The 60,948-nt window shown below is 50.0% G+C and overlaps 2 protein-coding genes across 2 annotated transcripts; one reads left to right on the top strand and one right to left on the bottom strand.

Moving 5' to 3' along the window:
* Positions 1–30,436: 30,436 nt before the first annotated feature.
* On the top strand, positions 30,437–47,520 carry SH3BP4 (SH3 domain binding protein 4; the record flags this gene model as incomplete). The annotated part of the gene is made up of 4 exons (XM_079539446.1): positions 30,437–30,554; positions 37,036–39,398; positions 46,864–47,052; positions 47,296–47,520. 4 exons carry the CDS (start codon positions 30,437–30,439, stop codon positions 47,518–47,520), a joined length of 2,895 nt encoding a protein of 964 aa, XP_079395572.1.
* A 7,005-nt stretch (positions 47,521–54,525) lies between these two features.
* LOC306949280 (UDP-glucuronosyltransferase 1A1-like) lies at positions 54,526–60,429 on the bottom strand (the record flags this gene model as incomplete). Its single annotated transcript, XM_079539134.1, has 5 exons — positions 54,526–54,823; positions 55,696–55,915; positions 56,988–57,075; positions 57,326–57,457; positions 59,569–60,429. The coding sequence occupies 5 exons, from the start codon at positions 60,427–60,429 to the stop codon at positions 54,526–54,528; spliced, it is 1,599 nt and encodes a 532-aa protein (XP_079395260.1).
* Positions 60,430–60,948: the final 519 nt, after the last annotated feature.

The raw sequence follows: 60,948 nt of genomic DNA on the forward strand, positions 1-60,948 counted from the left end.
AAGGATGACTGCAGATTTGCCAGCAGATCAAATCGCTGCTGAGTATTCAAAGTGGTGGCAAGTGAGGCTCCTCAGGCCACACAACCAATGTGGTGAGTGAAAACACACAGCCCTTACAGAGGAGTGCTTTGGGTAAAAATCTGTGGAGTTTAATGCACTCAGATTGGTAAATGAGATAACAGATTTGATCAACAGCCAGTAGTTTTATGGGTAGTGGATAGTGACGTGAGCACTGATGTCAGATTAGTTCAGAACTCCATGAAGCATGCCACTAATCAGCAGAGGTGATTGAATCTATGCTTTAAAATATGTAATTCCCCCCAGATGACCTTAAGTTGCTGCTCGGCAATGGCTGGTGCAGCAGATGCTATAGCAGGAGGGAGGCTGCTTATTGCTAAGGGGACGTTTTGAGTTTGACAGCTCTGGCAGCTGTCTCTTGAGACCATTCTACAAAACCTTGGGATTAATGAAAATGCTGCTCAAACAGGGGTGTAAAATAGAGAGCTAAATTGTGTTTTTTTGGTGGTTTTTTTTTTTGTTTTTTTTTTTGTTTTTTTTTTTTTTTTTTTTTTTAGAGCTGAGCAAAGGCAAATGGTTTGAAAGCCATCAGTCCATACCTGATAAGGTGACCTGTAGGCACCTCATGACATTTGCCAGGTCTTGAAGGGAACATCCCATTCCTTCCTGTCCATGGAGGGTCATAGCTCCTTTCCGGAGCTGGGCAAGTTCACCAGCAGATCTGGTCTAGATCTGTGGTCCAACCTGTCCCAGAGCTGTTGGACTTGCTGTCTGAGGTCCAATTTATACAAATATATATAACATTTATATAACCAATAACTATTTATATGTGTTTTAATGAGCATATTCAGAAAGCCCACGAGCCTTTACTAATTACAAAATGGTTCAGGTCTAAGCCTCCCCTGACCATTAGCCATTTTCTTGTTCTGGATTTAAAGTAGGTCAGACTTGACTTTTCAAGCAGTCTAAAACAAATAAATAGCATAATAGTGAAACAAATCATGCCACTGATCTGTATGCAAACTGGCGAGCCTCAGGCGTTACAAATGATTTACTAGAAATTTCAATGAAGTCTGCATGGATGAATTATGGATGGCAAAAACTGGGAATGCAATTTAGCCTTGAAAAGGAGAAAAAGAATAGAGTGTAACAGTTTTCCTACCATATTTATTCTTTTCAGAAGTTTGATGACATTGGGACATAACTCCTGATATACTTCTAAAGTGGTGTTTTTCTTCCAAAATAAGATTGCACTGTAGAAACACTTGTGATAACCTATTTTCATCACAGCTGCCACAACAGCCACGTCAGCTTTTTCAACAGCACAGTGCAAAGTTAAGCACCTCAGGTGGGAGATATAGGCACTGTGGACACGGGCTTTTCACATCACTGCTTCAGTCCTACCTAACCTTTTTCACATCCTGCTATGCCCAAAAAGGACCATCTGCCTCTGTTCAGTCAGCAGAGCCATCTGCAGAGAAACCAAATGTTTTAGTGCACATTTTTAATTCCTTTAAGTACCTCCTGCTGAATAATGAATGCATCTTGCAGGCACGGCACCTCTTTTCCTGCTCAGCTGTGGCTTTTGTGAGGCATGAAGACGGGGCCATCAAGCCAAAGCAAGCATTTGGGCATGTAGAATCACAGAATTATAAAATGCTTTGGGTTGGAAGGCACCTTAAAGCCCATCCAAGTCCCAACCTCTGTCATGTATAGGGTTGCCCCCACCAGCTCAGGTTGCAGAGGGCCCCATCCAGCCTTGCTCTGAGCACCTCCAGGGATGGGGCTCTACAGCTCTGGGCAGCAGTGCCAGCTACCACCTGTGCCACACCTGGTTTGCCAGGGATGACAACTGGTGATCGATCTCGCTGTCCTTACCCTCTTTTTACCATGTTTTCTACTCTTGTCCTTCAGAGGAGGGATGATGAGAGTGCAGCATGGCACAGCCAAGATGCCCATGGGTATGAAACCACTGCAGCCAGCATGGTTTTCTGCCCAGACCTCCCATCTCCATTACAGCGATGGGGTACTGTGCTGTGGGGCAGTCGGGCTCTTCCTTACTGCTGCCACTCTGTGCCTCCCCCAACTCCCTTCTCCAACCACTGCAATGCTGCCTTCACTGCCCAAGAGTAAGGCACAGCCCTGTGTGTTAAGAGCTATGATCAAAGCTGTTCAGTGCTCTGTGCTTTCCTGTTTGTCCCAGCAAGAGAGCTGCTCTGACCAGATAGGAATGGGGAACGTGCTCTCGGGGAGGTGAGAGCCCTTTGAACTGAGGACTGCGTGGCATAAAAAGAGCATCGTTGTTTCTGCAGCCCTCCCTCCTCCAAACCCAGGAAGAAATGACTCTGACAAAGTTATTGCTGCTGGTTGCACAGAAGCATTTGGAGCATGGCTGCCTTTTGCTTATGGTTTTTCAGGCTGTGTTTCTGTGCCATTTGAAGCCATGGAGGAGGGACAGTGGCCCCACACAGCCCCATGTGCTTACAGCCAGCCTGTCTGTCCTTCTGTTCCCTGCATTACTCTCTGGGCTCCTGAGGGTGCCGTGGACAAAAGCACCCCTTTCTGCTGAGAACAGTTCTGCATCCAAGTTATTCTGCTTCCAGGCTTTTCATTACTGATTTGTATTTGGCCAGCCAGCACCAAATCCAGCCCCGCAGCGTCTCTGCTGACCCCGGGGGTGAGTTTGTCTCGAGATGTTTCTATCACAAAGCCATCAAAACCAATTTCCTCCGATCTGACTGACTTGAAATCCCAGTGGAGGCAATTCATCTACTGCTGGATGTGTGATATTACAGCAAATAAACATCAGAGACAGGAATGCCTTGCTGGAGATGAGAAATCTGGTCCTGTGATGAGAGGTTATGAACCTTTCTTATCTTATCTGTTGAGTTGTGTAATGAGAAACCTGGCACAGCAGCAGCAGCTCATGCTGAGCAGCCTGTTCCCAAGGCTCTTGGACAGCACGGGGACGTCCAGTGGGCAGCAGCTGGGATGGGGACATTGGCCCCATGCAGGTGAGGCCACTTGGTGCGGCATGATGGGACTCATGTCTTCCAGGATCAAAGCTGTGTCACCAGGGCTGGCTGCTGGTACCACATTGCATGCCCTCTGCCTTGTTCCCTTCATCTCAGAGTCATAGATTCATAAAGGTTGGAAAAAACCTCTCAGATTCCCAAGTCTAACCCCAACCCACCCCACCATGCCCACATCCCTCAGTGCCACATCCCCACAGTTATGGAACACCTCCAGGGATGGTGACCCCAGCACTCCTTGCTAGCTGTGCCACTGCAGCACTGCTCTTCTGGAGAAGAAATTGTTCCTAATATCCAACCTGAAATCTTCTGCTCATACTCTCCTTAACTTGTCAGAGCACCGTGGCCCCTCTGAGGTGCCCACGACCAGCACACAGGGTATGGAGCTCATTTCCACTCCATAAGGGACCCCAGACAACAAGGACATAAGTGGTTCTATGATTGTCTTCTACCTCTTCTTTCTGCCGAGGGTAGCTGCTGCTCTGCTATGTGTCTGCTGAGAAGGCTAACCCATGCAGGCGAACTGATTTGCTAAGAATAAAAAGAAAACTGGTGGCAGAAGCAGGATGGGCCCAGGTCCCCTGGCACTGCACCGCTTTGCTGGCAGCTGTATGTACAGCAGCAAGGAGGAAATGTGGGGGCTTAAGTGATTTAACTTCAGGAGCAGAGCAGCAAAGTGAAATCCACTTATACAGACTAATTGATAGCGAATGATTCCGTAATTAGAAATTAAGACCTGTCCCCTAACTTAAGAGGAGGAACAGGACCAACCAATGAGCTGAGGGCTATATTTGTGACTGTGGGTTTTCCTTCGGAGATGCTCTCGTCCATTAACTTTTCATGACATAAATTTGTTTGCCTTAATATATCCAGTTAGAAGCATTTTCAGATGCATTATTTAAGGCCTGAAAATAAATACTGGATGCTCAGGCTGTGCTTTGTGAAAGCTCAGCGCGCCTTGCCTTCTCACTCAATTATTGATTGTGTTTTCCACTGCATTTGAGACGCTCTGGCGTGCACAGGGGAACATCCTGCCTTGTTTACTTGCTCATTCTATCTCTCAAAGTCTCAAAAAACTCATTCAGCGATGGATTTGGGGCTTTTATCCCCACTCTGTATTTCACTCGTGTCACAGGAGAGAATTTATTTCTGATGCTGCGGCCCCATCGGCGAGCTGCCAGCCTCAGGAATTTCTCACCACAGGTACTGATTGGGCAACAGAATGAGATCCACTTGATATTAGGAAGGGAGATGCCAGGGATGATGCATTTCCACCGCCGGTGGCAAAGGTGAGCATTGCACTCTTGCTGGCTGGATGAGCACGGGAAAAGTGCCTCCAGTCCTGCAGCATCCGAGGTTGACTACAAGGCCAGACAGATGCTTTTCTCACATTAGGGACTTTTGTGTCTCTCTCTGTGTGGGCTTTCTGATGTTTAATAAGGCATGAGCTTCTCTTGCATTTTTTTTTTCCGTACTGAGGCGTTTGTGGGATCTGTCTTCTCAAGACAGATGTCATTTGATATAAATTGTTGCCAGGATAGACTTATCCTTGGAATTGCCACACTTGTGTTGGATTTGATTGGCATTAGCCTGGAGGCTCCTCAGGGAGGACAGCAGCCTGCCAGCCAGCTTGGTCCTCACCTTCTGTAGGAACCAGGCTGTGGGATTATAGGAATATTGAAAGGTTGTGGAGGTTGAATAGAGGCAAGCTGTGAAAGCCAAGTCAGTGAGATTTGTGGAGGGAAATGCATTTGCACAAACATCCCACCTGGAAAGCTGCAAACAGGTTGGCAGGTGTATATGGGGAATGTGGTCCCTGGGCTACCAGGCTCCTGGCTCCTGGGAGATGCCAGTGCCTAAGAAGTGCTCGCCCTCAGCTGCTGTCAGGAGGTCTGCCTCAAATTTGCTGCTTGGCTGTCTTGCTTTGCAGCTGAGGCTCGACACAAATGGCACGGCTATGGGAAAGGGTTCTGCTCTCCATGAAATGCCTCTTCCCATCAAAAGCTGCTTTGAAAGATGCTTTTTGATTAATGGGATGCTGCAGCATCACTTGAGACAGGTCTGAGTAAAGGGATGAGCGTTGTCAGAGGCAAAAATAATGCAGAACCTGTTTCATTTGTGTGGCACCAGGGAATTTCACATCCCAGCTCCTTCCAGCGTGGCAAATTGGTGCCACAGAGCTGGAAAATGCAGTGGGCTTGCAGCCCTAATTAATACTGCAAACAATCTAGGAACAAGACGCCATCAGACAGGCTCCAGATAAGTCCTTAACCTGGCCTCCAGCACATTTGCAAAACCCTGGGCTAAAGCCAGTGGGAAATTCACCGCTGACTTCAAACGGAGCAGCATTGCACCCAAAGGCCTCCTCCTCCAGCCTGCTGCTCCTGTGCCATGCCAGGAGGGCACACAGGGAATGCAGGAAGGGTCCTGCCATAGGGGGAACCACACGCTGTCTTCAGGATACTCTTTGGGATGCAACCTGCACGTCCCATCTGCTTCATAGCTGTCTGCTTTTGTAACCCCCAGGATCAACCCGGGATGCCTGAGACCCTGGCACTGCTTCGCCTTAGGAAAGAAGTGCAAATTGTGGACTCATAAAACAGGGAAGAAAGAAAAATGTAAACCTGAGTGCTTCCTGTTCTCTTTTTCATGCTTACAAGAAAGCAATTCAGGCTTGGCGCTCGCATTTATTAAACAAAAAATTCTTGTGACTTCATTTCTTTCCAGAGCAGTCAACCAAACTGCTTGATATGCCGTGACCTTGAAACATAATGAAGCATTGAAAAGCAAATCCGGTGGTACAGAAAGGAAGTGTGTTTTACCATGCAAGAGGAGGTACTGAGGTCCAAGTGAGAAACAACTGAGCAGTTATCTCTGATGGCTTAAATCTCATCCAGGCAGGGCTTGCACAAGACAAGCTTTGTTAGAAGTGCTGTACGCTGGGCAAAGTGTGGAGAGCTCTGCCGAGGAGCACCTGGCATTTGGTGTGCATCTGACATTTAGCATCGTTTTGCAATGGTCTAATTCATCATGTTACCCTTTGCTCTTGTTAGTGTGTGATAACCCCAAGGACATGGCCCTGCCTGGTGGCAGTGACCAGTGCCAAGCACCATCTGACCTGGCTACCACTGCAGTGTCCTTGGGGTATGGGAACAGAGGATGTCCTGCACAGGCAAGAGAGGTTTGCATGTGTTTGCACCTCCCAGGGGAGGGACCATGCATCCCTGCCTTGGAGATGGTAGGAGAAAACATCTTTTAATGGATTTGCATTAATTGCTAATTAACTGTTAACTACAGCACAGAGTATCTGTGCAGCTCTTACATCCAGGAGATGCTATACAACGCAAAATCAGATCTCCAGCGTCTCCTATTGGGTAAGCAGCCATGTACCCTGAAATACGGTCAAGATGGCAAATTGTGTTGCTGTGCTAGATGTACAAGATGGGGACAGTGCAACACAGCTGTGGTAAAATGATTGTGAAGGTTTTGGCTTGAGACAAAGTGCTAACTGTCGTGGGCTGGATGCTGCCTGATAGAGAGGACCCAGGGCTGCAGGTAGGAACAGGAAGGTGAGAAGCTGGGGGATGCCTCAGGGATGTGCAGCTTTAGCACCCAGCGTTAGCTTTGGGAAGAGAATGCAGCCATAAATCATCCTCACGTGTCCCTGACAGCTGCTGTGACACTGCTAAGTGGGCAGGTGCTTGGACAGGCCTTGCTCTTGTTACCTTGTGATTTATGGGCCTGATCTCTCCTGAATTTCTATGCTAGTTCCTCACTCCTGTTTGCAAGCACATTTGAAGGCCTGGGACTGCCATTTCTCCTGTATCTCTTGACACCTAAGCCCTCTGATAGGCAGATAGCAGGGAGCCAAAGGGGTTCACAGTTTTATCCTCTGCTTTTATCCAGCACAAGGAGACTTGCACCTGGTTTCCCTGGGATGGATTTGCAGAAAATGACGTTTCCTTCAGGTTTGTATCAGGTGCCTTCATTCCTTGAGTTCAAATCTGAATTCTTATAGGAGAGACAGGTGAACACAACAGCCAGCCTTCAGGCCAGAGCTTATCCAGAGGCAGCTGGGGCTCACGGGGCTGGAAAGGATGACATGAGCCGTAGAAGCTAGCTGGCTGTCACACTGCTTGCACTGAGGTGGAAATGACTGTGGGCAGGAGATCTGGCAGATCATCACATTTATTGGTGCTGATGATGGGAAACAGCTGTTCCTAGCACAAGTCGGTGCAATCACCGTTTCAATTAACCATATTGATTAATACAGCAGCTCAGCAAACATCCTAGATGAGGCTGCCTGCCACCGAAGATGTGAAATTACTGTGCACCACTCTGGTTCAATGAGGCTGAAACAGGCACCTGCTTTATCGTGCTATTACGTGAGAGGTGGAAAAGGTGTAGCAGGAATTGCAAACCAGTAGATGACAACGTGTTGCTCCCCAAGTCTCTGACCCAGAGAAGATGCGATGCTCTTTAGATGTACAGGGGGAATTAGGTAGAAAGGAGAAAGGCTGGCTTTGAGCCTCCAAGGGACACAGAAGGGCATCCTGAAGTCCCGCTTAGCTGTAAAGCAGGGATCCCCCATTAGCTGGACACTTCTTCCCTAAAGATGATAAAGCAGACGCACCTCGGTGGTTAGCTGTAGATAGAGCTGTCACTGAACCCTGGCTTTTTTTGCAGCTTCCGTCATTCTGTTGCCAGGAGAATATCCATCACGAACAAAAACTCTTTTGTTTTGTGCAGTTGGACTCAGGGAGGAGGAGAAAGTCTGCATGGGAAACCGCGGCATTAACTTGGGGGTTGCCACCTTGCCATTGGGTTTGGCCTTACCAATGGGTTTGGCCAGTTGGGTCTGGGGCAATGAACAGGAATGACAAGGGATTGCCTGGCTCAGAGTGGAAGGATGAGGAAATCTGACAAGGAAAAGCATGCTGCTTGCTGGAAATGGGTGATTAACACCAAAGGGTTTGCACAGCAGAGGTTGGGGAGCGCCTGCGGCACAAAGCTGGGCCTCCCTTATCTCCCACCTCTTTGCTTTCTGTTGTTCATTCATCCCAGCAGCCAAAGGATTTAAAGGCACACGGGAAGCCCTGTCATTTGCTTTGCATGCTTCCTCACACAGCTTAAAAAAATAAGCTCTGTTGTTTGTAGGAAGCGATCACTACCTGGTTGGGTGTTCACCTTCACTCTACAAACACGAGCCAAGCACTGGGAAGGGGAGCAGGAAGCCAGAAAAATGCATGCCTACGAGCCCCCCATGCTTCCCTCCCAGATTTACTAAGACAGGAGCACACGTTGGTGGGTAATTGTTTTTGAAATGAGATCAAGCCTGCAGGAAAGTCATACATACAAAATAAATCTCATCTGAATCATTCATTGAGTTTGTACCAGGTGTAAATCAGGTGTAAACCCCTGACTGAACAGCATTCGGACCCCTGTAAGCACATGCTGTGTTGGGGATTTCTGAAGCTCACCTCACTCCCTTCACCAAAAGTCAGGAAGCCCTGCTCACCTGGCAGCTAGCAACAGCCTGTCTCCCATGGCCATAGGAGAAGATCCATTTTGCTACAGCACAACCCAAGAAGGACATCTGAATCTGCCAGCTGCCAAGGCTTCCTACTGCTTACCTACGCCATCACTCATCAGTGTGTCTTTAATTTGCAGCAAGGGAGTGATTGGCCTGGAAGAGCCCACCCCAGGGAAGCTGCTGGACTTGCAGCACTAGCAGAGCACTATAAGGCATAGCTTGGAAGCAAAGCACTCCCTTGCACAGCTCCAGAAAGCAATCGATAGCATTGCACAGGCAGTGTGGTTTGCTGGACAACTATCAACATTCACAAATAATGGAAAACACGCTCTCTCCAACACGCTCCAATGAAGAGCAACAGAATGCTGCAGATGGGGTGGTAGCAGGAGCCAGGATTGCATGGTGAGCTTGGAGCTTGAATTGGTGAGTGCTCAGCATGCCCTCCCCTCTGCAAGGTATTGGTGGCACTGGGGCAGCAAGCCACTGCTTCCCTCCAGGAGCTTCCTTCTGCCAGGGATTTCCAGCCCAGCTTCTGCTGGCACTGAGGGGTTCAGCCCCTATCTGCAATTTCAAAGGCAGCAATTGAGCAAAGGTGAGCCCTTCTCTTCCCAAAAGAGGCAGATGTGCTCTCGTATCTGAGTCATGGGGGTGCCATCCTGGATCAGCTCTTCTGTGCACTGCTTAGCCAAAATAAATGAGACAACGTCCCAGTTTGCCAGGTTTTGTGTATGTGCTTGAGGAGGAAAAACGTGGGCAAATGGACAGAGAAAGTCTTATCTGAACTTTAAGCATGGAATTCCTCCTAGATTATCTCCAGCCCAATATAAAAGCCTGAGCTCATTAGGGCATCCTGTTCGGGTCTAATTGCTCATCACTGCCGCTCCCTGATGGAGGAAGTGTGAGTGGCACATTTCTAAAGGTGCTCCACCACCAGGCAGGGAGCTCCAGTGTGCCAAGGCTGGACCCCAGCTGGATGAATGCCCAGGCTGGATGGGGCATTGGGCAATCTGATCTAGTGGATGGCAACCCTGCCCAAGGCAGGGTTTGGAACCGGCAGGGCTTTAAGGTCCCTTCCAACCCAATCCATTCTGTGATTCTGTGATTCTGTGGTTCCACAAGTCCATGGTTCTATGATTCTATGCTTGGGGATACAGTGTTGGTAGATGAGAGAAGAGCAACTGATGGCATCTACCTGGACTCATACAAAGCTTTCCACACTGTTCCACACAACATCCTTGTCTCTAAATTGGAGAGATCTGGATTTGGTGGATGGACCACTTGGTGGATAAAGAATTGGCTGCATGGTTGCACTCAGAGGGTTGCAGTCAACAGCTTGGTGTCCAGGTAGACACCAGTGATAAATGGTGCTTCTCAGGTTTTGGTATTTGGACAGGCTTGAGGAGTGAGCCCATGTGGAGAAAAGCTGGAGGGAACTCTTTGCCAGGGGGTGTAGGAGTAGAACAAGGGGTGATGGTTTTAAACTATAAGAGCGTGGGTTTAGAGCAAACATAAGGCTCAGCTGGACTTTCTCCACCGGCAGTGTGTCCAATGTGCATCCTCAGAGAGGGGATGGGCAGCATCTAATCTGCATGAATCGCCCATTTTCATGTAAGCAGACAGTTCCAAGTGTGTTGAAGACTGACACTTTGCTGCCTGGAGATGTGAGTTTACCACAGAAAGATCACGGGGCTGCTGAATGATGCACGTCCACCTCCCCCATTCCAGAATCCAGCTCTTCTGAATGAGCACTTTTGCTCCCAGAGGCATCTTTTATCTCTGGCCTGAGATGATCCAGAGGTCCTCACAGCCACTTCTCAGGGTTCACAAATAATTCAGCTATTCAGGAAATCACTTAAATGAATGCAAGTGAATGGAGGGCTTGGAAGGGACACAGAATGGGTAAATTCAGGCTTTTGGGGACTGAAGAGGACAGTGTGATCTACCCCTGACACAGACTGACTTGCTTAAGAAGCGGCTGAAAAGCAGGGTGATAAATGGTGTGAAACACAGCAACTGTGAGACCCTGCAGGTGCTCGCTGAAAGGTTCCCACCAGCAAGAGAGATCAAACTGCCCTGCTGCAACCAGAGAACCGGGCTGTCCAGCTCTGGGGAGCTGTGCATTGATAAACCCCAGCCTCTCAAAGCCAGGCAAGAGAAATGAGCTCCTGAGGTCACTTTGAAGTGGTTTTGCAGCTCGCTGGGTTCACTGCCGAAACGCGTCCTGGAAGCGCGAAGTGCAGGAGGAGCCAAGTCCAGGAAGAGGAAATTTACTCATTGCAACAAGCAGGGCCCTGGTCCTGCCCAAGGAATAAAACAAGGGTGAGCAGAAGGAGGGCCTCACACCCTGCTCTGACCTCCTCTGCTCCAAGGCTTTGCTCTCCCTGCTTCTGCAGTGTTTCAACCAAGCTGCCCATGGTGGTTTCAGCAGCCACCACTGCTTTGCTGCAAATTGCATCTGTCCCCACACTGCATCCATCCCACACTGCATCCACCCAACACTGCATCCACCCCAACAGCATGCTGCAACCTTCCCAAACCCATTGCTTTTCCCTCCCAACACCACCGTTCCCCAGCACAGCCCCCTCTGTAGCCAGACAAGGCCCAGTGTTGGCAGTGCTGGCAGTGAGCACTCGGTTAGCCCGCCCTGTTCAGGCTTTGGCTCCCTGCCTCGAGGCTGGAGCCATGTCAGCTCGGAATCCTGAGCTGTACTTAACTCCAGAAAGCCTCAGTGGAAATGCTCCATTAAGGAGAGAAAAAAAGCAGGCGGTGACACAACTTGTTGCTTTATTAAAAATGAAGGTTGGGTTTTCCTCCTATCCTTGGCCTGGTGCAGAAATCCAGACTGCAGCACTGTGACTCCAGGTGCAGTGCCACCCTCCTCCTTTGAATCCTTGTATTCAATCCCCTGGGTCTCACCCCACTGGATGAGGGCTCAGTCAAAAAGTCCTTGCACGCATGCTTGCTTTGCACGAGGACTGCCCCTTGCACAAGAGGTCCCCTCACCTTCTATGCATGCCCACTTTGCATGAGGACTGCATCATGCAGGTGCCCTACCCCTTGCACAAGGAGCTCCCATACCTCCAGTGCACACCAGTTTGCACAAGGTCCTCCCTAGCACAAGGGCTTCCCACAACCCATTTGCACACCTGTTTTGCAAGTGGTGTGGCATTGCACAAGGATGACTCCTTGCACAAAGGATTCTCACAACCCATTTGCACACCCATTTTGCACGAAGAGCACTCCCTGCATGAGGACTTCTTGCACTAGGGGTTCCCACATTGGCACACCCATTTTGCACCACGACCACCCATTGCACGAGAGGTGCCCACAACCCATTTTGTTCAGTGAGCACCCCTTGCACAAGGACTGCCCCTTACATTCGTGGATTCCACAACACATTTGCACACTCATTTCACATGAGGAATGCCCTTTGCATGAGGGGTTCGCACTACCCACTTGCACACTCATTTTGCACCATGAGCACCCTTGCATGAGAGCTGCCCCTTACACGAGGGCTCCCCAGAACCCATTTGCACACCTGTTTTTGCACGATGAGCACCCCTTACACGAGGACTTCCCACAGCCCATTTGCACACTCACTTTGCACCATGAACACCCTTGCACGAGGGCTGCCCCTTGCACGAGGGGTTCCCACAACACACCTGCACACCCGTTTTACACGAGAACTGCCTCTTGCACGAGGGTCTCCAGCACCTCCGCGCCACCATCGCGCACCAAGGATCCCACAGCACACACTCATCGTACAAACCCCCCCAACCCCCCCCTTCTCCGGGCCCCGCTCCTGCAGCCCCTCCCCCTGACGTCAGGGCTGCGCGGGGCGGGCGGTGAGCGCTGTCCGGTGCCGGGCGGGGAAACGCGAACCGAGAGCGGCGGTGGCGACGGTGGAGGTTCGGTTCCTCCGCCCGCAGGTGAGCGCCGTGCGGAGAGAGGCTCCGCGGGTCCGGAGTTTGTGGGTGAGCGGCCCCTCCGTGGGTCCGGTGCGCGGAGTGGCGTGTGAGTGTGCGCGTTGTGTACGCGGGTGTGCTTGTGCTGTGTGTGTGTAAATGCACGTGAGATGCGTCTATCCGGCGTGCACGGGTGCAGGGTGCGGGTGTGCGCAGCTCGGAGTGCGGGTCCCGTGCAGATCTGTGCTGGAGAAAGTTTTGCTCCCGCTCGGTGCCTTGGGCGATGGCCACCTGAGCGCTGCTTCCCCCTCCTGCAATCCCACTGCTTTGCTGCTCTCCGGATTCGTTCCTGCAGCGCTGGGAGCTCTGCGGGTGCCACCTTGAGAGGTGGCTTTGCTGGTGCCGTGTGTGGGATTGTAGTAATAGCCGAGGCCCTGTGCGGGCTGGTGGCTTCATTCAGAGAGCTGTAGAATATCCCGAGTTGGAAAGGACGTCTTGCAGAGATGCAAGGACCGCCCTGCTGCTCACTGCCACGCTGTGAGGTTTCTTCAACTGTGAACTGCAGCTCTGTGGCCATGAGTTGTGCTTGAAGTTTCTGTGGCCACGAGCACGTTCCAGCAGCCCCTTTCCTTCCAGCACACAGATTTGGCCTTCTGACCACGATCCAGCAGTGTGCCCAGGTGCCCAAGAAGGGCAGTGCCATCCCGGCACTAGTGCAGCCAGCGGGAGGTGACCTCCCCTCGTACACAGCTGTGGGGAGTGCTGTGCTCAGTGTTGAGCCCCTCGCTGCAAGAAGGACGCTGAGACCTGGAGTGTGTCCAGAGAAAGGCAACAAAGCTGTGATGGTCTGCAGCACGGGTCTGATGGGGAGCGGCTGAGGGAACTGGGGTTGTTCAGTGTGGAGGAGAGGAGGCTCAGGGGAGACCTCATCGCTCTGCAACTGCCTGCAAAGAGGTTGTGGTGAGGTGGGCTCGGCCTCTTCTGCTGGATAACAGCAATAGGACGAGAAGTAATGGCCTGAAGTTGCACCAGGGGAGGTTCAGGTTGGATGTTAGGAGCAATTCTCAGAAAAAGTGGTCAGGCACTGGCACAGCTCCCAGGGAGGTGGGAGCGTCACCGTCCCTGGAGGTGTTCACGAGATGCGTACGTGTGGCTCTGAGGGATGTGGGCAGTGGGCATGGTGGGGTGGGTTGGGGTTGGGCTGAGTGCCCTTTTCCAACTGGACTGGTTGTGTGATCTGTACCCGCGGTGAAAGGGAAGTGAAGGAGCACTGCTCTCTCCTCTGTCCTCTTCCCCCTGTTTGCGTATGTGCTTCAGGGTTGCCTCTTGGCTCCGTCTGGCACAGGGCTCGCTGGTGTTGGGAGGTTTTTGTTTTGGGTGTGTGGATCGGCAAACTGTTGGTGAGTGCACTGCTGATAGAAGGTGAACTGGGAGCCCCAGGGCTCAGTGTTCCTGTGCTGTGCTGCCAGAACGGTGCAGCAGCTCCACCTGCCCCGTGGGGGTGATGCTTTGCATCCTTCAGCAGAAAGCACCATGCAGGGTGTGCTTGCTGCTGCAGCATCCCATGCTGATGCTCCCTTGCAGTGATGGATGTGGGAGCAACTTTGTAGCCTGGAAGCTGTACACATTATGACAAAGAGTTGGAAAGTGGCTGAGTCATTGTTTTCACCTCCCATGTGTTAACCTCATCGCCCAGACACAACTGGGAACATCAGAGGGATGGTGACACACGGCTGTCAGACAGCAGGGGGAGAGGTCCAGCCCAGCCCTGCACAGCCACAGCGTTCTGCAGGACCTCTGCCCAGAGCCCAGCCAGATGTGTGGTACCTGGGTGGGTGCGTGTGGTCGTTGTGCACGAGTTGTTGAGGGGACACAGCTTGAATGGCACTGCGTGTGTGTGGCCCTATTTGAACGAGGTCGGCTGTTTCCTTAGGAACAGAAAAGCCTTTTTGGAGCCGAACAATGGCACGTCCCATGGTGCGGTCAGCGAGCAAGTAAGGCAGGGGATATTTCACAGACCAGTTCTTGCTGCTGTGAGCTTGCCAGTGGGCTCTGAGCACCGAGCTGCTGGCTGCCAGCATCGCACGGCTCTGTGGTTTGGGTCTCCTGGGCGCGGGGTTACGGGAGCTGAACAAAGAGAAACTTTTTCTTTTCGTAATGGATCCGCCTGCCAGCAAATGGCAGCTAACTTCAGGGAGGAAAAACAAAACAAGGCTCTGCCCGGTCAGAAAAAGCGTCCTCACATCTGTGGCATTTCCTTTCTTTCTTTCCCACTCACCAGCCCCTCGTGTCCTGGCCGCAGCATTGAAAACCTGGGATCAGATTAGCAGTGCTGGGGTGGGGCTGCTTTCAGCCTCAATAAGGAGCATTTCCCAGCTGGGAAACTCAGCCCCAAAGCCCTCTGTGCTGGTTTTTCCCCTTGCAAGAGCTACAGCTGGTACCTTTTGGGGTGTGTGTGGCTGCACCTGTGGTGTAGATGAAGCTCATGAAGTCTACAGTCTTAATGCACCTGGTCAGCAAGCAGCTGGTGCTTACGGTTCCTCAGTTAGGAAAAAGAGGAGACGTTTGGGTGCATCTCCTTACCTATGGAGACTGTAAGGCTCCCTGTCGTGTGAGCTTTGTTTGCTCAGATGGAGAAGTGGCTTTGAGAAAGGGGATGAACTCTCGGTCTCCAAGATGAGTGGGGAGCAGCTTTTTGGCCGCAGAAGCTGGCAGACAGCCTGACCCTGCCCACTGCAGGGTCCTGGCCCCGTGCTTCCTGAAGTCTTACCTTTGATCCCACTGGGCTTAAATACACCTGTGGCCTGGCCACAGTCTTCCCAGTGCTGGCCACAGCTTTGTGGCCATTTTCCTGACGGTCCCCTGCTCAGCAGCCCCCTCGCAACCATCACGTGTGAGTATGCTTTTCTGATGGCTTAGACTAGAACGGATCTCAAAGCTCCCCCAGCCCAACCCCTGCTCTCCAAGGGGCACCTCCCATAGCCCGCGTGCCCAAAGCTGCATGCAGCCTAGCTAGCACTACCTTGGGTAGGATGGATTTTTTCCATCCCAATGTCCCAGGATGCAGCTCCTTCTCGGTGCTTTGCAGAGCTGAGAAAAACACAGCAGCCACAAAGCCTTTCTTTTGGCCATTGTGTGCGTTGCTTGGTTATCTCCAGGCAGGGGCTGCAGACAGACAAAGTATTTACTGTCCTTGGGAGATGATTATTACCTCCGTCAGCAAAGCATCTCTGTGCAGGACAGCATGTTTGTTCGCACCGGCCTTGACCAGCTTATCGCCCTGTGAGTTGCAGGTAGCACTGCTCATTCCTGGAGCTTTTTGCCCTGGAATGAGGGGTGGGTGCCACGAGATCAGACATGGGCGATGGGTCTTTTCCCACATCTGCTGTGTCTTTTACTTTTCCATCCCCCAAACGGCTTGCTGGGCAGACCTCATGTAGCCTATGTATTCCCGTGGCCTCTAGATGCAGTGTTGTTCCTTTTCAACGTCCTGTTCAGCTTGGTGGTGAAAAACAAATGAAGGGTTTGGATTTTTTTTTTTTTTTTTTTGAGTCTGAAAGCACTGGTGAGAAACAGCCCTGTGCAATCAGTATGAGTTTCCAAGTCATTGTTCTCCTGTTTTGTGCTGCTGCTGAGGTGTGGCCCCATGCTCCCTGGAGAGTGACCGAGCTGCTCAGAAGGAGCCTTTCCAAAACATATAACGTCGAGCCCTGTTCCTGAAAGTTAATCATGGCAGAAAACGCTTTAATTAACTCAATTAGCCAGACAGTCCATCTGGACTCTTGCAGTGCTTGGTTAAATCCCATGAAATGAGGTCACAGCTCTGGCTGGAGGACAAGGATGGATGCATGCGAGCCCCTCAGGGATGTGCTGCGGTCTCCAACCCCCAGTGGTGCTGGTGGCATGGGCAGGGGGTTGCTGGCACCAGTGCTTTCCTAATGCTGCCATACCTGCAGGAAGAGGGAAGTTTTTCCAGGGAGCACCTACAGATGTGGGTATGTTGTCATTGCAACCAGCGCAATGCCACAGCCTGGCCGTGGATCTCAGGGCTGGATGAGTGTCATCTCTCCACTGTCCCTAATTACCCAGCTCCTTTTGCAAGCCTGAGACTGAAATCCCTTCAACTTGAGGAGTTTGGAGGTCACTGAGAGCCTCTGCTGCAGCTAGTGGGTGAGCAGCGCTTCTTGTTTCAGCAACTTGCCCACCAAATAGCTGGGGACAGAGGAGTTTGGGGGTGCAAACTCACCGAGCACAGAGGGATGGATGGATGGATGGATGGATGGATGCTGTGTAGCTGCTCGGAAGTGCGACCAGCCAGAGCAGCTGGTGCTTCCCTAGCTCCTGCTTGGGCTATTAATAGGAGCTGTTAAAATGTGCACTGGTGTGGGACATGACCAGGCATGGAAACAGTGAGCAGAAACCTTTCTCCCAGCATGCTGCTGGAGCAGAGGAATGCAGGGATCTGGGGAAGGCGAGCGTTTAACCCCCTCTGTGTGCTTTCCCTGCAGCAGGGGGTGACCTCTCTGTCGCAGCTTTACCCCGTGTGTTGACCTCTGTTTTACATGTAAATGTGCTGGGGAAAGGAGTTAATCTCGTGTTACAAAAGCTGCTTGCCTTGCTGCTGCTGGCTGCCTGACCATGGTGGGAAGCCCAGCGTGGCGAAGCAGTGATGCGTCCTATGGGCAGTGTGGGCTGTGGAGGTGGCGTTTCCCAGCAGAGTTGCATATCCTGAGGGCTTTTGCTACCAGCAGATAGCACTGTGCCCAGGGAGAAACTGAGGCACAGAGCACCAGCATCACCTGAGCTCAGTGTGATCCCAGCGTCAAACCTTGGTCGGTGCATTTGTGGAGTCCATATGTCCAAAAATGGGCTCCAGAATAAAATGAGGAATGTGTTTGGGGGGCGGAGAGGGAAGTTGTGCCCAGTTTGCCCTGCAGTCAGGCAGGAGGAGATAAAAGGAATGAAAATATGTGCCGTTTGGCCTAATTTTTCATGGGTTGTGAATGGGAAGCGGTGATGCCAACGCCGCATCAGATGGTCTGCTCGCTTGTAGGGGGCAGGGAGGTGTTTTGCTTCAGAAAAGGCAGGTGGTTCCTGCTTTAATGCTGCTTCAGGCAATCTAGCTCATGAAAGCAGGGCAGGAGGTAATTCCCTGCATGGAGGCAGAGATGGGCTGCGGCTGCCAGGTGCAAATGCCACACGCTGAGGAGGGGCTGCTGTTCCTTTGTTTTCACGCTGTTGGACCCCACGAGGTTCACGTCAGCCTGACCAGGCCCTTCTCCCCCTCAGTTTTGTCTCATCCATGGGTACACACCGACCCATCGTCCGGCTCGCCAATGAAGGTGCCGAGCTCAGGGTGGTGGGACCTGAGCACAACTGCACAGCCCTGTGTCAGGGCAACCTCCGCTCCATGTCTGCCTTCCTTCAGGCCCAGCAGCAAAGGAAACCCGTGCTCTCTGGCAGAAGCCCAGGCCATTCTCTTCGCAGGGCTCTCGGTGGCTGGAGCTATTCTTAGCAGTGCTGTAGATAAAGCTGGGCCTGGCTCCACCATGGCTGGGGCAGCACACAGGTCTGCTCACCCACCTTGTGTCTGAGGCAGTGTGAGAGGAGCTGCTGGGTCCCAGGCACTATTTGCCTGTTAGCTTCATGAAAAAGAAACCATATTTTTATCCCCTTCCCCTCCCCAGAGTGCAGGTAGTTTTAGAGAGAGCCAGCTGATCTGGCTAAGGAAGTGTTTTCTCCTAAATGAACCACACAGCAAAAGAAATAGCTGATTTCGGAGGGCTGTGTTTGACATTGCAACACCGCACTGGATCTCTTGTTATGTAGCAAAACTGCGGTCTGTAGAACTTGGAAATGGTTCTTTTTTATCACCCCAGTGTATTTGTTTTACACTCCAGTATTAAAACATTGCTAATTGTCCTGCTGAAAAAAAGCTGACAGCAGTAAACACAAAATTAGACGAAAGTCCCCCAAAAGCCGACTTCATTGTGAATGCACGCAGTGTGCTTCGGTCAATATTCATCATACAGGCTCTGTAAATGTTATTTACCAGGATCGTGCATGGGAAGCCCCTCTGAATGCTGTGTAAAAGCAGAACCAGGGAGGTTGTAAATGCTGGGGGAAGTTGCCTTTCTTTTGTTTTTCTTTTTCTGGACAGTGTAAGAAGTTTCCATTTGTTTTCTGCTAATTGAGAACTTGTGTCATCCGTCTAAATATAAAACCATCCCAGTGCATCAGCTGTGCCTCGGCTTCCATTTCTCTTATAAAAAGGAAAAAGGAGAGTCCGTCTGCACTGATGTCTTATGTAGGCTCTGTTCTCCCATCAGAAGCTTATCTGATTCTGCCTGTCCACGCAGAGGCTTGCAGGTTTCTGGGTGCTCTGATATGTGTCTGCACTGCTCGTCCCTGAGGAGCAGGATTTGTGCTTTGAGATCCTCTTCTGGAAGAAGAGAGGACAGGAACCTGGTGTGCTACTGAAGGATGCTGAGGAAAGGAGGGGTTGTGCTGGCAAGGATGACTGTGGGCAGTATGTTGGTCACCTCTAGCCAAGACCTGGTTGCCAGAATCAGGCTGCTTTTAGACCCCAACCCACCTTAGGCCTTAGGCAGAGAGTTACAATTGAAATATAAATATAATGATGGATATTAAAGCAGCTGTGAAGCAGAGAGAACACTGCGCTGCTCGGATGGAAGTTGCTTTCCATAAAAATCAATAAATGAAGTAAGTTCTTTCTTGCCAAAGGCCACTGCTCTGATTGCTGTCCCTAAGTATGGTTGTGGTTTTTTTCACCCTCTTTTTTTTTTTTTAGCTGTCACTTTCTCAAATCAGGCGTTTCTCCAGAGACAATGGACAAGATTTGGGTTTCTCTGTGTCCCACTGGATGGCTGTCATGAACAGCTTTGCCTTTTTTTCCTCTGTCACGGGTGCTTTTGTGTTGGCCTAAGACAACCCTATACCGCGGCTGATGCTGTTAACTCTGCTTCACCCCTAATTCAAGCTGCAGTAATCTGAAATTCAGCAGTGTAGTCTGTTACCATAGAAATCTCAGCGGGGATAAATTTAGCACTCTGCTTTCAGGCTCGAGCAGGGAAAGCTGAGCAGCTTGCCCATGTTGCTCACAGGCTTGAGTTTTGGGCAGCTTTCACTCGAACTGATGGGGAAGCAGCAGATGCGAGGTGAGGTCTGTCTCCTTCAGCCTTGCCTGGAGCTGACTTGATCGAGAAAGCAAAGAGGGAATTACTTCTTCTTGTGCCTTCTGCTCTCCATGGAGATTTGTCTGTTTTTCAAGGGAAGCTCCTGAGAAGACCAGGAGACGACAGGGATCAGTCACTGTGATTTCATCTGCAATGGGAAGGTGTTTGGGTGCTGCCGGATAAGAGTCTGGTCTGAAGTGGCAGAAACTGATTCCACTGAACCAGAGCAGCTCTGCTTTAAGTGAGGGAAAATCTTTTATTACTTTGGGTATCTTTCAGGTGTTCTTTTAATTTTGCCTGTTGACTAACGCTGTAAAAACCGCGCACGGGAGTGAGCCCTGCTTTGTCTGGGAACGGGGCCGATTTTGGGCAGATTTGGCCAAACTTTTGGAGGTGGCTATTTCTGTGCCTCAAATGTCCTGCTAAATAAAGGCTGCTTTGCCTGAAACGAAGGGGCTGGCAGCGTCCCAGCACAGAGAAGCAGCGTGTCTTTGACATTGCGCGCCGGGGAAGTCGCACAGAATCGACTTGCGGTATCATTTCATACCACATTAATTTTGAGTGCTTTGAGAGCAGCCAGGCAAGAGCCTGGTGCCTTTTAACTAAAATAAAATTCAACAGTTCAAAGTGTGTCGCTTTCTTTGCAGATAAACCCTTCCAAAAATGCTCTGGTCTTACAGTAATGAAATTGGTTTCTTATCAGCTATCTGACCCACGATGATGAGATCAAATGGCTTTTACCTGACGGGGCTGAAGGAACGACCTCTGATGCACAGGGTTGGGTTGTATTGTTTTGGGTTCTTTTCCTCCCTCCTGGCACTACTGATGTTATGAAAGCGATTTGAGCTGCTGATTGGATTGTATCTGGGCATCCCTGATCCCCCAGTTGTGTTCCCCATAGTTAATTTGCAGGTTGCCTAAAGCCTGCATGCAGTTTTGCAAGGTTTTAATTTAAGGGATAACTGTAATTAAGTGATTTCAAGAAGGCACGGTATTTGCTCTTATGTTGCATAAACAGTGGGCTGTTTTGGTTTATCTTCCACCACCTCCTGGCTGACAGACATCATGTCTGCACCTGGGAAGCTACTTCTGTTCAAATCCTGTGTGTGGGATGAGCTGTGTTCTAAAAGGTGAGGACTTGGCTGCTGAATACCATCTGAAGTTGGCCACGTGGCACGCTTTGAGTTGAACCAGGAGTGCCTTCCCATACAGGTATGCGACCCGCTGGGTTTGCAGATGAGATCAAACGGGAAGCGCAGAGGGCCAGGAGTGAAAGCAGGACTGGGAGGGGAGTTAGGCAGCTTCTGCTCCTCAGGAGGAAGAAGGGTGAGAAGAGAGCCTTCGTGGTGTGAACTTACTGCACAGTCCCTGAGAGGAGTCTGACCAAGCTGTGAGTTGGAACTGGATGAGGATCCTTCCAACCCAAGCCTATGATTCTAAGTTAGCAGAGGCCTTGATTGCTTATGGCTTTTTGCAGCAAGTCCTAACCCATGCCCAGTGTTGGAGCAGATGTCTGCCCTCACGTCTCCCTCTTTCATCTCAGACTGCACACTTCTGCTGAGGAATGGTGTAATGAGCTGCAGGTTTGCTCTGTAGGCACTGTGCTGCTCTGAGTGAGCCTTTCAGCATGGGTTCACAGACCAGTGTTGAGTCAAGCATGGGGGCATCCCATGTAGGAAGTAACCAGCAGTCTGATTTGAGCAGAGCACGTTTCTTTCTTGCTTCTTAGGGATGTGTTTTAGTGGGCACGGTGGCGGTGGGTTGGCAGTCAGACCAGCTGATCTCGGTGGTCTTTTCCAACCTTAGTGATTCCGTGGCTCTGTGATTTCACATGAGAGACTATCAGCTCCAGCAAGCAGCCAAGCTGCTGAAAGTCAGGCACTGGGGGGGGGAATCTGCCTTGGAAATGTTTATTGGGGCAGAGTGCTTAAAAATGCTGTTTTGAGGAAATTTGTTGCAGCGTGCTGATTGCATTTGTTTCTGCCTAATTCAGGCTCGTGGTAGGTTTTGGTACTTGTCAGCATTTTCAGCATAGCTGAAAGCATCGTGTAATCCACCAACAGATCAGTACCTGGGCTAATCAGCAAGGTGTGTAAGAACATTAAATCAAGGTTAAGCTCTCGCATGAGCTCATCACCTGAATGAGTTCTCCTGTCTGGTAATCCAAAGAGGTTTTATTTGTTAGATAGAGAATCCGGCTGTGAGACTGTGGCTGCAGAGCACACCCAGGCAGTGAGCTGGGAACAAACCCCTCTTTTTTCTTGAAGGAGGCTCCCAGCTGACTCTCCAAAATAGGTCAGCAGTGAGCTCAGCTGACTCGGGCTGCAACAGCATCCTGGCTACCCTCTCACAAAGCCCTTAAAGTGGGTGACCCAAGGGTGGCTGCTATGTCCCATCCTGACTGCAGCACCTGTGGGCTTGAACAAAGCCTTCTCTTTTCCAGTGTTCTTCTATTCAGCAGCTTGGGTGAGTCCAGAGGGCCAAGCAGGGCCTCTGCCATTCTACGCACAAAGAGATGGTCAGTGTCAGGGAATGTGTTCTGGTTGAGTATGTGTTGGCTGGGGGGCAAGATGGAGTGAAAGTGGAGAGCTAGCTCAACTCTGGAGCTTCTTGTTGTCCTCCCTCTGCACCAGGTACACTGCCAGCATCCCCTGCCTGAGTGCCTTTCCTGTGCCTGCCCTTTTGTACTGTGCTAGTGAGACTGGTTTCCCAACATCACAGCAAGGAAAGCAAGCATGTGGTTGCACCAGCAGCTCGTCACAGCTGGGGACAGATACTTCTTTCCATCAAAAACAAGATTAGTGGAGGGTGATGGAAAGAGGACTCTGAAGTGTTGAAGCTGTGCAAGCTCTGTCATCGTTTCCATTTGAGGTTTTCAGGGACTCAAGTCACCTAGCGTTTGATGGCTCTTGAAGACCAAATCTGCATCTAAATCTAAATTATCTGGGTAAGGAAATGCAGCTGGGACTGTGGCCCTGGGCACAGCAGCAGCAGTGAGTTCCTCCTGGTTTCCCATGGAAAGCCTTTCACAGTGCTTTAGATTCAGTTCATAGTATCCAATCTAAACCTCACCTGGTGCAACTTTAGGCCTTTTCCTATAGAATCACTAAGATTGGAAAAGACCCTCAAGGTCACTAACTCCAACCATCCCCTTCTTCCAAGGCAGAGGATAAAGGCTGATCTACAGAAGAGAGAGACGCTCCTAAGGAGGAGATGGAAGTCTGTCCATGGCTGGATTGTGGCACTTGAAGATGCAGTGTTGTGGGTTTTTTTCCTCCCTTGTCACAGATTCCCTGTCTGAACTAGTGCTCTGAACTGGCTCTCATATCAGTTCCCTTTTTTTTACAAGATCAATATATCCATGCTTTTGGCTCTGAGCATACCTTCGGAGGGACTGCAAGGGTTAGGAGGAAGAGCTGATGTTATTACTGACCCCTGCAAAAGTTGCTTCCATCGCCACATTTAAAAGCAAGAAAATACTTTGCCGTGCACCAAACCACTCTGCTTCTGAGCTGATAGCAAGTTAATGAGGCTAATGCAGAGGGCAGGGAAAGTTGCCCGGGTGCTTACGAAGGCAGTGCCCGCTGTGCTCCTGAAGTGCTGGCACCTCGCCCTGCTCTGCCCCAGCAAACATCCTCTGGGCACACACAGGCGTTGGGAGCCTGGGTGGGAAGGTGCTTGTGCTGAAGTTGCTGATGTGTGCCTTGCAGCAGTGATTCCCAGAGCTGCCTCTTCTTTGTTAGCGTGCTGCTCGGCTCATCTCTGTGCATTTACAGGCACCTGGTCTGATCTTTGCCCACAAGAGCTGGCTTGCTGCGCTCCTGTTCCCTTCAGGGGTTTGAAACTTGGGTTTGTGCTTCTCTGCTTCACTCCTGGGAGCCCTGCACTGGGTGTGATTCTGAGATTTCGTGCTTTTGCTGGTCCCAGCCAGAAGAAACTCCCTGCCTGGTGCAGGAGGCACCATCTGCAGCTGTGCAAGAACCTTAGGGCTTTAACACCTGAGTTAGGGAGTGCTTCTCTCTTGGAAGAGAATTGTGTGGACAGCAGGAAGAAAAGGGTTAATGGAAACTGAACTGTCTGCTCTGAAAGCAGGCCTGGTGAACGTCAAACAAAGCTGGTGAGAGCCTATCAGCACCTTCGTACCTTTTCAGGTGTTCTGAACCTTCCTCACCATAGAATCATTTGAGTTGGAGGAGACCTTTATAGATCATCTTGTCCAACTCCACAAACCGTCCCAGAACCTCTTTGTGCGGTGGGTGATCCCATGTTGGGGTGGGCTGCCCAGGGAGGTGGTGGAGTCCTCGTGGCTGGAGGTGTTCAAGAGGTGTGCAGACATGGCAGTGAGGCACGTGGGTTAGTGGTGGGCCTTGATGCTGTTAGATGATGGGTGGTCTTAAGAGTCTTCTCCTGCCTGAAGGACTGTATGATTCGACCTTACTGCTTTACGCATGTTGCATCTCTTCATCCAAGAGTAGAACAAGTCTCTGGCAGAAAAGCAAGCTTTCCAAGGTCTCCCCTTTGTCAGGATTTAGAGCTGCCAATCATTTTGGATCCCGTCCTGTGGGTAACCTGCCCATCTGCTCTCCTCCACCTTTGGCAGCTCTGATATGGGACATTCCCCTCGTGTTGTGTGACCTGGACTCAGTGGCATGCTGTGTTCTTCAGGTGGGTGACAGTTCCCAGGCAGCTTGGCAGCAGCAGCAAGCTCTGCTCTCACCCCAGAGACACCATATCTGTATTTAGTCGCTTGCCTATCCATCTCCAGCATTGACTTTCAATGAGACTCGTGCTCCAAAGTCATTGCTATAAAAGGAAGCTTTCCCATCCTCCCTTCATTGCTCACAAAGGGTAGCTCACCCGGTGGGGAAGCTGTAATGGATACCCTGGCTGGAGGTGCCAGCAGACGCCAGGAACACGTGCTCAGCAATTATTACATTTTTATCCCTGCAGTGCTGCCGGTGCCCCCAAGTGCTGCTAGCTGAGTTGCTCACATGTGCCAAGTTCCCAGCCTTGCATTGCCTAGCAGTCTGGAGTCAGCAAAGAGCACCGTGCTTGTAGAGAGCCCTAAATGGGAGCAGCTTGCAGCTCATTGCATGCCAGGATCCTCAAGGGAGGAGGAAGATGGGAGTGTGGAGCATCCTCCTGACATTTCTCTGGTTCCCCACCGCCCATCCCACCAACAGCAATGCCCCTCAGTCCTGCAGGGACCTAAAATCTGATGAGTTTGCATAAACCTCATGGTCTCCCTGGGGCTTTGCTCACCTCCTGCTTTGTTCTTTCTCCATTTTTCCTCTCTTGGGAATCACCAGCGTGTGTGACCCAAAATGCTTGGTCCAGATTTCTGGAGAAAAAGCAGTAGTGAGCAGCTCTTCCCTGCCTGTCCCTACGCTTGCTGAGAGAGTGGAAAAAGCAGGCACGAATCTGGATGGTCAGAGTGTTTTCTGCTGTGTGTGTGCTGAGCAAATGAAGGACACTGCTAGCTGCCCAAGGCCATGTCATAACGTGTAGTCATAGAATGGCTTGGATTGGAAGGGACCTCAAGGATCATCCAGTTCCAACCTCCTGCTATGGGCAGGGCTGCCAACCACTAGATTAGGCACTAGATCAGGTTGTACAGGGCCCTATCCAACCTGGCCTTGAACGCCTGGAGGTGCTGAGATGAGGCAAGAAAGTCCTGAGGAAGGACTTGAAGGTGAAGAATCTGTAGGGTGAAAACCAAGTTCTTAAATGAGATAGTGAGGTTGCTTAGTCTCTTTGCTAAAATAGCACACTGCAGTAACAGAATCTGGTTGATGTTGTAACTCAAACCACTTCTAATTTTTAAGGAGAGCCAGGAGATCTTGACTTTGGAGAAGTAAAAGGTAGATGAAAAATAATTAGCAACAAGTGACTGGAGTTGCTCTTGGAGTTGCTCTTGGCTTTGGCATGGGAAGTTGAAGGAGTACGATGGCTGATTGATGAGATGGTCTTTCTGCACCTTCCTCCTTACAGTCTGTGGCAAGATGCAGCCCTGATAGCTCGGGCTTGATAAGGAGAGGTGATCCCAGCCTGGAAGCTGCATCTTGTTAAAGGGTACATGCAGCCAGAGCGGGGAGGTTTCCTCTGAACTCATCCTGCGGGCTTAGGGTTTGATGGGCTTTTTATATAGTACCACAAGGAGAAGGTCATGCTGGGAGGTGTGGGACAGGGAGGGAAGGGCTTCCTCCTCTCTACCACCCTTTGCTGACATGAGTACCGCACCTATCGCTCTTCTTTTGGAACCAGAAGGACCTGGCTCCATCTCCACCCCATTACTTGGTTCCAGCTGGCCCAGTGGGCCCTCCCAGGTCTTATCAGCAAAAACTCTTGGCAGCCAGGGGATTTCCATCACCGGCTGTTGTGTGAGCACAGGCTCACTGCTGTCATGCTCTCCTCTTCTACCTTGTTGGAAAACAGCTGATGCTGGTGGGATTTGAAGCCCTGGAGCTTTGGGAAGGATGGGACAGAGCCAGCCAAGGGTGTTTTCATGCAGCTGGTTTGCGAAGTGCAGGAGGGGCCTCTCAGAGCTCTTGTGCCACTCAAGAGAGTTGGCAAAGACAGAGGTGACCTTTTCTTGCAGCATGTGATGGAGGCAAGCACAAAGATGCTCGTGGGTGACATCTAGTCCCAGTCTGTGCGCTGCTCACACTGTTTGGGTTTTCCCCACACACTGCTGTGAGCATTGGCCATGGTCAGCAGTGCTGATGGCTGCTCTGTGGAGTTGTGCCTTTTGCCCCATGCCTGGGGCTGCTCCCAGGAAACCACCCCAGTGCTAGGAGCAAAGTCTTCCCTCTGCCCCCGGGGTTTTTTGATTCTACGTGTTTTCATGCTTCAGTTGTGTTCCTTTGCTCGCAGACATGGAGCTTACACTGCCAGTGGGTATTTCTCCTGAAATTGCTTTTCTCTACTAATCCAGTTTAGTGTGGCTGAGATGCCTGTGCTACATCTTTGATTTGTAATTCAGCGGTGATTAAATTCTCTTGATAAGATATGGGCCTTGTTGTTGATCCAGCATGAGAATTGGGCTCAAATAGAGGTGCCCAGCCAGGGAAGCACAGCTGGTGGTGGTAATGGCCATTGTAAGCAGCCAGGGGTGGGTGCATGCTTTGTCCCATGCTGTGGCAATGGGACTGGCCCTGCCAATAGCTGGGAGCAGTGAGGAGGATGGGGCTTGCTGTTGTCCCCATAGGGCTGGGCTGGGCATGGTGATGGCTCTGCAGGGCTGAGCAGAGAGGAATGGAGTGCTGAGTGGTGGCAGCAGGCCAGGCTGCGTCTTGGTTTCCGGCCTGAGACACCCCAGAGAGTTTGCTGAAGTTCTTTGTAACCCTTTCTGTGCCGTTTCATGTTCTGTGACAGAAGCTTGTTGGTCACAGTGGGACGTGGTGGGTTGCCAACAAGGCTGCTGTCCCTCCACCACGTGACGTAGTGCTGCTGGCCTTATTCCTAACCCCAGCTAACAGAAAGCTGAATCCACTCTACAAGTCCCCGCTGCAGCTGGTGGTGTGATTCCCTTACGGGTGAGTCACAGGATGTGAGTCCCGTGGCTCATGATGTCCCCTGGGGTGCAGAAATCCAGCAGATGGGGCAGGGAGGAGACAGCTCTCACCCTGTACAGTGCCAGCACAGGGAGAAAGTGAGCTCTTTTTGGTGCTGCTGGTTGGAAGTTGGGATGAAACAGCCCCGTGGTGCCTCTGTTCGTACCAATGCAATGCTGGGTGCTTCTGTGCCCTAGAAAGGTGGCGAGAAGGAATACAGTCCAGTCAGCAGCTGTCCTTGTCCATGCTTCCCTAAACCTTTGCTGAGCCTTAACCCTTGTTCAGGACTCCTCTCCTCATCCCCACGTCATCCCCGACAAGGATGTGTGCAAGGGGGAGAGCTGTTTGCCCTCCTTATCCTTTCCTCCATTCAGTAAGGACACTGTTTATCACTGTGGGTAAACAGATGGAGGTAGGGTTTTTCCTATTCTATATTTAAAGTGTTTTCTGATGAATTTACAGACCATTGTCTCAGCAGTTTCCAAACAATTCCTGCTCTTGCAACCCATGTTTCTCCCCACCCAGCACTTGCCCATCCCCTTTTATTCTCCCACAGTCCAGGTTTGAAGCAGCAGGCTTGTTCTTTCTAAGCTTTTTGCTCTGGCTCTGCATTCAGAACCATCTCAGGTTCACCCCTTGGAGCCACCAGCCCCAGAACACCAATTCCTTTGTAGTTCCTCACAGTCCCCCCTGAAAACTGCAGTGGAGTGCATGCACACCCGTCCTCCCACGTGTGTGATAGTGCTGCTACGTCCAGAACAGGCTGAGATAGAAACAACAGAGGAAATAGCTTTCCCTAATCAGTCATTTTTAATGTACATTCTTGCCGTCTTAGGGGAATTTGGGATGTATGTAGGGCTTATTTTTCCAGCTGTTTCTCCACACAGTCACATCTGCCACAGATCTTTAACATAAAGCTTGCAATGCGCTCATGGAAGTACTGGAATGGGGAGCATCTCTGCTTGTGCCAGGCACGGCGAGGCTTGTGGATACGTTGGTGCACAGCTCTAACTACTGATAGCAAAAATATTTGACACTGGACTTCCAGGCAGGTATTTAAAATACATTCATGGCTTGCACTTTGATTCAGAGGAAAGTTATTTGTCTGGTTTCTTTCTTGCTCAGAAAAAAACTTTGTGCAGTGCTCACCAAGCGGGGGTGACCTTTGAGCTGTCAGAGTGTTTGTTTTGTCTGTGTTTTGGTTGTGTGCAATAATTGCTAATATTGGGAAACATTTACCACTTCAGCTGTTGCTGTGACAACAGTGCTGCACGCCCACTTTGTGCCCAATTAGAGCTGCAGAGGGCTTTACTCGAGCAAAACTCCTGCAGGATCTTACTGTGTTTCTGCACAGTTATGTCGTGGCAGGCACGAAACGTGCAATCCCAAGCAGTGGGTGATGGTGTTTAGCATTATTACTTGCTGTGTTGGAGCTGGACTGGCAGCACCTTTTTGAAACGTGCCAGCTGAATGGAGCATCTTTCCTCCCTTCCTTGCTTCCCACTGCATGTCTGCTTAGTGCCCTTTCTTACTGCTGTTCTCCAAGTTCCCTGTCTTACCCAGCTCCTCTGATAAGCCCAGCCGTGGCTATAAGCCCAGTTCTCAGCACTTGCAAAGCCCTCTCCGAGCTGATTTCCAGCAGAACCCAAAACAACACTCTTCTCAAAGGGAAAAGTGTTTGTGCAAAGCTTCTCCCTTTCTTTTCTGTCTGCAGCCTCCTGCATCCTTACGGTGACTGCATTCCTGGCATACCAGACTTCAGATGGCTTGAGAAGCATCTCGAGCAGGCTGGGTATCTCCTGCTTTGACTCCCTCCCCGGATGCAAATTTCCTCTTTCTACATTCCAGAAAAGGGTACTGATTCCTTCAGGGCTTGCTCCTCCTTGCCTCCAGATCTGCAGGTTTAATAACAGCCAGCTGCAGCCCAGGCAGTTGGCGGCCAAACACAGTGCTTGTCTTCACATTCCCATTATCTTTGTGTTCCCAGCAGAGCTCTGCCTTCTAAGGAATTTAGGTTTGGAGTCATTTTCCGCTTGATCTGGTTTTGAAGCAGGGCAGAAGACTGCATGAAGTGAGGAGGGAGGGAGAGCAGCGATAGGAGAGGATTTAAAGTCATTTGGGTTGCTGAATTCAAGCAGGGAATTCGGATTGATATGGCTTTTGATTGCCCAGGGCTTTATTTGTGAACCTCTCTTTGGTGCAAACCTGAAAGAGCAAAGTGGGGCTGAGGGTCTGTGCTGCAGCCTTGCCTTCAGCTAGTAGAGAGGCTGCAGGCTTGCTTGCCTATGTGCTCCTGGGCACCCTCCAAGCTCCAGCACAGCTCAGTGACACCAGAGGAGCTACTACCAGCGCTTGCATCAGCCACTGTGCTGGTGGTGAAAGAGAAAGGGTAAGAGAGCAAGCATGGAAGAGGATGGCAGTGCGAAGCCAGGTAGTGGAGGAGAACATGTTCCAGTGCTATGGCAGAGGAAGAGGTTTGCATCTGCAGGTGATGTCCCACCAGGCTGCATCTCTGGATGGTCCTTTTGGTGAAGTGTGGGAAAAGGGCTGAAAGCGTGCATAGACTGCGTGTTGCCTTCGAGACCAGTTGTGCTGCTGGTGCCTTGGGAGCAGATGCTGAAAGCAGAGAGGGCTGTTTGCATGAGGAGGAGATGTGCAGCAGTGTCATGCAAGGCCAGGCTGCCCTTGCTGACCAGACCTTGATTATTAGGAGTCCAGAGGTAATTATCATGATGCTTTAAGGAGAATATGGCACTGTGACTCCTGCACATGGTCTTGGGCAGCCCGCTCCAGGTGTCCCCCCTTGAGCGGGAGGATTGGACCAAATGTCCTCCACAAGTCCCTTCCAACCGTAATTATTCCGTGGCTCTCTGACAGGAGGAAGTTTTCCTGAATCAGCACTGCAGGGCCAGCACACAGGTGCAGATGGCTTTTTATCTGGAGTGCTTCTTTGATAAGCAAATGGGAAAGGAAGGATGCAGCTGCCCTGAGTCAGCCTGAGGCTGAAGCAGTGGCACGTGCTGAGCTCACATCTTGCACAGTACATCGTGTGGGTGTCGTGCCGGGAGCAGGAGGCATTGCTAACATGCTGGCTTTTGTTTTTACCTGCAGGCGGGCTGCCCAGGGTGCTGTGGTATCTCCGGGCTGTGTGGAGGAGCCATGCCCACCTAGCACTGCCCAGGCTCTCGGCAAGCTGAAGATGGCGGCCCAGAGGATCCGGGCAGCCAACTCCAGCGGCCTGCTGCGCTGCAAGTCGGAGGGGACACTCATCGACCTCAGCGAGGGCTTCTCAGAAAGCAGCCTGTGCGACGTCAAAGGTGGGGGGCCAGTGGGGGCCGTGGCCACCAGGGGACAGGGCAGGTGTTAGCCTGGTGCCACCGTGCCACGTGCAAGAGAAGAGATGGATTTGCCAGGCTGGTGACAAGGCAGGGTTGGTTCTCCATCCCCCCCAGAACAGATTCAAATGGGAGAGAATTCCCATTCCCTCAGTACAAATGGATCCCAAGGCGGAAGGAGAAGCTAGCATGTGCTGATGGTCTTTAAAATAAACAAGCAACAAAGCAATTGTTTTTGCACAAGGAGCAAGGAGAGTCCCGAACATCAAATGCTCTTGCTGTACGTTAGTTTGTTTTTAATGCAAAAATAGAGATTACTCACATCCTTGTGAGTAATTACTCATGCTCACATTCATGCAAGGGAAGGGACTGTCCTGCTCTGCTCACTCTGCACTGGAACAGCATCACCTTGAGCACTGGGTGCAGTTTTGGGGCACCACAGTGTGAAAAGGACACGAAGATATTAGAGAGCATCCGGAGGGCATCAGCTTCTCTCCAACAAATGTCTTGGGCTGCAGAGCTGCATTAGCGAACCTGGCAACAGTGTGAGGGTAGGGGGCAGCAGGGCAGGGCCGATCACTTGCACCCCTTTAGGACTTTCTTGTTGAGTTAGTGAGCCTGCTGGTTGCCATGGGTGCACCCCGGCAGAAGGCTTCAAGCACAAAAACTGTGAAGACCCGTGCAGAGGTCCCGAGCACACGCAGCAGAAAGACAGCAGCCAAGAAGACGGTCCAGAGCCAGACTGAGGTCTGGTGCGTGCATAGAGGGGAGAATAACAGTATGAGGTGTGTGGCGACTCAGACAGAGATACCATCACGAGATGCTAGTGTGCAGGTCACTGGCTGTGAGGAGTGCCACAGCCTGGCATTTGCAATGCCACATGAAGGAGGCAGCACTTGTATAAGGTGTGAGCAATTGAATGACTTGCTCAGCCTTGTGATTAGCTTGAAGGAGGAAGTGGAGAGGCTGAGGACTATAAAAGAGTGTGAGAGGGAGATTGACTGGTGGTGTCAGTCCCTCTCAACCTCAGGTTCTCGGCACACAGACGAGGCTCCTCACGGAGCACGTCAGCCCCTGCCACCTTACAAACACCTGGTAAAGGGGAACCAGCCAGCTGACAGCGTTTCAGCGAGCCCCCTGTCCTCTCTTCCCCCTAACAGCAATTTGAGAAGGGAGGAGGAGTGGAAACGGGTACCTGCTCGGCGGAGGGGGCATCCCCCAACCCGTCCATCCCCGACTCCCCAGGTGCCTCTGCGTAACAGGTTTGAGGCCCTGGAATTTGAGGGGGGGACGAGTGAGAGGGCGGAGACAGGTTCACCCGTGAGGTTGCCTCAGGCGAAGCGGTCGCCCACAAGCCTCAAGACTGCTTCTACCCGTAAGGACAGAAGGGTGATTGTCATAGGTGACTCCCTTCTGCAAGGAACAGAAGGCCCTATATGCCGGCCTGACCCTACCCGCAGAGAGGTGTGCTGCCTTCCTGGGGCTCGGGTCAGAGACATTTCAAAGAAAATTCCCGAGTTGATTCGGCCTTCAGATTATTACCCACTTTTAATAATTCAGGCTGGCGGCGAGGAAGTTGATAAGGAAAGCCTGAGGTCTATCAAGAAAGACTTCAGGGGAATGGGGCGAATGCTTGAAGGTGCTGGGGTGCAGGTGGTCTTTTCTTCTATGCCCGTGGTGTCAGGGAAAGGTACAGGGAGGATCCAAAACACCCAACTCTTAAATAGATGGCTAAAAAGCTGGTGCAGACACAAGAATTTCGGCTTTTTTGACCATGGGGCAATTTACACTGCACCTGGCATGATGGCTGCTGATGCATGCAGCCTGTCCCTGAGGGGTAAGAGGATATTAGCTGAAGAATTAGCGGGACTCATTGACAGGTCTTTAAACTAGGAACGAAGGGGGAAGGGGACAAAATAGGGGCTACTGGGGGTGAACGGGTCATTCGAGGGCTTGTACCAAACTCCATGAGCAATGACGGCAGAGTGCACAGGGAAGGAGTAGGGCAGGGGGATGCTGGGGATGCTGCTGTTCTAGGGGATCCTAGATCCCTTATAAAGGTGGTGAGACGGATAGCCCGGCTGAAGTGCCTTTATACCAATGCACGCAGCCTGAGTAACAAGCAGGAGGAACTGGAAACTGTGATGCACTCGGAAAGTTATGACCTTGTTGCTATCACAGAAACATGGTGGGATGACTCCCACAATTGGGATACTGCGATCGATGGCTATAGACTCTTTAGGAGAGATAGGCGAGGTAGGAGGGGTGGGGGAGTTGCTCTCTATGTCAGAGATTGGATAAACTGTGAGGAGCTCCCTACGAGAAACAGTCAGGAACAGGTTGAGAGCCTGTGGGTTAGGATTAGAGATGGGACTAATACAGGTCAGCTGGTGTTAGGGGTATACTACAGGCCACCTGATCAGGGGGAGGCTGTTGACGAGGCTTTCTTGCTCCAGATGCGTGAGATGTCTGGCTCACGGGCTCTTGTCCTGGTGGGGGACTTCAACCATCCGGACATCTGCTGGGAAAACCACACGGCGAGCTGCAAGAGCTCCAGAAAGCTCTTGGAATCCATTGACGATAGCTTTCTGGTTCAGGTATTGGACAGACCGACCAGAGGTGAAGCGTTGCTGGACCTGCTGCTCACAAACGCTGAGGAGATCATCAAAGGTGTCAAAGTTGGAGGCTGCCTGGGCTCCAGCGACCACGCCTTGGTTGAGTTTGTGATCTCAAGCGATGTGGGCCTGGCAAAGAGCAGGATCAGGACGCTGAACTTTAGAAGAGCAGACTTCAAGCTACTCAATGGATTGCTGGCCAAGATCCCCTGGCGCGCCGCCCTCAAAGACAAAGATGTTGAGGAGAGCTGGCTGCTCTTCAAGGATGCCCTCCTGGAAGCACAAGAGGTCTCCATTCCTCTGAATAAGAAAGTGGGCAGGCGAGGTAGGAAACCGGCATGGCTCAGCAAGGACCTGCTGAGAGAACTGAGGGCGAAGAAAGGGGTGTACAAGCTCTGGAAACAAGGCTGTGTCACCTGGGAAGAGTACAGGGATGCTGTCCGGACTTGCAGACGTGGGATCAGGGAAGCCAAGGCGCAGGCAGAACTGAACTTGGCAAGGGATGTGAAAAACAATAAGAAAACCTTCTACAGGTACATTGGCCAGAAGAGACAGGCCAAAACGGGTGTACCTACTTTGGTAAATTTAAAAGGAGAACTGGCTTCAACAGATGAAGAAAAAGCTGAGGTGCTGAATGAATTCTTCACCTCGGTCTTCACTGGTGGCCAGGATTCTAGTCTTTTTCACGTCCCTGAGCCCTGCATCCCCAAACCTCTATGTGGGGACCAAGGAGGTAAATCCCTCCCCACTGTAAGGGCAGAGCAAGTCCGACAGTGCCTCCTTAGACTGAATGAATATAAGTCTATGGGGCCGGATGGCGTGCATCCCAGGGTCCTGAAGGAGCTGGCTGAGGTGGTTGCCGAGCCGCTCTCCATCATATTTGAGAAGTCGTGGCTGTCAGGTGAGGTCCCGGACGACTGGAGGAAGGGTCACGTCACTGCCATATACAAGAAGGGGAGCAGGGAGGACCCGGGGAACTACAGGCCGGTGAGTCTCACCTCCGTGCCTGGGAAAATCATGGAACAGATCCTCCTGGACAACATGCTCGATCACATAAAGAATGAGCATGTGATCCGAGACAGCCAGCACGGCTTCACCAAAGGAAGGTCATGCCTAACTAATCTTGTGGCCTTCTATGATGGAGTGACGGCATTGGTGGACGAAGGGAAGGCGACCGATGTCATTTTCCTGGACCTGAGCAAGGCCTTTGACATGGTCCCCCACCACATCCTCATCTCCAAATTGGAGGGAAGTGGATTTGATGGGTGGACGACCCGATGGATAAGCAATTGGTTGAAAGGCCGCAGACAGAGGGTGATGGTCAATGGCTCTATGTCCAGGTGGAGGCCGGTAACAAGTGGTGTCCCCCAAGGGTCTGTCTTGGGACCGGTGCTCTTTAACATCTTTATCAATGACATCGATGAGGGAATTGAGTGCACCCTCAGCAAGTTTGCTGACGACACCAAGCTGAGTGGTGTGGTTGATACGGTGGAAGGAAGGGATGCCATTCAGAGGGACCTCGACAGGCTGGAAAGCTGGGCTCGGGTGAACCTAATGAGGTTCAACACGGCAAAGTGCAAGGTTTTGCATTTGGGCCGGAAGAACCCCAGGCACCCGTACAAGCTGGGAGGAGTGGTCCTTGAGAGCAGCTCGGCAGAGAAGGACCTGGGGGTCCTGATGGACGAGAGACTCAACATGAGCCAGCAGTGCGCTCTGGCAGCTCGAAAGGCTGGGGATCCTGGGCTCCATCAGGAGAGGGGTGGTCAGCAGGGACAGGGAAGTGATTGTCCCTCTCTACTCGGCTCTTGTGAGGCCCCATCTGGAGTACTGTGTCCAGGTGTGGAGCCCTCAGTACAAGAAAGACATGGAGATTTTGGAAAGGGTCCAGAGGAGGGCGACTAAGATGATCAGGGGGCTAGAGCACCTCCCCTATGAGGACAGGCTGAGGGAGTTGGGCTTGTTCAGCCTGGAGAAGAGAAGGCTGCGGGGCGACCTCATGGCAGCCTATCAATACCTGAAGGGAACCTACACCCAGGAGGGGAGTAAACTCTTCATAAGGGCTGACAATAGCAGGACTAGGGGAAATGGATCCAAGTTGAAGGAGGGAAGATTTAGGTTGGATGTTAGGGGGAAGTTCTTTACGAGGAGAGTGGTTAGGCCCTGGAACGGGCTGCCCAGGGAGGTTGTGGATGCCCCGTCCTTGGACGTGTTCAAGGCCAGGTTGGACGGGGTCCTGGGCAACCTGATCTAAATGTGTATGTTTGGTGGCCCTGCTAGGCAGGGGGGTTGGAACTACATGATCCTTGAGGTCCCTTCCAACCCGGGTGATTCTGTGATTCTGTGATTCTGTGATTAACAGCCATTTCCTGCCCGGGTGGCAAAATAGGTTCAGTGCAGAGTTTATATATAGTTTTACACTGAATAAATGTGCTCACAACTTTCCCTACCTGCTGGTAGAGGCTGTGCAGGGGAAGTAGGTTAATGATGAATCACTTAATGTGTTCAAGCTCTTATTTTTCCAATACTCGAGCCCTGTGGTCCTTATATCTGAAACTTTTTTTTGCTCTTACTGGCTGTGTTTTTCAGTACTGTTATCACGAGTTGTGCCATGGCTGCACCACATCTTTTTTGTTAGCTTTCCCAGTTTTCTGTACGGCTGACAGGCATCCTGACATCCTGTGTTTTCCTGTGTTTTTGTTCTTTCCTCCCTCCCCCCCTTCTTCCCCCCAAGCAAGCATTGTTTTCTTAGGTCTGTCTCGCAAGAGAACAAGTGTTTGAATGCTGATATAACATTATCTGCAGCTTATTTCTCGTGATCCTTAACAGAAATAGGTCCTAAATGTGAAAGCAAAACAGTGACAGAGTGAACATGTCTAGTCTTAATTGAACTGTTTTGCTTGCAATTGTGATCAGATAGTACTGGCTAAACAACTTGCAGCCAGCCCTGCTGCTCAACGTTGTTGAAGGAGAGACTGGAGATGCTGCTTGGTCCATGGGAGGTCAATATGGTGTTTGTGGTGGTTCAAGTATCCTGACTTTGTAAAAGGAGCTAAGTTTTTCTGAGGAAATGTGGTCGTCCCCTTAGTGGGTTCTCTTAGCTCTCTCTTACTCTGAAACATATGTGGGGAAAAAAGGCAGTGCTGACGAGCTGGTGGCCTAAGATGTTGAGATACCACTGACCAAATTTGTATGATCATGGCCTTGAAAGATCACTTGGGCCATATAACCTCTTCTCATGCAGCACACCCTTAGCTCTCCCAAAATTAACCTCTGTTGTTTTAAATGTGAAAATTTAGGGGATAGCCTGCTATTTACCCTTAAGAACTTAGATCCAGTAATGCCAGCTAAAAGGCAGACCTGATAAGATGGGGCTCTGGCTCCCTTGGAACTCCCTTCAGCGCAGCTTTGTGTGCATCATTCATCAGTGAGTTCAGAGGCTGTCTCTTAGAGAAGCAGCTGAGTGAAGTCCTAAATCAAGGGGAAGGCTTCTTGCTAAGACACTTTGCTGTATTGTTTACCCTCTTTCTCTCCACATGCCTTTCTACCATGGGATGATAACAAATTACTGTCTCTCCTGTCTCAGCTCCTGCTGTTCTTCCTAGTTGTTTTGATGCCCATCTCTTTCAAGAAGGCATTTTCTCTTCAGCATAAATGTATCAGATGTAGCAAAGTGAATAGTTTTGTTTAAAAATGGTAGCAAAAAGAAATTACTTTTGGGTTGGAGATGCTTTGAAACTACTTCAGCTTCGCTGCTTGATGTAGCATGGATCGCTTGCCTCAAATAAATGATTTTAAGTAGCTTGTGACTCTGTGGATTGCTTACAGTGTTTTTCTATTTCATTTCACAGTGCCTTCTCCTAGTGCCTTGCTGGTTGACAATCCCACGTCCTTTGGAAATGCAAAGGAAGTAATAGCAATCAAAGATTACTGTCCAACTAATTTCACCACTTTGAAGTTCTCTAAGGGGGACCATCTTTATGTCTTGGACACATCGGGAGGCGAGTGGTGGTATGCTCACAATACCACAGAAATGGGTTACATCCCTTCCTCCTACGTCCAGCCTGTGAACTACCGCAACTCTTCCTTAACGGACAGCGGGATGATAGACAATCTACTGGAGAGCCCTGATGAGGGGGTCAGGGAGCTAGACCTGCTTGGAGAATGGACTGATGTGAAAAGAAACTCTGTGAAAGCCCACAGTAACAACCCTTTCTTGAACGGTGTCCAGACAAATCCATTTCTCAATGGGAATTTGCAGACGTTGACCAGCTCAGACAGAGAGCCCAACTCCAAAGCATCTGTTGACTTGCTGCTCTTCGACGCGGGGCCTCCTGCTTCAACAGTTCCTAGCTCAGCTGCTAATAGCAGCATGGGTAACATTTTTGATGAATTTCCATCCACAAACAGGCTGGACCTGGAAGAGTCTGTGAAAAGGGACAATCCCTTCTTCAGGAGCAAACGCTCTTACAGCTTGTCTGAGCTGTCTGTTCTGCAAGCCAAGTCAGACACTCCGGCACAGTCGGGTTTTTTCAACGGTTTAAAATCTCCCACTCCTGAGCAATTCCAGAGCAGGGAAGATTTTAGGACCGCATGGTTGAACCATAGGAAGCTGGCCCGGTCTTGCCACGACTTGGATTTGCTTGGTCAAAGTCCTGGCTGGGGTCAGACACAACCGGTGGAGACCAACATTGTGTGCAAACTGGATAGCTCTGGTGGAGCTGTTCAGCTTCCAGACACCAACATCAGCATCCGTGTGCCAGAAGGTCACGTGTGCCCCGGGGAAACGCAGCAGATCTCCATGAAAGCTATGCTAGATCCACCACTGGAGCTCAACAGTGATAAGTGCAGCACCATCAGCCCCGTCCTGCAGATCAAACTCAGCAACATGGAGGTGAAAACATTCATCATTCTGGAGATGAAGGTATCTGCAGAGGTTAAGAATGACATCATGAGCAAGAGTTTGGTAAGACTGCAGTGCCTTCGGAGCGACATGAAGGAGGGGCCATACACACCAATGCAGCTGAGCTATTCGTATGGGGACACGATACAGGTGCATCTGGAGAACCTAGAGCCTTGCATGTACATAGCTGCTGTAGCTCAAGGGCAGAACATCCTCTACCCTTACACTGTTTGGGATTATATCAGCAAGAAGATCACAGTCGGTGTTTATGGCCCGAAACATATTCACCCTTCCTTTAAAACAGTTGTGGCCGTGTTTGGGCACGAATGTGCACCCAAGACTCTGCTAGTGAACGAGGTCACGAGGCAGTCTCACAGCCCAGCTCCAGTTGCCCTTCAGCTCTGGGGTAAGCACCAGTTTACTCTGTCCCGGCCTCAGGACCTCAAGCTCTGCATGTTCTCCAACATGACCAACTATGAGGTGAAAGCTAGTGAGCAAGCCAAAATTGTGCGAGGCTTCCAGATGAAGCTGGGCAAGGTCAGTCGCCTTATCTTCCCCATTGCATCCCACGATCCCAACGAGCTCTCGGATTTCACGCTAAGGATACAGGTCAAGGATGACAAGGATGCCATTTTGACCCAGTTCTGCGTCCAGACGCCACAGCCGCCTCCTAAAAGTGCCATCAAACCGACAGGGCAGAGGCGGTTCCTCAAGAAGAACGAGGTTGGAAAGATCATCCTTTCACCTCTGGCTGCCACTGCCAAGTATCCGGTTTTTCAGGACCGGCCGGTGTTGAGCTTGAAGTATGGCAAACTGCTGAAAACAGTGGTGCGGCAAAGCAAGAATCACTATTTGCTGGAGTACAAGAAAGGAGACGTCATAGCCCTCCTCAGTGAGGAGAAGATCAGGTTGAAGGGACAACTGTGGACGAAGGAGTGGTACATCGGCTACTACCAGGGCAAAATAGGCCTCGTGCACACCAAAAATGTGCTGGTGGTTGGAAAGGTCAAGCCCAGCTACTTCTCTGGGCCTGATCTCACTACCAGCCTGTTGCTCGAGCAAATCCTCAGACCCTGCAAATTCCTAACCTACATCTATGCCTCCGTGAGGACTCTTCTCATGGAGAACCTCAGCAGTTGGAGGTCCTTCGCGGACGCGTTGGGCTATTTGAACTTACCGCTCACGTTTTTCTGCCGATCAGAGTTGGACAGTGAGCCGGAGCGAGTGGCCTCCGTGCTGGAGAAGCTGAAGGAAGACTGCAACAACACAGAGAACAAGGACAGGAAATCTTTTCAGAAGGAGCTGATGATGGTGAGTCCGAGGTCTGATGAGGGCATCTTCCTTGACTGTGGTGCAGAGTGGTGGGGGTGAGTGGGAGCTAAGCTTTCCTAACTCGGTCACTGAAAAATGGACTGAGGTTTGCAGATTGAATGGGAATTCAGGCCTGCGGTGAGGAATGAAATGGGTAAAAAGTTGTACGTGTTGAGTGAGTGAAGCAGGGATGCTTGGAAGATGGCTAAGCTGAAGGCCCTTCAAAGCAAGGTGGTTTCAGTCCAGTGCTTTCCTAGCGCTCAGCTGGACCTTGCTGCTGAAGGCTATTTCAGCCTTCAGTGATAAATAGAAGATGTGCATGCATATCAAGGAGTTACCCAGGAGCTGCTGGTTTCCTCAGTCCAAGATCAAAGTGATGCCAGTGATGGAGATCTTGGTTTTTTGTGGCAGAAAACTGGAAAAAGGGAAGAAACATAAATGCTTTTCCTGTATGGTGTGTGGTAGGCAAGCCACCTCTCAAGTCATAGAATCATGGAGTGGCCTGGGTTGGAAGAGATCTCAAGGATCATCAAGTTCCAACCCCCCAGCTGCAGGCAGGAACATGCGTTTATATTGCCTCAAGTTTGTCAAACGTGCAGGAGAGGGGTTTTATGGCTGCTGTGAAGTGCTACATCTTTACGGTTATGAAACAACCCCAAATTGCTCTATAACAATGTCTGTGTTTACTCCTCCTTTCCTTGAGTGACAGCTAAACCAAGGGAATCTCTGAATTAGGATGCTTTGTGTTCAGCTGTGGGCTGTGTTTGTAAATTGTCTGAAGTGCCTGGCTTGCCTCTGTCCTGAAAGGCTTCTGCAGGCATTTGGGGAAGTGCTGTCTGCAGGTTTTTCTAGGATGCTCTTCAGAAGTCTCTAATGAGAAATTGTCTTCACGATAACAGCTTCTAGCATTTCATAGGAGGTGGGCCAAAGAAAATGCAGGACTTTGTGCTGAGAAGAGATTTGAGTTGCAGCAGTTCATGTGTCTTGAAATGCCGGTTTAATTAAGAATAGCACAAGCTTTGCTTAGCAGTGATGCAGGCAGGCAGTGGGGCAGGAACATGCAGCACACAGAAGGAAATTAGAGGTAGGCACATGGGTAAAGAGGACTGCAGCTAAATTAAACTCTCCATGTCCCAACCTCTCTTAATAAAAATGGGGAAATGTCAGGATTGAGCAGTAGGTGTAAGGCATTATGAAGAGTATGGAGCCTTTCATTACTCATGGAAATTTTTTCAGGGGAGTTCATGGAAGGTGCCTTGTGGATGTACTTCCTCTACCTAAGAGCACAGTACAATTAATAACTCTTTATAACAGGCCCTGTCTGAGTGTTGGTGTTACTGTGGAAAATGGGAAGATAGTTTCCAAAAGTCTGACTCATGCCTGCACTTAGGGTGAGCACCAGAGCTGCTCACGGAGGGCAAGGATGTCCAAATGCCACGCTGCAGTCCCCAGGGGAGCATCCAAGCTGAAGGCCAATGGGCTGCAGTTACTGGAGGATGCTGCTGCTTCCCTCTGCTCTTCCTCCCACCTCAGCCTTGCCTTCTCCAGCTCCAGCTGGGCTGCTGCCTGCTGATCTGAGGGAACACTGTGATGAAGAGGTCTGGTGTGATGGTGGGTTCCAGCAGTGTCTTCCAGCAGTCTCTAGCTTGGTGCAGGTGCTGGTTGGAATGAGCAACTGTTTGGGCAGCCCCAAATCACCTTGACTTTGAACCACGTAGGTTGGCACTGAGGTGAGAGGCCAAGGAGCTGCTGGGCTGCAAAATGTTTAGTTGGGTGGAGATGAGAGGAGAGCAGGGGTAACCTTGCTGCCTGGGTTTGTGATCTGTGGCCAGTGGGACAATGTTTTAGCTTTGGGTTTCGATAGAAGGCAAGCTGTAGGCCGTGTCGTCAACTCAGCTTCTCGTGAGGGAGTCTTCTGGCCATTGTATGGCTTGTTTTTTGAGCTTCTGGGAGGCAGCTGCTGCAGCTGCACCGGGCTCTGGGGTAAGACCTGACTTTCTGGCCCACATCTCCAAGCTAAGCTTGGGGCGTCAGTTTGCTTCTCCAGTCAGTGGGCCACTTGGGCTCATGATGCCTGGGATGCAGCCATGTCTTGTGCCTTGTTTTGCCACAGCTCATCCAGCCTCAGCAATCCCTCCTCTGCTCTGGGGCTGGGTGGAGGTGGTAGCCAGGGCTGTGTCTGACCCTGTGGCTCCTCAGAAGGAGGCTTGGCACCTTTAATCATTCAGTGAGTAATGGAGTAAACTGTGTGCTCCTCTTGCTGAATGCTTCCTAGGGCTTTGTGCTGTTTGTTTTACTGGCTTGCTTTTCTTTTATCTATTCTCTTTGTCTCCAGGGGACAAAGACAGCCTGTAGGTCATGGAGAGGCTGTGCCAACCTAACTGTGGGGATGAAGAAAAGATGAGGCTCTCTGGGGGCTCACAGACCTACTAACTCGAGGGCTATAAGCTGCTGGAAAACATACTGCTCCCAAAGGGATGCATCTCATGCAGAGTCCCAGAGCGGGTTTTATTTTCCGTGCTTGAATGGAGACATAATCCTGAATATTGGCTCTGTTTCCTATTCTGTGTCAGATCTTGCTGCGTCTGAGCCTGTTGGTGAAGGATGAGCCCTTCTCCTGATGGAAAACTGCTTCTAAACCCCTTGCTGCTGTCAAATGGTCCTTAGCTTACAACGAAACAAGAGTGAGATTGATTTTTAAAAAAACCACAACAACTGTGTTTGGGGAATGACAGTTGAAAAGTAACTTATTTTGTTGCGTGTATGGCTAATTTTATTTGCAACAAGTGGTCTTGCTTTCTGCTGGTGAGATCTGTGTATTTCATGTTAAAGTTGACTGTTCCATCCCAGAGGGACTGTGGAGAGGGAAATGGTAAGGCTGCTTATCTCACATCGGTGTTGAGTACACAGGATTGCCATGGCAGAGCTATACACCAGTAGCCAAGCATGGAAAAGCCCTCTCATTGATGACTAGTTAATAAATAATCTGTGATTACTTACTCTTTTCACCTAGCAAAAGCAGCAGTGTGTGAAGGTAACTGAGGGGAGCATTGCTCACGAGTTAGTCATCACATCAGAGAGAGAAACAGCTCTCCCCTCCCTCTCTGCCCATCAACCCAGGCAGCAAGCAGGTTGTCTCCTCGAAGCCTGTAGGCACTGCAGCCTGGATCTGCAATGATACACGAGCAGCCTAACAGACCTCTTGCAGCTGGGCAGACCTCTGTGGCTGCTTCTGAGGGGAAGAAATGCGTTTGCTCACTTCTCCATGGCAGGGCTTCAAGGTGACATGCTTTTCACACACACACAGGCAGCATCGCTGTGGTCGGTGGCTGCAGCCCAGTGTGCAGGTGCTCCATCACATTTCCAAGCCTTTGGAGTCCCAGCAAACGCTGGGTGTTCGGGTGGTTTTGAAAATGTGAAGTCACATACCACAGTATAATCCAATGCACTCGGGTTGCCACTCGAGAGCCGTGCCAGGTTTCATTTGAGAAACTTGACCTAACTTGCCATACAGTGGCTGCACTGCCTGGTCCTCTGGAGCTGGAGTGAAGCCTGCCATGAAAGACATCACTTCTTTCACTCTGCATTTTTTGATACGGTGTTTTGGTAGAGCCTTGCTCTTATCAGCCTTTCCAATAAATGCTACTTCTAGGAAGCAGCACCGGTCTGCTGAGAATATGACTGCACTTGTTAGCAGAGTGCTGCAGATCCTATAAGCTTTTTCTTCTCCGGATAACTGGAGATGTGCTTCTGCTTGCTGTATTTATTGTGACTGCAGGTGTGTGAATGCTGCCTCTTTTCTACCAAGGTGGAGTGAATGCTGTGTCCTCATCTCTGGTGCTGGAGAGCCTGAGCACTGTGTTCCTGCTTGGATCTCGTGCTGCCGTGTGGGCACACAAGCCCAACCTGCTCTTCTTCCCTCCCCTTAGCTCCTGCATCCTGAATTGAGCTGCTGGCAGTCCTGCTCTGAATTTGGGTCCTTGGTGAAAAGCAGGTCCCTCAAACAGAGGGCAGTGCTCCCACCAAGGCTCTGCCAAGCAGGCTGCTCAGAGCTGGGTGGTGGTAGAGCAGTGGCACAGGGCTGGCTGTGAACTTCCCTGCAGACTCCTTGCTCTGCAGACAACATCAGATGACCTGCTTTTATTTGCTGGGACTGAGAGGAAATCGTTGATGCCTTCCTGTTCCTTGGTGCGGATATTTCAGAGTGCTGTACCTGGTGCATTCTCATGCTTGGTTAATGGCACTCTGAACGTTGCTGCTTCTGTAACCACATCTTTGCCTCCCCAGCAGCTACCTTCAGCCCTTTCAGGCAGTGATTAATGCCTGATAACGCTTAGACCCTCCAGGGTGCTTTCTAATTTAAATGCTGTTTAAAAAATCATTAACTAATTTAAAAACTCCATTTCCATCACCGCTTCCTTCTGGGTCTCACGCTTGGCAGGCACGAGTGAACTTGGGGACACTTCCCACCTCTGGGGCAAAGGAGAAAGGCTTCACCCCATGGTTCAAACAGATTTAGGGAGGGGACAACACATCCACAGCTCACATGGCTGCTTATCCCATCTTGGCTTTATGATTATTGAACTGGGGTGGGGAGGCATAAAGGGGTGCACAGGAATCACGGCTTTTCAACCCCATCGTTTGCTCCTTCCCTGTCTGTGTGCTGCGCTCCACCCAGGGCTCCCTGCTGCCTGTTTGCCTCGATGCTGTTTGCTGTGATTAGAGGACTGGAAATGGGCTTCTGCATTTCAGAGCCAGGATGCAAATTCGTCCTCCCCTGGATGCGTTTTAAAGTGGAGGCTCTTCTGCTTTGAACTGGAATTTGAATATCAAACCATCTCCTTTGCTGTGCCGCACTGCTCTGCTGGTGGAGCGGGCTTGGGGCCTCTCTGAGGTTAATAAATGCACCCGAGGAGGATGGAGGGAAGCTGTAGCATAATCCCAAAAGCGCCTGCTGGAGGATTACATCTGCTGAGAGCCCTGCTAATCCCAGCTGGGCAGCATGGGCTTGCAGGGAGCCCAGTGCCTGCTATGCTTTGGCTGCTTATTCCATCACCTCCTCGCTGCCCCATGTTTCCCTCAGCTCACCTGGGGCTCCCTTTGCAGATTGAGCCTTCCCTGGAGGCAAAGCGAAGGCGCCTGCTTATTAGTAGGCTTCAGAGTGAACGTGCTGAGCCGAGGGGAGCAGAATTATCTCTTTCAAAGCTGTGGCTTCAAGTGATTGTACCACTCGTAGCACGGGACTCTGCTAAATAACGCCTCCCTGCTGTTACTCCTTTTTCCTGTGTTCATTGGGAAGCAGGGTGTGTTTCTCCCAAGTGCTCTTATCCCTGGGAAATAGATCATGTGTGACCAGGAAAGGACAGGGTGCCTCTGCACCGTCCGCCTGATTCAGAACAGTTCACGCTTGCTGACTGCTGGTCTCAGGGAGAAGACCGTGGGCCATAATCCTAAATCTGTGCTTCTTAGGACCACCTGAAGCCTTCACTTCCAGAGCAAAGGGCCCTGAGCCTGTTGACTGCGTGGTGAGATAACATTGCTGAGAGCTGGATGTGGAGTGCTCTGCACAGTTATGAATACGGCACAGATGCGAGATCTGAACGCTTCTCAATGCCCAAGAAAAATATAATGCTTTTTTAAAATGTATTTTGCTTGCTTAACGAGAGGGTTTATTATTTCTACTTCTAATGCAGGAAACCAGTGTAAGCACTTTGTAGAAGCAAATGCTGGTCAGAAGCAGTAATTAGATTCAAGCCCAGCTTTGCTTTGTGTAAGCTGGGAACAGATAAGGGAATCAACATATATTTGCTTTGCAAATTGCTGGAGTGGTTTCAGATGTTACTGTCTTCCCCAGCTGTTTGTTACTGTCCCCCTGATAAACAGTCTCTGAGAGGATTTAACCCCTCTTCTTCTTCAGAGCTGCCTGTGTGCAGAGCCCCGGGTCAGGGCAGGACGTGGTGACCCACAGCCCTGCTGCAGGGATGGCAGCAGAGGGACAGGAAGGAACCTGGGGGGCAGTGGTTCCATCCTCTTGCTTGCCAGCTGGGCATCCTTCTGCCTGAAAACCAGTCTTGCTCAAACGTGTGTGCTCTGAATATGTTGGGAATTAGCAGGAGGGAGCAGGTGGTTCTGGCCCTTTTTGGACCACTGAGGGCTTTTCTCCAGGTCCCTGATTGCTGTAATAACCTCCCCACGCTGCTGTGACGTTGGTGTTGTTTCCAATGGGAATGCTGGAGCCAGCACAGCATGCTCCTTGGAAACTCGCAGCAGCATCGATGGGGGTTGTCCTCTTTATCACCAAGCTGTGGTTTGCATTTGCTCAAGTCAGCTCCCCTGCTGAGATGCTGAGCGATGCCCTTGGTGCTCAGCTGTCCTGGAGCTCAGTCCTCATTCTGCTGTCCTTGCAGCTCTGGCAGTAAGGAAACAAGAGGGTGCTCAAGAAAAAAAAGAAAGGCAGCAGCTAGCAAATCTGTCTCCTCGTTGTAGTGCGTGATGAACCTGCTGAGCTGCTGCTGCAGTCCACGCTGGGGCGGGCAGGATGGAGGGAGATGGATGATTAAGTGATGATTAAACCTTTCTGGGTGGTAAACTGCCCCTCAGGGCATCTTGGGATTGTTTGCATTGTTTCAGTGTTGCTTCAAAAAACCCATAAAAATAAAAGGGTTCTCGTTCCATAACACAGAACGTGTTTCCATAAACACTGGAGGTCTGTAGAGGGGTTTGTCCGGGGACAGGGCTTGTTCCTGAGGCTCTCATTATGCTTTCCACTTGGCTGTGGCACACGGTGAGGGTTGCCTCGTCCTTCCTGCTCGGCTGTAGAGGGATGCTGGTTCTGTTGATCCTCTGATAATCACCATTTAAATGGTTCCTTTCCATGGGTTTTCCCTGTTGCAACTTGCTTTGTGTTTTGAACAGAGTTTTACCTGCTCTGTCCTTTATTCCTGGCTGAATTATTGGTAGGTAGAGAACACACTGCTGTCAGTCTCCCTAACAAGCATTTTCTCTTCTCCATCTTGTTCTGAGGCTGCTCTCCAGGCCTTGTCCCCAAATGCCCTCCTGGCCTGTGCCCACCGAGTGCTCGATGCAGGTCGTGGATGCTCATGCTGGTTGTGCCACTGGACAGTGCTCCTCTGGGCTGGGGGTACAAGCAGCGCAGAGTACAGAGGGTTCATTGTCTCGATTAAAGGCTTTAAGATGCTTTAAACTGCTTATGTGGCTCCTGAACATCTTGAGCCTACACCATAAAGCCGTGGTGGGCAACCCCAGCTGCGCGCCTGGTTGAACAGGGGTAGGGCACTCGGTTCAGTTAGTGGCGTGACTCTTCTGTCCTGCCCACTGGCCTGATTTCACCAGTTGTTGCCAGAAAGGAGGCAGGAGGGTTTTGTGGTGGTTTTTCAGGGACATCCCCACCCGATTCGGGCCCACCCTGACTCCATCTTCCTTGTTTTTCCTAATGATCCCGCAGGCCTTGCTGAAGATGGACTGCCAAGGGCTGGTGGTCAGGCTGATCCAGGACTTTGTGCTGCTCACCACGGCCGTGGAGGTGGCCCAGCGCTGGAGGGAGCTCGCTGAGAAGCTCGCCAAGGTCTCCAAGCAGCAGATGGACGCCTACGAGGCCCCGCACCGCGACAAGAGCGGGGTGGTGGACAGCGAGGTGAGGGCAGACCAGCCTTCGTCCTTTGGGATTTTCCCAAGCTTGTTCTCGCTTGTGCAATCTTGTGCTCTTAGGGAATGAGGAGTTGGCTGTGATGGGGGGAAACGCGGGGACTTTTTCACCCACAGCGCATTTGTTCTCGGATCAAAAGGCATTGAGGGTGGTAGCACTCGTTGGATGCTGAATGCTGGGCATGGGCCGAGCTTCACGTTCAGCTCTTCTCTCTCACCCTCTGTCCCACAGGCCATGTGGAAGCCTGCGTATGACTTCCTCCTCACCTGGAGCAGCCAGATGGGCGACAGCTACCGGGATGTGATTCAGGAGCTGCACACAGGGCTGGACAAGATGAAGAACCCCATCACCAAGCGTTGGAAGCATCTCACCGGCACCCTCATCCTCGTCAACTCCTTGGACCTGCTCCGGGCAGCTGCATTCAGCCCACAAGACCACGAGGATTTTGCCATCTAGCGCGGCTCCTTGCAGCCATGTTTTCATCCACGTCTCATTTATTGGTGGTATCCGTATTTTTCTGTGCTTTTTCCCCCTTTTATTTTTTTTTTTTAAACAGTTGATATAAACAGAACAAGCGGGGATTGCTCTCCCCAGGTTTAAAGAGGCCAAAGTTTGCAAGTTCTCAGCAGGACTGGAAATGAGCAGGAGACGACCCTCCTCTTGGTGGGAAGGCATCCAGAAGGGATGGCTTTTCATATGGAATCGATACCACTTCAACTATTCCTTACTCAGACACTTAAAAGGAGTCAGGGGGGCGGGGAGGGATCACAAAAGAGAATCCCTTTTTTTTTTTGTTTTTTTTAGGCATTTACAAATAAAAAGTCTAATTTTTGTAACGAGCAGCAAAGGTTGTAACCACTTTGGGGGGAAGCTGTTGCTGTTTTGTATGTTGTAGAGACTGCTTTTAAATTATCATTTTTGAGATGAACGCGAGTGATGTAAATACGTATTTAAGACGAAGCACAGCAGTGTCCCAGTGGTTTTGGTAAACTCCCACAGTGCAGACTGACTGCAGAGCACCGTGTGAATTTGGGGTGTCTTCAGCCCTGCAGGCAACTTAAATCAGAAAGGAGCTTTTTTTCCTCCCATCTTACAGGACATATCACCTGTTTAGTTGTTTTTGTTTGTTTTCTTTTTAAAATGTATCTGCAAACGTGCATTTTGTCATCTGTGGGTAGGGAGGTGCTCGTGCCATGTTCGCAGATGCACGGGTACCATTTCTAACCATGGGAACGGATGCTGCCCCTGGCTCTTGGACGTGGGTGCTGCCCACCGTGTCTGGAAGAAGCTGGAAGTTGGGGGCTCGGCACAGCCCTGCTCTTTGCTGCCCGTGGTGGTGAGTGGGTCACTCTGCCATTGCAGCGAAGTGCTTGGGCATGATCCTCCTAACTTGAAATCCATTCCAGAGCTCAGCGGAGATGTTTCAGACGTGTCTGGTGTCCTCATACTCATTGCCATTGATTTCTGAGGGCTTTGAATGGGGCTGTTTGAGGCTCCCAAACTCCAGCTGAACTTGTAAATGTCTTTTGCAATGACACTGGTGCCATTGAGCTGAATATTTGTGGTACCAAGTGCCCCGTTCTTTCCCCTCGTGTTTTATAGCTGCCTCTTTTGGATTACCTCCCTTCTTCCTTCTGCTCCTCAGCTTTGAAATATTTTACATGGGAGGGGAATATTTTTGCACAGAAACATTATTTTAGGTGCAAAGTCTCTTTATAGCGAGGAAGACGGATTGTTAAGGTTGATTTTCTTTCAGGTTGAACCAGAAAAACAGAAAGAGTGGGGAAGGCATCTTTGACAAACGCAGTAGAAGCACACAAAAGCGGCTGCTGTGGCCAACAGGCTGGGCTCTCAGCAGCCAGGAGCAGGAGGTGGTGACACTTAGGCTTGATTTCTTCTCTTGGGAGGCTGCAGGTGATACAATCTCCCTGGAAGAGCCAGGTGTGGGGCACTGCCCATGGATTTGCAGGTGCAGGTGGTGAGTGGGCATCTGATGGTGCTGGCAGCCTCGGGAGGGAATGTCTTCCCACAGCTTCACTGCTTTACATCCTCTTTTCAAAGCGACACCCCCAGAAGCAGTCTCCCCTCACAGGACCCCACCAGAAATAATTAGCACCTTAATTTCTCCTCAGGGGGTTTAAGGAGTTTCCTATGCAACGCGGCGTAGCACAGAAATAAATGTGGTCTGCCAGCACCTGAGCCCGTGATGCATTTGCTTTCTCTTTACAAGAGCAGGGCACTGTAAGAGCACATTTTCCTCACACCAAGCAAAACCAAATCTCCAATGCAATAAGGAGCAGCTCCTGCAAGAGAGATCCAGCCTGTGCCAGCACGGCTTTGGGCTGTTCAGAGCAGGCAAGGGCAGCCCCAGCCCTCACAGGCAGTTTTACTCTCTGGTGACTCCAAGATGGGGACGTCCCTGAAGAATTTCAGTTTATTTTTTTTGCCCTCCCCTTGGTTTCTCTAACTACCTCAGGTACTCTATACCCAGCTTAACATTTCAGCGGCGACACGAAGCTTGCTGTGCTCAGCTCCCCGACTGCTGTGAGCCGCGGTGAAACGCTCAGCACGTTTCGGGGTGACCACTGTGTTGCTTTGTCCCTCCTTCAGTCAGAAATCCCAGCTCTGCTCACCTGCTGGGGCTGGGCTACGTCCTTCAGATGCCTTCTGCCCGCTGTCCGGAGAGCCCGTCTGGAACTGCGCCTGGGCTTTGCATCGCGACCGCAGTTGGTGCAGTAACTGGTTATTGTACTTACATTTAATGTTCCTTTTTTTAAAAAAAAAAATAATAATTTTTTTGGAGAAAAATATTCCTATTAAAGCTGTTGCTATTGCAGTGCTACCGAGTGGATTTCGTCTGCTGGTGGGTGGGTTTAAGGCAGTGGGCATCAGGAGGCTTTTGTCAATCCCACAGGCTGATGCCCAGGCCGTGTGGCCTTGGGCTCGCAGCACAGACCGTCAGTTGTGGTGCTCTCAGTAGGAACTGAATTCCAATTTCAGACCATGAAAGTGGGTTATTCAGATATCTGTCTCTGGCTGTGGCTTCGGCTTGCCAAGGGTGAAAAAAAAAGACATTGGTTTGATTTAATCCCTGGCAAAACGCATCCCGTGGTGCAGCACAGGGTGGCACAGCTGGATTGCTGGGCCAGGGCCACTAGGGCTCCTGGTTATGAATGATCATTCTTAAGTAGCCTGGACCTATCTAATAGGAGCAATTCTCCATTAGTTACTTCTCTGATGTCTGACTCCCTCTAATATTTTATCTTCAAGTAAATGATTGGTCTTTTTTTTCCTGTGTCCAACCAAGGGAATGACCTCCTTCAGCACAGCCCCCTTGGCAATGCATTTGCAGCATTTCAAGCCATCGGAATAGGATGATATCTCACATCAGCTCAGCTCGCCATTAAATGGCTGAAAGAGATATGTCAGAATGGGGAGGGAGGGAGGTCACCCCTGGGTTATCAGTGTCTGGACAGAAATCTGCAGTATCAGTGATTCTTGCTTTGTCCTCTGCGGCTCTCAGTGTCTGGACACCCAGTGCAGTCTGCAATGAAAATGAGAAACTGTGATGAAAGAGCCAGGAGGTCTCTGGGCATCTGTTTTTATCCCTGGAAATCCCTGCTGAAAATCAATTGTTCTGCTTCCTTCGTAGCTCTCAGCTGAATGCTGGTGGTGGATTATCGGCTGTCAGGACACCCAAATCTTGCAATATGAGGTCACAAGTGGTTAGAGAAATTGATTAAAGGACGACTCCTAGGTGTTTGCCTTGCTGGCAGGTTTCTTTTGGCACCAGAAAACCATAATTCCCAGTGGGTTTGCCCTCCTCTGATAGGCAGACCCCCCTCACCAAGAGGAGGCTGTGTAGAGCCGTACCTGGCAGGAGAGCCAGCAAAACAACTTCGATGAGGACCTCACTGACCCTGCTGCTCAGCTTTGGGAGAATCCCAGGCACAGCCAGTGTGTGAATCTTCTGCATTTGGGTCTTCTGGTCCTTTGGGTCTTTGGGGACGTGGTTAATGAGCACAGTGGTGGCGAGTTGGTGATTGGACTGCATGACCTCAGAGCTCTTTTCCAACCTCAATGAATGTATGACCCTTATAACCTCTTCACCTTAATAACCCAAGTCAGCTTCATCAGGCCTGAGCCCTCATAGAACATGAGTAAGGTGGCTGCAAGAGGAGGTTGTTGTCCCTGGAGACAGCTCCCAGCACACATCTGTGGCATCACCACTCACATCTTTTGGCCACAAAAGCCCTTTATTTGGTAATGCCCTTTTCACAGCTTCTTCCTTGGGCTGGGATCACAGACTTCCAGCAATAAATGGTACTTTTAGACTCTTGTATTATGTTTTCCCAAAGGCCACGTGCAAGGGAGCCAGGCCCAAAGAGAGCCCATCTCCACGGAGATGGATTGACAGTTCTGCACTGGATGGCAGTTGGCTGATGTAGGGTGGGGATACCCTGCTATCTGGTGGTGAGAAGAAAGGAGCCTCTGGCTGGAGGGATGAACAAGTTATTTTTTCACAATAAGGGCAGTGAGACTCTAGCACAGGCTACCCATAGGTGTGGTGGAAGCCCCATCCGTGGAGACATGCAAGGTCAGGCTGGATGGGGCTCTGAGCACCTGATCCAGATGTAGGTGTCCCTGCATTGTATAGGGACACCTGCAAGGACTGTGCAGTTTACGAGGCCTGCCTTAGGAGCACAGCTGGTTTTGATTTCCCCTTCCTTCTCCCTGCCATGACCAAATGCTTCCCACTCCCAGCATCCCTCCTGATAGGATGAAGTCATCTCAGACCAACCGTTTTCAGCTGAGGCTCACAGGGCAGCCCCATCGTATCGTCAGCAGCCTCCAGGGGGGTAATTAACCTTGGGTTTCTTCCCCGCTTTAACTGCCCCTTGCTGAACGTTAATTAAACCTCACAGCCATCACTTCACGAGGTCTCGCTGGTTGAAGTGAGTTGCTGGGATGTGGTTGGGTCCCTGCTGGGAGGGCTGCTGGGTGACAGACACGGCGTGCTTTGATCTACCCCAAAAAGCAGACTGTGCCCATGACAGCCTAGACTGGAGGTATTTTGGGGAAGGATCTGCCAGTCCTGTTTGTTTGGTCCGGCTTGTGAAGGAGGTTATGCAGGAAGTGAGTCAGCCAATATCTGCTGGGAGATTTGGGATTTGATGATGCCCGTGCTGATGGCTTGCTTTTATCATCCCAAGCAATCAGATCTGGCGTATGAGACCATTCTTCTGTCCTTAATGGAAATGGAATTGATGCTGGGAACACCTCCTGCCGCCTAGCAAAGCCAAATCCCATACCAGCACTCTTCCAACCTGGTGGGTGTGAGCTGTGCGTGGCCTCTGACACCCCCCTGTGCGCAGAGGGAGTGCAATGGTCTGGGAAAAAGGGGCCTCCTTCTGGAAATACTGGTGTCGCGGCTGGCTGTGGCAGCAGGGAAAAGCCTGGGGATGGGATTTCATCTCGTAAAGCTGGGGTGGGACGGCATCCTCCCACCGCAAGCTGCTGTGACCCCTAGAGCCCTGCCATGCGCGAGGCAAAGAGGCTCTCACCCACGTTTTCAGCAGCTCCCTTCCACCTCAAAAGATTCTGTGATCCTATACTGCACTCAGTTAAAGGGCAGCAAGCTCATCCTGGTGCAGCTCTTCTTTTGAGGAGCAACGGGAGAGCCGCAGCATCCCTGCCTCCCCGCCCCGGAGCCGCCCGTACCGCCGCTCGGGTTTTGCCCGGCAGCGATGCGGTGGCGCCCTCTGCTGGACACAGCCGGAACACCACGCGGTGCGGCATCGCCGCTGGGTCCCCGGTAGCGCCGCCTGCTCTCTCCCTCTCTCCCTTCTGCATAGCGGTCTGCCAGGCTGCCAACCGAAAAAAGTCAGCTCCCTAGAGCCGAGTGGGATTTTTAGCTTGGTTTGTTTGTTGTTGTTGTTGTTCTTTGCGTTTGAGGCTTTGGCTCTTTTTCTCTCCTTATTTCTCCATTGGCCAAAGGTGGTGCCCAGCCATTAGGGTGGGTCTGGAGATCTCCAAGGAGGAGACCTCACAGCCTCGCCCAGCCATTTCTTGCTGTTCTAGTTGATATTCAGTGCTGTGATGAGCAGCACAAGGTGTCTCTGGACCTCATGTCACTGAGTAGCACTGCACAGAAGTTCTGCTGTCACCCAGAGCTGCAGGGACAGCCAGAGCTGTCACTTCATGGACATGGGGAGCTGTGGAAGCTGTGAATGGGAAGCAAGCCATCTCTCGTGCCCTGTTGGAACTCCCTTCCCATGTCCCAAGGAAAAGATTCCTTGTATTCACTGAGTGATGAAATGATAATAGTGAGAAGCAGCTTTTGAGCACTCCATCTTTGCTGCCCAGAGGGATAACAGAATTGCAGGGCTTGGAAGGGACCTCTAGAGATGGTTCAGTCCAACCCACATCAAGTTGGCTTGGCTATAGACTATCCATCTTTGCTGCCCAGTTCCAAATACATCAGCCACAGAGCACTTTTATGCTCATGGCACATTTACATAGCGAAGGGTTCATAAAGCACCTGTGCTCCCCCAGTTGATGAGAGAGGGCATCCAACCCCACCATCCTTTGAACCCAAGCTGGCAGGCTGTCCCCAGCATGACTCTGGTGCCTTTCACTGAGTGCACCACACACAGCTGCACTGAATCATTCCTTCCTCCAGCTCTCTCCATGTGTGGTGAGTGCCCCCACCTCCCTCAAGTCAGAAAACACAAGAGCCATTACTGTATTGGGGATTTATTTGAAGGACTGGGGGTTGGGTTTTTCCCTTAACATCATTTACAGAGCATCAATCAGATAGTTTTTAAAAACTGCTTCCAAAGATCACACTGCCCAACTGGCGAGCTCCAGAGACGGATCTCTGCCCGATGGGGAACTTGGTGAAACACCAGTGGCTTTACAACCACTTCCATGCTGAAGTGTGGCTCGAGCCCAGGTATTGTAAACACACACAAAGCCTACATAAGATGTGCATCTAGCTTGGCTTATGTGACATACAATGTCAGATTATAACATTTGCCTCTTCTATAGCAACAGCTGTACAAAGATTTCAAAGTGCTTCCATCTTACACGGTAGAGCAAATGGTGCTCACAGAACCCTCAGAGCAAAGGCATATGAAATCCCATATTTCTCCATTACATAAAGAGGTTAAAAAAAAATGCGACCACGAGGCCTCTGTACATCAAGAAGTGGAAGCCAGGCACCTTGGACTTCGCACTGATATCTTCCCAAGTGACTGAAGCACTACTGTACAAATTATTTTAACAACTAATTCTTAATTAGAGACAAAAAATATCAATGAAACAACACTTGGTGTTAGTCTAAGGGAATTAAATTATTTCTTGATTGAAAGCTAGTAATTATTTTAGTGAAATTTAAGGTGTTTTCTGATCCTTGAGGTCTGGAGCAGAGGTCTCGCCTCCCATAAGTGTTTTCATCTGCTAGTGGGTCTTTGATTTCCCTGACTTGCTTTTTCTCCCCTTCTTAAAGCAGCACCTGCGGCAGCAGAACATGCAGCACTTCACAGAAATGAAGAGGACGAGGAGGACCACAGCCAGGAGGAAGGCAAAGACGTCCAGAGAGTGATACTGGATCCAGTTCAGGTCATGGGCAGCAGGGCGCAGGTGTGGGGCCCCTTTGTGTTTCATGACAAACTCTACCCAGTGCACAGCCAGGTCCAGAGGGTGGATGGGCCTGTCAAGGTGAAGCTCTGAGAGACGCTGGATGTTCTCTTTGTACCTGCCAAGACAAGGCGTTGGCTGTGTTCAGTGACTTGTGCTGCTGGGACTCACTCCCCGGAGAAAAAAGGATCATAGAATCATTAAGGCTGGAGAAGGCCACAGATATCACCACCCCGTGCCCACCATGCCCGCTGACCATTCCCTCAGTGCCACTTTTCCAGTTCTTCAACACCCACAGGACTGCTGACCCCACCACCTTCATGGGCAGCCGTGCTGCTGCATCACCGCTCCTCCTGAGAAGCAACATTTCCTAACACCGTGGAATCATGGAATTGCTCAGGTTGGAAAAGACCTTAAAGATCATCAGGTCCAACCACAACCTAAGCATACTACCCAAAATCTAAGAACTCAAAAACTTCCTTCGGAAGGATGCAGTGTCAGTTGTCTGAGAGCCCGCTAGGGGCTCCTCCACATTTTTCCTGCCACCTCCACCACGAGAGAAGTAAAATAGTAAAGTTATGAGCCTTGAAAAGTGCTGCTTTCAATGCTAAACAAAGGAGAAAAGGTAACAGAAAAAGAAGTAGAAAAGCTTAGTTTCAGCTGTCAGCAAAATCTCCTGTTATCTTTCGTCATCTCAATATCTTTTGTCAGCTTTATTTCTTCCAGTACACTTGCACTCCATCTATTCTGACGCCTGCATCCTCTCAGATCAGGCTGTTCTCATCACCTAAAGACTGCAATCTCAGACTGCAAGAAGGATGGTGCTGGTACAGGGGTGGGACAAGGTTAATCCAGGGCAAACGATGCCTTCTCAGCAACGGAGCTGATGTAAGAAGGGATATAAGAACAGATCAGTATTGTTTTAAACTGGAAGTCAGAGTGCTGGCGTTATACAGCAGTAGAAAGAAAAAGTGCATATGAATTACTAACTTTTTATCATTGATAACTGCTTTCAGGGCATCGGATATGTCTTTCGAAGTCATTTCTAGTATATTCAGTGTCAATCCTGCTCCCCGTGACTCCACTCGTTTCGCATTGTCCATCTGGTCTCCAAATAAAGGCATTAACACCATTGGCACTGCATTGCATATGCCCTCATAAATACCGTGTGAGCCTCCATGGGTAATGAAGGCACGAGTCTTAGGGTGAGCTGTGGAAGAAAGAGAGATCCGTTATGTCATGGTTACACACACCTAGGAAAAATACATTAAAGAAAAATGCCATTCTTAGGTGTACATTAAGAACTTTAGGCTGTCATAAGCGTTGTTACTTATAGGCAAACAATATAGCAGAGAACGGGACGTTATGGATTGTAGAGCTCCATCTTGGTTTGGGTAACCTCTGAAAAGCCCCTTAAGATCCTCCACAGCTTCTCAGGTGTTAGGATAAAATCACAACCAGTGAAACATAAAAAGCAAAGTCATTGCTTTCTCTTTTACCATGTCTTCCATTTGCATGTCTCCCACAGCAGAGCCATATTGTCACGCCAAGTATAGCAGAAGTGCTGCCACAGCTTGAAGCAGTGATTGAGCACCTGGTGGAAGGCAGGGCAACCCAGGGGCGCTCAGGTGCGTGCATTGTATCTGATTGGAAAGGATGGAGCCAGGACCCACCCCTAAGAGACCTCATTTAAGGGCTGGCTGTGGAAAAAAGGGGATCTTGTTGGAGATCCCTGCCTACTGGTCGCCCAAAAGTAAGCACTTCTTCCACTTTCTTCCTTTGTTTCTGCCTCTATGGTTGCTGCGTTTGAGTTTGCTCTAATTTGCTACAGCCTAGTATTGTCCCTCTCTGCTATTATTGCTGTACTTCCCATCACATTACAACATTTCACCAAAAAAATGCACTCCTGGCAATAACACACAATATGACCCCCTTTAAAAGTGTGAGAAGCTGCCTGGAAGTGCTTGCTTGAGAAATTGAAACTCCCCCTTCAGTCCAGGAGACAACAACAGGGCAGGAAAGCATAGCTGAGTGTTGAGACTGGATAATCAGAGACAAAACCTCCCCCCATACTTTACAATACCATAATTGAGAGTTGCAACACCTTTCCAAACAGTAAGGCGATCTTGAAATTGCAGTTAGAGAAGTTTCTAAAAGGTGAATTCTGTTTCAGACAGACCCGCAATGATAGAGTCAGCAGAGATGCTGGTAATGGGGCCTTGAAACTATGTGATGGAATTGAAAGCAATAAGATGGTATAACCCTAGGCATCTCAGACCTACCTAGGAGGTCATTCTGTGGCAGCCACTTGACAAGCTTCACGTTCTTTGGCAGGTTGGGGGGTGCCTCCCCTGTGTATCGCCACAGAACCTTTGGAGGGCAATAAACACAGTGTCAGTTCTCAACAAGCACACTCACACTGCTCCTCTGCTGGTTTGGAAAGCACAGCTAACAGCGTCTCTGCGCAAAACCTCTTTTGCCAACAACAGGGATGATGTTCTCTCTGACACTTGGGGAGCAGGAGAAAGAAGGGAGAGCTGAGCAATCCAGGAGCCAAAGATAACGTACTATATCTGAACACAGCATTGAATGTGCTGGAAGGAGGAAAGGGATACTGTACCGTTTGAGGGACTGATCCCAAGGCATCTGCAATTTCCATGGCTTTCTTCATGGGGATCTCGGAGACCATGGAGCCCAGCGAGAAGACAACAATACCGTGTTCCCCAGAAGCATTTACAATGGCTTCGAATTCCTGCCAACACAAAGCACATCCTCAGTCAAAACCCCTATTATGTCACAGGTGGCAACTTCTGTCACGTTTCCATGGAGGGGAAAAAAAAAAAAAGGATGCAGGTGTTTGAATGAAGGTATGCAGGGATGTGAATGTTTGCAGAAATGGAGCCCGAACCAAGGTTTGGAATGGATATGAGGGGAGGGGGAAAAGATTGTAAAACACTTGTGCAGCTCAAAGACATCAGTTTCTGTGCAATAAGAAAGATAATGTACCCGTTAAGTAGGTCAGTTAATCACCATGATTTTCCAATCCTTAAGTGAATACTCTGTGTTTTGCTTTTACACTTATGGAATTACAGATGAGCTTGATTTAGAGTCGATGTTCTTCTTCTCAGACTGTGCAGCTGCAAGAGAGACTTAAGATTTTGAAGCGCTCTGTAAGAAGATAGCTTTGACTTCTGGTATCTGAAATGTTGTGTCCATTTTGACTAGGGTAATACTCATCAGCTGCCAACTTCATCTGCTTTGTTTCTTTTATTTTTGATAAAAGAACAACTAGAAGATCTGCCATTGGAATGGAAACGCAGATGAATTCTTATGTAAAACAAACAGCCAAAGACTGAAGTGAAAACCCAGTGTCATAGAAAAATACTTGGTAAGCCAAGGGAGGAGAGACAAAGTTGGAGGGAGTTGTTGTGAACATCGGAATGGAATAAAATGAATGAAGTCTAGCACGGAAATGTAATCTTTAGGGCCTGAGTGGATAACGGAGATTGACTCCCTTGGTTTTTGCTCTGTTGTGTATTTCTGTGGCTGACCAGAATGCCGTAACCCACAGCCCTTTACTTGAGACTGAATCCAAATGGAAGGACATTTATGAAGGCTTGCCGATAGGTGGCATCTGAACAGCAGGCCTGAATCTCTCCTGCAGGCAAACAAGGTGAAACGCGGTTCAGATGTGGCTCTGTCACAGAAGATCTCTCTGAAGACAAATTCTTCACTAGGTCACTGCAGATAGCTAACGGAGAACTCAGGGCTCTGTTGTGTATGTACTCATGGGCATCTGGGAACTGCAAAGTCCTCCTCAGGTTTTGGGTGTTTTGGGCATGCATTTCTGTGGCTGCTAGGTTGACTTCCCTTCCTTACTTCCTATTGCAGTAGAACAGATGCTGCTGTTTCAGAGTGTGTTTAGCCCTTTTGTTTTCTGTGGGATCAACCACTTGGTTTTATTATCTTCTTCAAACGTTCTTGTGTGCCAAAATCCAACTTTGTCACAACCTTTACAAATCCTCTGACAATCCTGCTTTGAGAAACGGGCCGTGCAGTGGACATTTGCTCAAAAAATAAGAAAAGCTATGTTAGGTTTCCTTAATGGAACTGGATAACCCATATTTATGAAGTTCAGCATTGTCCAAACAAAATGCACTTCCAGACCAGGTCTGGGACAAAGAATCTTATTTAAAATAAGCAGACCTCTTGCTGCTACACCAGAGAAGTAGAGTTTCAATTCATGTCTGCTACAGTCTCCAAAATTCCTGCTGAACTGCTTATCTGCTCCAGGGAAGGGAATGAGCATTACTTGGTCTGCAGAAGTCTTGTAGACATATTAAAAAATGAAATAACCTGAAAGAGGCATCTGGAAGGTAGTTAGGAATAAAAGGGAAAGCTCAGCTTTTCATGAACACTTGTCTGGTAATCTTGGAGGACTTCCAGAAAGCAATTTCCTCCTCATTGCACAAGGGATGAAGTGCAAAGTGCTTTTCTTAGCCACTTCCCCATTCATCTTGCCTGTTATCCTTTCCTATTGATAGGACCGCCATCTAATGGTATAAGCAAGCAGTGCAGACATATGAAAGTAATGGTGGGGTAGGGAAGGTAACTAACATTTGCCTAGTAAATGATTAAACACTGGTTTAATAAAAGGCTGGATAATCAGCACTAGAGTCCGTGTGTGGATGGTGCTACTGCACCCACCGTCTGTTCCTTTCAGAGAAAGAGTAGCAAAGCATTTTTTCACAAAAAGCTGCCTAGCTCATGCTGAACAGAAATAAAATACCTGATATACAAAACTACATTTTTATGACCACAGAAATCTATCAGAACAAGTACTAAAACCTGAGTACGACCCACCTGAGAGAGCTGCTTGTGGACACAGTTTATTCCTCCAATTACAATCATGTTGGGCATCAATGGTCTTGGATAATCTAACACAAAGTCATATCTCATGAGCCAAATGGAAGCCTTGCCTAAGAGATCTAATACCATCACATCTCGCTGAAGGAACTCAGAAGCCAGTTTTTCATATGGTTGGAAAAAAAAATTGCAGAGGAAAAGATTGGAGATGTCAAAGATGACATTCTTCACACGCTGGAGGAAGTTCATGTGATCTGTATGGTCTGTAAGTGCCCTGGGGATATAAGAAGGGGGATTGGGACACTGGGTGGCATCAAATTCCAATCCACATGGCATTCCCCTCATGAAATACACAGAAGGGATGGAAAGATGCTCAGCCAGTATTGCTCCACAAGGAAACACAGGGTCCGTAAAGAGAGCATCCAAGTTAGTCTCCTCGAGATATCTGATAAGTTCTGCGTTGTGCAGCAACTGTTCACAGGATATGAAACCTAAATCAAAGAGTCTTTTTACTTTTTCTTGCAGTCTATGAAATCTTTCCAGAAATGATCCTTTTTCAAATGTGTCCTTAAAAAATGTGTGGAAATTGTCATCCATCTCTTCCTGTGTGAAAGGGACAGTGTAGGATTTCATAACAAAATTCTCTGACGGTTTTATGTGTAAATTGGCATCAGGTGCAACGACGACTATTTCATGTCCTTTCTGCTTCAGAATTTCTAACATTTCCAGCACGCTGAACCAAGGACTCCCATCCACAAACACCACCAGCAGCTTCCCACCTGCAGCCAAGCTGAGCACGGACAGCAGCAGAAGCAGCGACACTGAGACTTGTGGATGAGAAGGAAGCAGCAGGGCCATTCCTGCACAAATGAGGCAGAGCTGCACTGCAAGAAAATTCTGAGCAGCTCTGAAAGAAAAGCATCAGCTCTGCACTTTTAAGTAACCTGAGCAACTCAATAACCTGTGAACCTTGGATGTACCCAAAGTGTGGTAAATGTATAATCCTGGATTAAGTAAGAGGTCAGATAACAAGCACTAGAAATCAGAAAAGTACATAGGTGGGTGCAAAAGGGGTGGATACAATAGATAAGCTGCAGAATATTCTACAGGATGAACAGTAGAGTGTAACACAGAAGAAGGGAGGGAGCATGTTGTATGGAACTGTGCTCCTGATAGCATGTGCTTCTTTCTAATGCCAGTTGAAGCTTTCAGTGCAGAGTACCACTCCATTGGCTGACACAGAGGGGAAGTCATCTCTTCTCAGCCAAGTGGGAGAATGCCTTCTTGTACAGGAAAAGAAAACATGCCAGAAGCCACTTACTGCCTCTCAATTCACCATACTTTGTAAATGAAAAGGTGAAGCTGTCCATACAGGAA

Source organism: Tetrao urogallus (assembly GCF_951394365.1).
Source record: "Tetrao urogallus genome assembly, chromosome: 8".
In the NCBI taxonomy this organism is placed as follows: Eukaryota; Metazoa; Chordata; class Aves; order Galliformes; family Phasianidae; genus Tetrao; species Tetrao urogallus.